The sequence below is a fragment of the Coregonus clupeaformis genome, unplaced genomic scaffold, assembly GCF_020615455.1.
Source record: "Coregonus clupeaformis isolate EN_2021a unplaced genomic scaffold, ASM2061545v1 scaf0575, whole genome shotgun sequence".
Classification (NCBI taxonomy): Eukaryota; Metazoa; Chordata; class Actinopteri; order Salmoniformes; family Salmonidae; genus Coregonus; species Coregonus clupeaformis.
This window is the reverse complement of record NW_025534030.1, coordinates 160090-232178: the sequence shown is the minus strand read 5'-3', so window position 1 is coordinate 232178 and position 72089 is coordinate 160090. Positions and strand designations below refer to the sequence as shown.

The 72089-nt window shown below is 42.3% G+C and overlaps 2 long non-coding RNA genes and 2 pseudogenes across 2 annotated transcripts; 2 read left to right on the top strand and 2 right to left on the bottom strand.

The window, feature by feature from the left end:
* Positions 1 to 2410: 2410 nt before the first annotated feature.
* Positions 2411 to 4275, bottom strand: LOC123485110. The gene is made up of 3 exons (XR_006658868.1): positions 4228 to 4275; positions 3964 to 4017; positions 2411 to 2448 (listed from the first exon to the last, which is right to left on the bottom strand). It is a non-coding gene; the product is annotated as an uncharacterized LOC123485110 (long non-coding RNA).
* Positions 4276 to 5684: 1409 nt separating this feature from the next.
* On the bottom strand, positions 5685 to 10130 carry LOC123485111. The gene is made up of 3 exons (XR_006658869.1): positions 10062 to 10130; positions 9875 to 9940; positions 5685 to 5698 (listed from the first exon to the last, which is right to left on the bottom strand). It is a non-coding gene; the product is annotated as an uncharacterized LOC123485111 (long non-coding RNA).
* A 14047-nt stretch (positions 10131 to 24177) lies between these two features.
* Positions 24178 to 30059, top strand: LOC123485106 (annotated as a pseudogene).
* A 906-nt stretch (positions 30060 to 30965) lies between these two features.
* On the top strand, positions 30966 to 46035 carry LOC123485105 (annotated as a pseudogene).
* The last annotated feature ends 26054 nt before the right edge of the window (positions 46036 to 72089 follow it).

Sequence of the window (72089 nt, the reverse complement as noted above, 5' to 3'; positions counted from 1 at the left end):
TCGGATTGAAACAGGAAGTATAGAACAACATACTCTTGACCTTGAGGAGCACACACTAAAACCAGGGAAACAATCAGCCAACTTCCTCTGAGACAAGAAATGGATATGACTATAAAAGCCCGGATGTAGTCCTCGAGATGGGGAAGAATTCCCTGTGACTGAGATGATTCATACTGCAGGCCTTTGACATCATGGTAAAGATGAGAGGTAAGAGTTAATAGAAAGGAGTTGGTGTGGGTAAAGGCGTGGGCGAATACAAACTCTAAAGATGCCACCTAAATCTGGCGCGAATTAGGCTGAAGAAATAGCCATTCAACTTGACAAACGGCACCCCATATATTCCTCCTCTGAGACGCTTGATAATTAACATGATTTATTATAGAAATAAATGGATTGATTGTTTTACCTGAGGTTGATCTGCTGAAGCACCACCTCCTCCTGAAGAGGGAAAATAAAGTTTAAAAAAATAAGCAATACATCCATAACTTTGGTAATTTGATTTTGCAGCATTACTGTTTTTAATCATTTTACAGCAGCACGCAAGAACTTTAGGACAAACTTCACGCTATAAAATGGCGTACCATTGGGATTCGAGGCTGGTTCAGCGGCAGTGCTATAGATTGAAAACAAAACAGATCAAGTGAGATACACTTAACTTTCTCTTAGTATCTGTAGTATATACTTCTAGACATACTGTACATACAAGTAGCTAGATAGGTCTGCAGGTGTGCTATTTACATGTAATTGTTGCAAATGTTCATGAAGACTCTAGAGATTTACTGCATAAAGACTTCATAGAGTTGGTAAAATATTTGGTGATTCCTTTCAACATGTCTTTAGCTTTCTAAAGCCTTCCAAAGGGGGCTCTAGTCGTTAACTGTGAGTCTGAAACCTTCCTCACAGTGAGTTTGGTGACGACAGTTATTTCAGTTTGTTTCCAGCTCCTCTGGACTTCCACAGTATCATGCAGGATAGCATCAGACTAACAGGCATATGGCACTCAATTACATTGGTAACTATGAGGGTTTTCTTCCCTGTTTCTGCTTTTTGTCTCTGTTGTAAAGAACAACAATTACTTCCATTCTAAGTGACTAAGAGGAAAAGAGAAAAAGGAAATGCGTGACAGTTTTAAGACAGAACGTTCTGTTTGAAACCACTGTGAATTTAGCACTGCAATTAATTTTTAATATGGCAACAATGGATCATTTCTGTCGGGTCCCCAGCCTCCCCGACATACTCTATTGTGTGTATCTTGACTTATGCTAGTCTGATTAGAATTACTTCTCCTCAACAGTAAGATTGCAGGCCTACTGTTGGAAGTCAAACCCATTAACTAATTTGTTTGAACAGAACCCTTTGTCTTGCCTGGGACACTACTTCTATAGTTATTTCATAACAGAAATAACTTATGTTCATAACAGAAATAACTTATGTTCATAACAGAAATAACTTATGTTCATAACAGAAACTCAATAATAAGCCCTAAATGTCCTACCTCCTCCTCCACCTCCCTTGCCGGATCAGGCTTGTAGCCACCGTCATTGCTCACATCAAACAGGTCATTGTCTCCTAAGGATCCGCCACCTTCCAGATCAAAACAGTATAGCAACAGGTGAGTCATTAAATCATTATATTTATCCAGATAGTCTAGTCAGTAACAATTACCACTGCTTTCCAGGGAGTCCTGGGAGTCCATAATAACAATACACAGTAGCACACACATAGGCAGATCATAAAACAGAGGAAATAAAGGGACATATCCAAACGCTTAGTACCGGTGCCTCCGCTTTGTGTGGAACAACAGCTGGTTTATCCGCATGATCTATGGATGAGGACAATAGAGAACAAGGAAGAGGAGTGAAAGAGGACTATTATTTATATTACATTATAAACACGTTATATTGGGCTTACTTTAATATGTTTTCACACTGTGAAGCATGCCACTAGTCCCTCATACCATTTCCTCTCGTCCGACATTAGATGTGAAAACATCAGCACCTACAATCACTTAAGCTCTTAAGGAAAGTGACAGTGTCAGTTTAGCAGGTTTTGAATGCTCAAGAGGCCCAGCTTCTTATTAAGAGTGGTGAGAGGTGAGAGTCACTGGAGGGAAAGCAGGAAATCCCTTGTATATACCTAGCCATCACCATGTCTCCCAAGACATCTCAAGACAAAAGGTGATGGCTTGGTATGTAAAGGCTGCTGAGGAAAGCTCAATCATAGATAGTAGTGGGTATCATTCATCACAAGCCTGGTTGATTGCTTGATTGAATGATTGATTCATTGTTTGTTTGTTTGATTGATTGCTAAGTTAACAGGAGGGAGGGACAGCGAGAATCCCAATATAGACCTGCACCGAAATAGTTCTTCCCAAGACAGAGCAACTAACAATAACTTTTTTGACTTTACATGGACCCAAGGCATCAGACAGGTCAAAACCCATCCCATCTATGAAGGGAAAATATAACAGAAAACATATGGATTCTATGATTGTATAATTTACAGTCGCAGACATCTCCCATCTTGAGGTCAATACTAGGTTTGCTTTAGGTATGATCAGAACCAGGGCCTAAAAGTAACTGTTTGGTCTGCAGCCACTGTGGCAGGTAGATGAAAAAAATCTACCAGCCACTCAGATGTTTTACCAGCCAAAACATTTTACATTAAAACAATTTAAAAATTAAACGGATGACCATGCTTTGTAATGTTTTTTAAAACAAGAAAATGTATTTGTAAGAGGTAATGTGTTATATTTGTGGAGACTCTTATCTCCTCACTAACTTTACATCAGTTGTCAGAGCACCTTACCGATCACTGCACCTGTACACAACCCATCTGAAATTAGCCCACCCAACTACCTCATCCCCATATTGTTATTTATTTTGCTCATTTGCACCCCAGCATTTCTATTTGCACATCATCTCTTGCACATCTATCATTCCAGTGTTAATACTAATTGTAATTATTTTGCACTATGGCCTATTTATTTCCTTACCTCCATAACTTAAGTTACATGTGCAATACACTGAATATGTATTTTCTGGGTTGTATTTTTGACTTTATGTTATGTTTTACCCCATATGTAACTCTGTGTTGTTGTTTTTATCGCACTGCTTTGCTTTTTTATCTTGGCCAGGTCGCAGTTGTAAATGAGAACTTGTTCTCAACTGGCTTACCTGGTTAAATAAAGGTGAAATAAATAAAATAAAATAAAATATTGCTCAATTTCATTCAATTTTAACCAAAATATTAGATGAGACAAAATATTCAGCTGCCCCTTTAAGGAAGGTTACCTTTGGTAACAGGGCCACTCCAGTTGTGTCATGTGTGTCTGTGTGTGTGAGATTTGGGATCTGACTAGGGCTATCAGTTGAAGTAGCAGCCTCAAACTAAAAGTTGAAAAACAACTGAGCTTGTGAACAAACAAATGGAAGAAATAAAGAAACACGAGGACAACATCTCACTTTGTAGCCTTTCATAAATTAGACCAACTTTTTATGCCTGTGCGCAGCACCTCCAAAATTGAATTCATTAGCACTTCACCTGAGTGCACAGCGCCCTGCCAGGCAGTGTTACTGCGTGAGGTGGGATATAGGATTCGTACTCTTTCTGCGATTAGCAGCTATGAAACAAAACAGCAGAAATATTTGAAACAGCTACTGCAGCATTTTCTGGCAATAAATCACAACAATGTTCATACTTGACTTTGACTATTTCTATTCACAAATGTAATGCTCGCACTGTAGAGACCTTGCAAATTGAACACCGTGGCTGGTGAAATAGACATTCTTCCCCCAATACTTCAAATCTACCCGCATTTGACAGGGTGTTAACTTTATGCACTGACTGTGAACGCCTTACTGTACCAATAATCTGATAGCCAGATTCCTGATTCCAAATAGTATGGATGCTGTAATTACAAGTGATGAGTGTTACTTCAGCTGGTTGAGTTAATTTACTTACCTCCAGCTGGTTTTTTTGGGATCTACAGGTGCGGGAGGAGGGGCAGGTTTGGGACTGGAAAGTACATCAAGTATATCAACTATAAGAGCATTGTATTCCACATTGGGCAAATAATTGGACAACATATTTAGTTAAGAACACATTAAATAAACACATTGATGTATCCAGAAGATCTAAATCATCTGAGAGAACAGAAAGAAAAGCTTAGTTGAAATGCATGTAGCTTCACATTTATTTAACATTTGTCAGCTATAGATGCCTTACCAGTTCCACCTTCTTTAGGAGGGATCCCAGCTGGTTTCCTCAGGCTCTAAGGGGAGAAAAGGTGAATCAAGGAAGATGGATTAAAAGCCTAAACTTTAAAACTATAATTCCCAGGCTTTTCACCTTTGAGTCTACTACTTTAAAGCCAGGAAAGGGAAAAATTATTCTGCTATATAGCAGAATAGAATAAGGTGATCCAGGTTGCGATTTGCTGAAAGTTGTGACTGGTTGAATATAACTGAATACAACAACAGTATAACTATACAATTTGATGCAGTTATAAATGTATCACCCAAATCGCAAACTGGGCTAAACTCTTAAAGCAAATCAGTGAAAAATAAACCAGAGACAAGGAATGATCCAATTCATTATCCCAGCACCAATGAGCTGATGAGAGACTTAACACAGCTACCTGTTGATTGAGAAGAGTAACCAAATGTAAGTCTGATATATAGAAAGGTAAAGAGAAACCCAAAGACATCAGCTAAGACAAAGAGGGACCCATCAACATCTATTCATGTGTCATTTTACCTTCTGGACCAAGAGCATCTAATAGATCAAATCCACCTCTGGAGATGAAGTAATGTAATGACATGTATTTATGCTTAGTACATTATTATAACACTTTGCCTAACACAGAAGAATCTGTCATGTAGAGGGGTAATTGAAGAAGTGTGACAATATGGGGATGGAAAGATAACACAGAGAAGGTTGAATTCTCAGACACATGGGAAGGAAATCCTAATATTCAGTTGGTGTGATTCCTTCGGGGCCTGGGCTAGCCTACAGTCACATTCCCAGCTCATATTCTGTTTCCTTTTAAAGTGGTTATTGATGTGGTTCATGTTGAGTCATGGAGTTGGGACTTATGAGTTGTCTATGTTCCCTTGCTAGTGGCTTCGCTGACTTCCACAGTGTTATATTATGACTGGTTTCTACCTGACTGGGATCCTTTGCAGGTTGCTTTGGCTGTTTTGGAATAGTAGTTGGTATAGGGTCATCTAAAACAAAGAGAGTTTTTTTGGCCTTTCATAAAATCATTAATCACATTTAATCTATAAGGCTGAAAATGTCACATTATATTAACAACAAAAACAGTATTATAATAACAGGATCATCATGTGTTACGACTATTAAAACTAAAATTGTCATTTCTAATCATATATAAAAGATTTTCAGAAGGCCTACATTATATTTGGACATGAAGTCCTGTTTAATAATAACAAATTAACCAATTTGCAATAAGTGCAAATTGCATTCAATTGATCAGAGCTTCAGACAGCGCTGTGAGCAAGCGCTGACAAAATAGGCAGAGGAGGAAGACGTACCACCTGAATATGAGGAACAGCCATTACAGCACCTGTTTCATCAGTATGAACTACATCTACAGTAGGCTTATCTAGCAACAGACATAAAAAAAAAAAAAGATAAAGAAACTTACCTAAACTAAGGGCACTAGAAAGATCAAAGTCTGTGGTACAAAGATGAATTATTATTGGTCAGCCACAATGTCCAAGACAATACAACACACCCACAACAATAGCTGTCAACCCATCTTAATTAGCACCACCTGTACTCAACTTTAACTGTGTGCTAAAAAAAGTTCAATGGAACCACCAGTTGCTATGTGTGTGACTTTGATATTGTGATAGTGTTTGTGCTACTTGACAGCAGGTAAGTACATCCTGTATTGGTTGCTCTGGTGAGGTTTTGTTATGAGGGAACTGGTCTTGCCTGGCATGCAGTCTGGTGCCACTGCAGACAGTTGGGTGTTTGAAGGTTTGAATGACTCATAGCTGAAAACCGGAGAGCTGTCTCCTAGAACACTCTACTTTCTTACTTCCCCTTTTAAAGGTTAAATGCTGGGAATTAACTGCTAAGACTGAACTAGCACACTAACTAATTAACTAATTACCTAATTATTCAACCCACTTAAAATAGAGGCCTCCCAGTTTGAATACATTTGCTTACCGCGCCTGAACCTTTGATCAAAGCAAGAATAAGGTCTCAAGTGAAACTGAGCAGAAAACTCAGATAGCTGCTTATTACACTGTAAAACCAAGTGTTTAGGATCTGAACACATAACTAAACTAACACTTTTCTGAAAAACGCTTTAACACGCTGTACCAAGGCATTTAGACTTTCAATGAAAACACGTCACAGTGTTTAGATTGTGAATACCAGAACATGTTTATTCTTGTAACACTTTTTAAAACACATGAATACGCTTATTCAGCACAAGGCGTTTAGGTTTAAACATCAAAATACTGGGGTGTAATGGAAAATGTATGCACTCACTAACTGTAAGTCGCTTCTGGATCAGAGCGTCTACAAATGACTAAATGTAAATGTCAAATGTGTTGTTTTAACACTAGGGAGTAAAGCTGTATTTGCATATTTCCCAGCATGCCTTTCGAGTGAATGTGAGAAATGCCCACCCATGACTGTGTTTGTTAGTGACAGAGACATAGTTGTTGCAATCATTTCTAATCCTGAAACCTTCACTTGATTGCCTAAATTAATGCGTTTCAATTACAATTCAACCCTTTATGACCACATATTATACATTGAGTGTATTAAAACATTAGGAACACCTGCTCTTTCCATGACAGATTGGTTCAGGTGACCAGGTGAAAACTATGATCCCTTTCTTTTTTATTGATGCTCTACATATTCAATCCACTTCAATCAGTGTAGATGAAGGGGAGGAGAACTGTTAAAGAAGGGTTTTTAAGCCTTGAAACAATTGAGACATGGATTATGGTATGTGTGCCATTCAGAGGGTGAAATGGCAAGACAAAATATTAAAGTGCCTTTGAACGGGTATGGTAGTAGGTGAACTGCAACGCTGCTGGGTTTTTGACACGCAACAGTTTCCCCGTGTGTATCAAGAATGGTCCACCACCTAAAGGACATCCAGTCAACTTGACACAACTGTGGAAGCATTCGAGTCAACATGGGCCAGCATTCCTGTGAAATGCTTGGAGATCTTGTAGACTCCATGTCCCAACAAATTGAGGCTGTTCTGAGGCAAAGGGGGTCCAACTCAATAGTACGAAGGGTGCTCCTAATGTTTTGTACACTCAGTGTACATTTCATAAGACCTTTAGTTAATTCCAGTTATCTTCAACATTGTAGTCTGAAAATCTTGGCTTATGTGCCACATCAGACCTGCAAGGCACAATACGCTGGTTTGTAATGTGATTAGTAATTCCTATCAGAATCCAGCCAGAGGGAGGATATCCAAGAATTTGAATATTTTATCACCCACAACCTGCACTCAGAATGACTGCTACGGTGAAGGACTTCATAAACAAGACAACCTAAACCAGTGGTTCCCAACCAGGGGTACTAGGACCTACTTGGCCTATCCACAGGGGGTTACTTGAGAAGACTCATGAGACCATCGGCTCACTGGGTAAAATACTCTTGAGGGCTAATCAGGGCTACTCCTGGCAGAGCAAATTTGCTGGGATGGTACAGTAACCAAAAAATTACTGAGAACCACTGACCTAAACCATCTAAAATAGAACAACCATCTCAGTAACGGGTGAATAAATCCAACCCCCCCACAGATTGGATTAGTTATTTTTTTTATTAAGTTATTTATCTTTGTATAGTATAACAAAAATCAATGTGTGTATGAGGAAACAGATTTTAAACAAACTATTCTAAAAATCAACCTGCAACAAAGCATGCTGGTAAATATGATAATGAGGCCCTTCCCATGTCTTTTTCTTACTCAGAGCAAGTTAACAGAAATGAACTCAACACAGTCAAGTAACAACAACACCACGTGATTGAAAAGATTTCTTGAATCAAATGTCCTGTCCAGTATGGTGTGAAAGACATTCCTAACACTGATCTGAATAAAAGGCATGGAAAGACACATCAATTTCTAATTACTAAATGCACTCTAAACAGGATGATGGGAAAGTAAACAGTAGTGTTTAAAATCAGAAGACTTAAGAGATTGATGCGTTCTCCTGGTTAAACCGACTGGGCTGACTATCATGTTTAATCTTGCATTCTAAATGCCTTTGTTTAAGATGAGAAACCTTATTCGCTAATCTAAATGCCTAATGTTTAAGTTGTAAACACTGACATTTAGGTTATAAACGTGTCAAGGTTTTACAGTGTACTTTCAGAAGAAAGACCAACAAACTATTAACTGTATCAACTAAGTAAATATAACCCACTTACTAATTATTTTCACTGTGTACTGGGCACTTGAGGCAATGATGGGGTTAGTATAAAACAGTCTTTCATCAGTTCAGTCTGGCTTTTAAATCTAGGCATCACATGTCATCATGACAGCGTGCCCATCTGGGTAGGGGTTTAGCTGCATGCCTGTCTCAAAACAGGAAGCCAAGCGACACAGCCAGTCACAGGACTGGAAATATATTTAGAATGTTATGTTTATTGGGTGTTGAGTATAACTCACAGAGGAGCTATAAGGCTAAAAAGTGTTTCAAAGTCCAATATCTTGGCCTACATATGTATGATCTTAATTTGAGCCGTTTTCTACAGCAGGAAAATAATCCTGCAGCAACAGGAAATTTGAATTATTATGTGGATTATCATTAATGGATATTTTTGTAGGGCTTTATACATTTTTTCGTAAAGGAAAATAAAGTCTGAAATTTCAAAGTGGAAATTACAAACTTCAGAATACTTTTTTAAACCCAATACACTACAAGTTTAACATTTCCTGCATTGCAGTTGAGGTTTGCAAGGCTTATTGGAGCTACTTTTTATCTGTATTATTTTTCAACTGACACACAACTACAGAGAGCCTACAAAGAAAATAAGGTTGGCAGAGGGGGCCTTGGCTTGAAAGTGTCTTTAAAGAAGAAAAACTTCTGGAAGCGAGAAGAGTTGTTAGTATGCAGTACAGGGAACTGTGTTCTGCAAACCACCTTACCTTTCAGCAACAATTAAATCCTGCTAGAAAACAAAACACTCTCTCTGTGCCTTTCACACTTGCTTTTCAAAGTTGTGCCCAGTTGTGCCAGTTAGCATTGCATGCACATGCCCTTCCCTATGAGCCAAAGACACTACCCTGACTATAAAGGGCAGACTAGACACACCCTTGAGTCATATACTACCACACTAAGATGAGTCAGAACTCTTCTGAGAGCTGTGATTATAAACTGTACAAGAAGTACACACGCGTTGTAGTAGCCTACACGTTTGTAACAGTGTTATACTGCCTTGCTGTTACGGTAACCGCATGTCATTCTCAGCTGTGCAACTAAAAACTGCACGGATGAGTGTATGGGAAACAAATGCATGCAACAGGCACGTGCCCTAACCCAAATAGACATAGCACATAACATGGGGGGAGGGGGCGCTGACATGGGAGTTTCCTGTCTATTTTCTTGTCTAAATCTATAAAACGTATTACTACTACTTCTAGGCCAATCTTGTGTGTACTCTTGTCCAAAGGATAGGCCTAAGCTAGACGTAAGAATCCTTTAAATAGGCCTACGTTAACATCAACATAACAACAACAAAAACAACAAAGTAAACAACAACAATAGTCCTTGATCGTTATTATCATCATATTATTATCATTATCATAATAGCTATTCATAATATCTAATAATGGGTTAGTTATGTATCTTGAGGGAAAAAAACCTTTTACCTTGTGTTTTCGTCCCTATAGCCAGAGTTACAAGCAAGGCAATCCATAAGCAAGATTTCATGTCTGCTGAATAGGAAAAACAGTTTTCCTGAATTATCCGATGCTGGATCGATATGGCTATTTTGTCAAAATAAACGGTAACTTTAGGGTGTTCAATGTGCGGTGCTGTCCTGTCCTTCTTGCCTACCAGAACTCGAGTGTTCTCCAGTTACAAATTGGCAGTCAACTTTCCAACACGAATGAAAGAGCAGTCAGGTGGGTGTGGTGTGGTAAACTTCAAAAAATAAAGGCGTTACTCCGGCTGCTCATGAGGTCACATCCTCCATAACTTACTACATTCGCACACACTGTATATATATTTTCTTGTTGTATTTTTTGACTTTATGTTTTCTTTTAGCCCATATGTAACTCTGTGTTGTTGTTTTTATCGCACTGCTTTGCTTTATCTTTCGGTCGCAGGGTTGTAAATGGTAGAGAACTTGTTCTCAACTGGTTTACCTGGTTAAATAAGGAGAAATAAAAAATTTTAAAAAATACTTTCAAAATCTTAGCTAGCAGTCATCATCATGAATCAAGTTAACAATCTACTGGTAACTTCTTTTTAATCCTTTTGTCATTGAAGATAAATAATGAAGAGAATGTATAGATAAAAACGTATCCTGTTCATCGGCCAATGGACATAAACAACACAACAAATTGGAAATCACAAATTCAACAGTGAGTGGTTTGGAAGGAATCAGTGGATAACTGTAAGCATTGCAAAGCAATCACTAGCCTGCTATTCAGTGGAGTGGCTGTGTGGTCCCACATCTGGGATTAAGGGTCTTTTTCCAAGTTTAAAAATGATAAACATTCAACATTGGCCATGCTGTCACACGAAGCCATGATTTGTGCCCCGCTCAAAACAACTATTAACTTTGAAACTGTGGAGTCTTGAACTCACTAAAGTCAAGTTAACTGGGAATCCTCGAAACGAGCTCCGACTGGGAAAAATACATTTTGAACAGTCATCCAACTCGGAATTGTAAATCTGGAACTCGGGCCTCTTTTCTAGAGCTACTACCTGAAGATCACTGACCTCATCGCGATTCGACCTTGTTTTTTCCGAGTTCCCAGTTGTCTTGAAAGCATCACAAATCCAGAGAACGCCAGACTTTGATGACTACATTTTCCCACGAAGGACCGCCACGCCACCTTCCTGTTCAAGCGAGCACAGCACAACAAGGTGAGTCCAAAATGTATTGTATGCTGCTGCATAAATTATGTAATATGCCAGGGAGATACTGTAGCTTGAAAAAAGAAAGTATTACTAAGTGTATGTTGTTAGTAAGCTGTTAGTAGCCCATGTGCCTCACCCTAATAATTTGGAATATTTTCCCTCTTAATGTCGCCTACTTTCTGACTTGCAGTGGTGCACATGTAGCCTATAACGTATTTTAGATAAATATAATCATCAAATATTGTAAGAGCTTTCATTGTCTGCTTATATGCCCCCTTTATTTATCCTAATGGTTCTGGCTTGTGTACAGGGATAACACTGTAAGAACGGCCCATGGTTCTGAAATTTCTGTCACTGTACATTTCAAAAGTGCTAAACAAATAGTTATATTGATTACGTCCGTCTTAGCTCGCTCATTAATGTCTTAACCGAAATTATGGATTGCCTTTATCCGCTTGTCGTCGCCTTATGCCATAGTTTGTACATCTCAGTTGGTCATTAGAAACCGCATTTGTTTAAGCAAGTCAGCCATATCAGCAAAAAAAAATTAAAGGCAGTACATGAGGCTGAATGAATTGTTTCGCTGCTGTGACAAGGCTCCGCTGATAGCCAGGCGTAGCAGTGGTAAATTGTTGGGACTGCTGTTGGGACTCTGCAGTAGGGACAGCTTTATGTAGGCCCTAACAGGTTTGGGGGCACCGTTTGTCACCGTTATAGTGCAGTTCATGTATTGTTTAGTGTTGTGTTGTGTAGTGGCTTTTGCTGGCATTCATCCCACATTTTTGTTTTTGTTTGCCCCAACAAGATTTACAAGCTAAAATAGCCACTGCTCTGATAACACCTTTGGCTATTTGAACTGGGCGATTGTGCCATCTCGAAGCGGAGATGTCATGGGTTTCACTTGGAATTTGTAAGGTGCCTTTCCATATTGTGCGGTGCGCGTAAAAGCGAAGAGAATGTGGCAACAAGCCGCGGTGAAAATGGTATTGAGAAATAATGTTTGGCAGCTATACTACAACCTCTCATCTTGTGAAAGAGTGTGTAGTAGGCTGCGGCCTAATCGATGTAATGCATAGTCTATAATAGGAAAATAACCAACATCGAATAACAGAGCACGATATTGAAATAATTGTTGCCTTATTATTTAAAAAAAATGAATGAGATTTGAAATCGTCTCAGTTTATCAACATCTGGAGGATTATGGAATCACGGCCAGTGTAGTCTATCTATAATGATTTATAATCATATTTGTGTTGCTTCAGTGAATGTTGAGGTCTCTAAGGACAAATGTATAGGCTAGTGGATGCCTGCCAGTCTGACTCTTCAAGTTGGCACGCATCAATGCAGATGCCAAGGAGGACTAGGTCGGGTGCTGTAGAATCAGAGAACGTGTCACATCATTTCATTCATAAGTACCGGAGCAACAGAGCCCGTTTATTCCCCCTCTCTTGCCTCGCTGCTGACATGCAGTCTTTCTTTGTCTCCATTTAACAAGGCGATCTTTAGGGTGGCTTTGTTTATTTTTGCCATCTTACCTTATTCTTTATGTAATACTATGGTATATATGCCGAGACGTGGATTGCGACTTTTCACGGAATCTGACGCTTATCGTGAGAAAAGCAGACGATACCCCGACTTTCTTTGCCATACGAGACGCGCCAGGTGACCCTTTGGTAAGCCAGCGGGCGCGTCTTGGAGTGCTCTGACCATAAGCTCAAGGTGCGTCATTTAACCAACCGTAACATGGAAATCGTTTGTATATATTGCTCATGTGGAGTAAAAATATGTGCAGTTCCTTTTATGTAATCGTGTAGGCTGAATAGCCTATTGCATTTCCATTCCAACGTGTTGCGCCACATTCGTGTTAGCATGAGGTAGAGCATATGTGCAGCAGGGAAAATGTTTCCTTTCTATTGGCATTTATTCTAGGAAAGGTTTCAAGTACTAATATTTTTATAATTCAGTAAAACGTATATTAGTGGGCAAGCTGCTATCGTGTGACAAAGAAGGCGGGAAGGAGGATCAGGCTACACGGTTTTGAAGCATCCTTGTCACCCTTATCCCCTCGCAAATGTCCCAAGTTGAGTTGGTCATCCAACAAAAAACACCGTTGACAATTCATAGAGACATGAGGAGGCATCGATAACATTTGAAATTCTATTTAATCCTTCTGGTTCTGATTCTTGATTTTGGTTCATCCACAATTGGAAAGTGTGATGGGAATATATGGGACTGATTTTATTCTATGAATATTTCCAATTCTGCGGAATGTCCTGTAAATTCTTACCTTTTAAAACAGCTCTGCTTTGATATTTTAGTTCATTTGACCTTATACGGTGTCTTGTTATCCAACATTAGATGTAATAACGTCAGCAATAACAAAATCCCAACCTGTCTCTATAAATATTTGCATTGAATTCAAAGAGAAAGCATTTTGATGCAGACACTCAGCATATAGCCTATTAATATTGTTGGATAATAATTTAGGCCTACTACCCCCAATAGTCTATTCTACAATAAATAAAAAGTATCATTTAATAATTCCCCACGCAGTCCGAACTTCCCACCCACACTGAAAAAAAGAAGGATCGTAGAAAGGTTCTTCTCAGCTCTTAAGGAACTTCCTCGCAAAGATAACTCTTGCCTGGATAAAGAACCGTTGACTTAAGTGTAGGTTCTTTGATGTGGATCTACTGTTCTTCAGGGAAGTCTAAAAGCTTCTTGAAATAAATGGAGGCCTGCATACATTTAAATTAGAGTTAAATGAACACTCAGCTGTGTAAAATAACCCCAATGTTGGTGTTAAGTAACCAGAGTTGAAACCAAGAAACCATGCAATACAGGACCAGAAGTATGTGGACACCTTCTCGCCGAACATCTCATTCCAAAATCATGGGCATTAATCACATGGAGTTGGTCCCCCTTTGCTGCTACAACAGCCTCCACTCTTCTGGGAAGGCTTTCCACTAGATGTTGGAAGATTGCTGGGGACAGTTTCCATTCAGCCACAAGAGCATTAGTGAGGCCTGCACTGATGTTGGGCGATTAGGCCTGGCTCGCAGCTGGTGTTCCACTTCATCCCAAAGGTGTTCGATGGGGTTAAGGTCATGTCGCAAGCTTTACACCACTCCAGCCAAACGCTTGGCATTGCAAGCATGGGTGATCTTAGGCTTGTGTGTGGCTGCTTGGCCATGGAAACCCATTTCATGTAGCTCCCGACTAACAGTTATTGTGCTGACGTTGCTTCCAGAGGCAGTTTGGAACTCGGTAGTGAGTGGGGGTTGCAACTGAGGACAGACGATTTTTACGCACTACGCGCTTCAGCACTCTCGGGCGGTCCTGTTCTGTGAGCTTGTGTGGCCTACCACTGCGTGTCTGAACCGTTGTTGCTCCTAGACGCCTCTCACTTCACAAATAACAGCACTTACAGTTGACCGGGGCAGCTCTAGCAGGGCAGAAATTTGACGAGATGGACTTGTTGGAAAGTTGGTATCCTATGACGGTGCCACACATTGAAAGTGACTGAGCTCTTTCTGTTTCTAAGTGGTGGAGATTGCATGGCTGTCTGCTTGATTTTATACACCTGTCAGCAACAGGTGTGGCTGGAAATAGCTTAATCCACTAATTTGAAGGGGTGCCTACATACTTTTGTATATAAGTGTATTTCCAGCATGCTCTATTGCTGGTTGAGTTTTAGAATTGTTTGTTTCCAATATCTATGTTCTTGCATGTATGTTGGATAACTAGTTAATCTTTATGCTACTTCAAATATAAATAACATACATTTTTCGAAACTATTCCAATATGTTACTTTGGACTTATCATGATCCTTTACTGAAAATGGTTGTTCCAGTTTAGATGCTTTAGGTAGTCTCATATGTTATTCTTCCCAACCCTCGCGAGTCATTCTGAATGCAGGTTACAGGGTGAATAAAAATTCAAAATGTTGGATATCCCCACTCTGGCTGGATTCCAATAGAATTTACATAACTTTGCAAGCCAGCATAATGTGACTTGAAAGCTTGATGTGGCCTGTAACCTTGAGTTTCAGGCCACTGTGGTATTTGGGTAAAACTAGGCCCTCAAAAGAAGGCCTAATGAAATATGTATTGTATCGTTTTAAAGCTGCAATATATAACTATTTGGGCGACCTGACCAAATTCACATAGAAATCTGAGTTACAGATCTGTAATTCTCATTGAAAGCAAGTCTAAGAAGTGGTTGATCTGTTCTATGCACTCATTTTCTTTTGCTTCCCCGTTTTCCAAGTTTAGTTTTTGCAGATTTTACATTCAGTTATGTACACCAGGCTTCAAAACAGCTGAAAATACAATATTTTTGGTTAAGGGAAAATATATTTCACAGCGATTTAGATGGTACAATGATTCTCTACAATATACTTGCTTGTTTTTGTCACATAAACTGAAATTAGGCTAATTATTCACTTTTATCAACCTGAAATGGCTTAAGCTGATTTCTGCATAGTGCATCTTTAAAGTATTTAATTGAATAGACAAGATATTCACTTAGTAGATCTCTGACTTTTGTGAAGGCCACATGACTTAATATGAAAGAATGCAACAACTATGTTCTCTGCTCAGCTAGCAAAAACATCGATGGCAAGGCCGGGGAAATATGTAGATCTGCATATTTCCCAGGGTGCCTTTCGGAAGTTATTTTTTTGTTTCTTAAAACCATACAGCAGCTCTATTCAATTCTGGTCCTGGAGGGCCGAAGTTCTTCAGAGACCCTACAATGGTTTCCCTATGGCATCGCTCTCAAGAACCTTATTTGGTTCCAACTTGCACCTTTATTTTTAAGAGTGCAGTCTGAACTGGACTTTCTGCATCCAAAATGGCACCCTATTCCCTATGACTAGCTGATACTCCTCACAGGAGACTCTAACCAGAGAGAAATGTGTTTATGCATAACACTTTAAAGGGGGAGCTTTACCCAACTGCTCTGGCTCTAGCCTACCGCACTATTAATTCCAGCAAAGGTAAACCTGAAGTTTGTCAACCCCTCAGGGGCCCTTCATGGAATGAGCTCCTGCTGTTTGACAGACCACAAAGACAGTGCACTTTCCTGACAGTGGAAGCTAACATCATCGAAACACACAACAATGGGTTGACTTGACAGACTATGTCTGTCATTGATGCTGTCTTTGTAACTTTTCAAGGACAGTCTTTAATAACCAACATCTGAGTCATACTTAATCACTATGAGGCCAGTGAGTCAGTCACACTACAATGCTATTTGGAGAACAGCAAAAACATGCAAAAATGACCCAAGCCATTATCACCTTGGCTGCCAAGCCTACATGTAGCCGATCTACAAATACATAGCTTATTAGCTATACAATTAGCCCCTACACATTAACTCACATTAACCGTAGCACCGGGATTAAAAACTATAATTTAATATAGAAGGATTTGTATAGCAAAACAAGTATTTTATAAACAAAAGGTAAACAAATATGTTTCCTTTATAAGAAAAAATAGTTTGTGCAGTTGTACAGCTAATTTCAGCAATTCACATTTTGTCAACTTATGCCATGTTAATATGATATCTGAGTGAAAGTGACTAACAAAATCAATGGGGGTCCCCTGGAGGTCAGAGCCCTGCGTAATTTGGCCTTATAATTACTACAAGTCTAGATAGCTGGCCAGACTAACTATACCACTTAACCAATCAAAAACAATGACCGGCATTGGCTAATTGAGTGACTGTCAGTGAGTAACAAGAAGAAACTGCTAATGCACAATCTACTTTTTCGAAATTGCACCTTTGTGTATTCTACTATTCTAACTCTCAACACTAAGACCTGAGTGAGTCCTAAAATTCAAAACCTCGGTGTGTCTTCTTATATAGCTTCGCCATGGTTCTGGGACTTTAATGAGCTGTTCGCTAGCCAGCTAACTAGGTAGATAGCTAAAAGCTAAAGCAACAAACCAAAACATTGTCTTGAAAGTAGATTTTAGTTGCCTGGCTTAAGGATATCCTCAAATACTATTTTGAAACGCATGTTTTTTTTGGTGCAAAAAAAATTTGCAGGCAACATTGCTATTTGGACCAGATTGTATGCGATGTCATGCAGACTGCCGCTTTTTTGTGTTTATGCTTTTTCATAATGACAAGGACAAGCTTGATGTCGGACAACAACAATAGAAAGTTCATGATTGGAATGCATCTTGCCAAAGACGGTAAGATGAAAGGTGATGTTTATACTTGAGGACTTTTAAATATATTATTCCGAGAATCCAGTAGCGATGCATGGGTAAAATCACCGGGACGCTAATCCAGAAGAAAAAGCCATATTACAACCTATGTGCTGTGATAATTGCAAATGGTTGCTCTATAACCTGCTATTAGTTTATATGCCTTTGACACTGTGATATATAGACCTAAGGCTTCGAGACAATAAGAAGACACAGTGGCAAAATAAATTCAACCACACATTTGTTTTATTAGAAAACTGGAGAGCAACATCTGTCCAAGTTGAAGTCCACAAAACATATTGTGACATTAACAAACCTACATGACCTTGTCAGCTTCCTGCCTCCCTGTTTGTCTTCCGGGCCTCTGCAGAGGTCATCTGTGTTCCCCTTGCCTTAGTTCTTCCTCATGTGTCCTAATTAGCTTTCTTGATCCAGGTCACCTGTGCCTTGTTTCCCCTTGTGTATTTTAGCTGTGTGTTTTCCCTTGTTTCTCACTTGCTTATTATGTGCCCTGACTATGTGTCTCCTGCTGTGTCCCACCGTGTCTGTCCTAGTAAGTTGTTCAAAGTTATCTTTAGTTTGTTTTTTTCCCTCGTGGGAGTTGTTTTGTTTTGCCTCCTGTTTTGGAACATTAAATCTACTTGCCTGAGTATTGCCTTGGGTGTTTCATTTGGGTCCTACAAACCTCCTCTGTGGCTAAGGGGTAGTACCCCCAGCTCTCCACATCCGAGACCGGAGTTTCTAGCCCGGCTTGTGACAGAATAACCAAGTCAAATTATGGACCCAGAAACACTTCAGTTCCCTGGACCTGTTGGCGGTGATCACTCGACATGAGGCTTCTTCTTCCAGCGCCATGAAGCCGCTCTCAGCCGACAAGAGGAGCTGATGGCTAGTCATCTCAACTCCTGGCCGAAATGATGAGTTCCCTCCCGCCAGCTCTTTTGAACGCCTCCCTGGTCCTCTCCTTCCCCAGGTCACCCCCAGTGACCCAGGTCGCCTCAGCTGGCGGAGCTCCTGACTACCACCTCCCAAGCCCTTTTCTGGGGATCCAAGCTCTTGCCAGGGCTTCCCCTCACCCAATGCTCCTCACCTTCGAGCTCCAACCCTCAAGTTTTCCCACAGACCGCTCCAAGATTGCCTACATCATTACCCTTCTTTCAGACAAGGCGCGCTCTGGGCTTCTGCGGTGTGTGGCAGTCCCAGGAGGCCTGTTGTGACTCCCACGCTGCATTTGTAGAAGAGTTCAAGCGGGTGTTCGATCATCCTGTCAGTGGGCGGGAGGCTTCAACGCCTACTGCTCCTCTCCGTCAGGGGCCCCAAGCACGGCCAGAGATTTTGCCATTGATTTCCGGACCATAGCAGCAAGGGGGAGCGTGATGGAATGATGAAGCGCTGAGGGTCTGCTTTCAGGGAGGGTTATCTGAGCCCTTCAAGATGAGTTAGCCACCCGAGAACCAGCTGGTGATCTCGAGTCCCTCATAGCCTTGGCCATCCGCCTCTGACAATCGTCTAAGAGCGGAGAACGGTCGCCGTCAGGTGTCTCATTCCCAAGTTCCTCTGAGCAGCTCTGTTTCTCCTGTTTGGACTCCGTCATCTCAGGAGCTTCCCCGGCTTCCTGAACTGCTCCAGGATTCCCGGAGTCATGCAGTTAGCCGCTGCCCAGGCTATCTCCCAACGAAAGGGAACGCCGCATGAGGGAACGTTCGGTGCCTCTACCGGGCGGGGTTGCCGGCCACTTCCGCTCCACTTGCCCCCGAAGCTGGAAACGCCTGTCCCCGCCTCAGCTACAGGAGGGCTGTGATGGGGAGAGTTAGGAGCGCTCCTACTAACGCTGTCCTGGCTATTCCAGCCACTCTGTCCTGGGGGCCACCACTCGGGTCCAGGCTATGATCGATTCCGGTGCCGCAGGTGATTTCCTGGATGTAACTTCGCCAATAACCTAAGATCCCTACCCAACTACTTCCTCAACTCCCAGGCAGTTACAGCCTTAGATGGCAGACCTCTGGAACCAGGAAAGGTTAGCCGAGGGCGACTCCAGTCCCCTGCGACTTACCATCTCTCAACACCAGCAGGAGGAGACCTTCTATCTCATTGACTCCTCCCCGAGTATCCTATTATCCTGGGTCACCCTTGGCTATGCAGACATAATCCCCAGATCGACCGGCCTACGGGCACCATTCTTAGCTGGGGTCCCGCCTGCCAACTTCACCTGCATGCTTCAGAGTCCCTCAGCCCCTAGTACCCAGTTTCCAAGAGTCTGCTGGACGTCTCCCGAGTCCCCTCAGTGTTTACCATCGGTTCAAGGCAGTGTTCAGCAAGGCCCGGGCTACTTCCTTACCGCCTCATCGCACGTATGACTGTGCCATTGATCTACTCCTGGGTGCTGCCCTCCTAGAGGTTGGACCTTTTCCTTGTCCTCCCCCGAGCACGCAGCCATGGACACCTACATTAAGGAGTCCTTGGCAGCCGGCCCTCATCTATGCCTCTACTTCCCCGGTATGGGGCGTGGTTTTTTTGTTGAAAAGAAGGACGGGTGTCTTAGGCCTTTATTGATTACCGGGACCCAACAAGATCACGGTTCGAATCGATACCCCCTTCCTCTCATGGCCACTGCTTTTGAGCTGCCTCAAGGGGCTTCTATTTTTACTAACTGGATTCCAAGAATGCTTGACCATCTCGTAAGGCATCCGGGGCAAGGAGACGAATGGAAGACGCAGCGCCAACACGCCCACGGGCACTGCGAATATCGGGTGATGCCGCTCGCTCACCAATGCCCCCGCAGATATTCCAAGCCCTGATTAATGATGTTCTCCGGGGATATGCTTAATCTGTTCGTCTCCTGTACCTCCGGACGATATCCCCATCTTCTCGAGGTCAAAGGAGCATGAGGGGACATGTTAGCAGGGCTCTCCAGAGGCTCCTTGACAATCACTCTACGCAAGCCTGAGAGAGTGTGAATTTCATGTTTCTCAGACTCCAGTTTCTCGGGTTTATTGTCACTCCCGGGCACCTAGAGATGGATCCTAAGAAGCTCAAGGCGTGTCCACGATTGGCTCCGACACCTGCCACGCTCAAGGAGGTTCAACGGTTCATTGGCTTTTCTAACTTTCTATCGGAAGTTCGCTAAGAATTTCAGCTCGGTGGTAGCCCCCTTGACGACGCTAAAGGGAGGAGGGACCAAGATTCACTGGGGTCCGGGAAGCAGCAGTGGGCCTTCGAGGATCTCAAGCGCCGCTTCACGCCTGCTCCGATTGACCCCTGACCCAGAGAACCTTTCAGGTGGGGGAGGTGGACGCCTAGAGGTGGGGGGGTGGGAGCCGGTACCCTGTCAAGCAGAGGGGTGCGGATGGGAGATTACACCCTTGTGCCTTCATGTCTCGGGCGCCTGTTTGAGGCCGAGCGCAACTACCACGTGGGGGATCTAGAGTTGCTTGCGTAAAACTGGCATTGGAAGAGGGGGCGCCATTGGCTTGAGGGCGCTCAGCACCCTTTCCAGGTTCTCACAGACCACAAGAACCTGGAATATCTCCAACAGCTAAGCGGATGAACCCTCGGCAAGCACGATGGTCCCTTTTCTTTAATCGACTCCAGTTCCTCCTGGGACTACCCGACCTGGCACCAAGAACGCTGGCGCCGGATGCTCTGTCCCGGAGTCTATTCCCCGAAGTTACAAGAGAGAAGCCCTTGGCATCGATTATTCCGAGGTTCAGGGATCGCCGCACCTCTTCAGTGGGAACTAGGAAAGAGGCGTACGAGAAGCTCTTGTCCAGGAGCCCGATCCAGGGCGGGTGTGGTCCTGCCGGTCGCTCTGTGCGGCTCCTTTTTCTGTTCGCCTTTGCAGTGGGGTCATGAGTCGCCCTTGACATGCCATCCAGGCAGTTCTCGCACACTGGAGTTCCTCCGATCGGCGCTTTTGGTGGGCCGTGCCATCGAGAAGCGACGTGGCAGGTCTATGTTAGAGGTCTGCCCTAGTGTGCAACCAGGGGAAAGCCGACATCGCCAGGCGACCCCCAGGGACTGCTCCATCCCTTACCTGTTCCTCGAAGGCCATGGTCACACCTTTCTTGGACTTTGTTACGGGACTTCCTCTATCCCAGGGCAACAATCCGCCATCCTAGTGGTGGTAGACCGCTTCTCTAAGGCTGCCCGGTTTATTCCCTGCCCAAGCTCCCTCGCTAAGGAGACTATGCTGAGCTCCTCACGAACCATGTGCCCTCCGGATATTTGGTATTCCCCTGGACGTGGTCTCTGGACGGGGTCCCCCAACTCGTCCTGGTTTTGGGGGGCCTTCTGCAGGCTTGTTGGAGCCACAGCCAAGCCTGACCGCCGGGGTTCCGTATCCAGAGCCTAATGGCCAAACGGAACGGATTAATCAGGATCTGGAGACCACCCCGCAGGTGTATGGGCGGCCAGTAATCCCACGCCTTGGGCCACCTATATCATTTTGGGGCTGAATATGCCCACAACACCCTCCAGTCCTCAGCCACCGGATTGTCCCCCTTCGAATGCCAGTTCGCAAAGCAACCCCCCATTGTTTCCAGAGGAGGAGGCGTAAGTTGGTGTTCCCTCGGCCCAGCGCTTTGTCCAACCGCCAGAGGCGGACCCGGAAGAAGGTTCTAGGCGTGTTTCCTTCGACCTCCCCAGAGATACCAAAGTCAGGCGAACCGGGCCGCCCCCGGACGGCTCCTGGTTTCCGAGCTGGTCAGAGAGTTTGGTTGGCCACTACGAACCTGCCCCTCCGGCTCGAATCCAGGAAGCTTTCCCAGAGATAGCATCGGGCCTTTCCGCATTGGGGTAGAAAGGCAGTTAACCCTGTGTCGTGTCGCTTGGTTCTCCCCGCCCCTAGAGCTAACCCCACTTTCCATGTTTCACCCCTCAAACCTGTCTTTGTCTTCTCCCTTTGTCCCCTACGCAGACCCCCGCCACCTCCTGGGATCGGCTGACGGCCAGCCAAGGCCTACACAGTCCGCCGGATACTGGGACTCCCGGAGGGTCCAGAACTCCCTGCAGTATCTGGTGGACTGGGAGGGCTACGTGGCCGGGAGGAGCGCCTCCTGGGTTCCAGCTAGGCCAGGACATCCTGGACCCAGGTTTGATCCGGGAGATTTTCGCACTTCTGGGGCTAGGGTGTTCTGGAAGGAACGTCAGGAGTCGTCTAGAGGAGGGGGTCCTGTCAGCTTCCTGCTCTGTTTGTCTCCGGGCCTCTAGAGGTCATCTGTTTCTGCCTTAGTTCTTCCTCATGTGTCCTAATTAGCTTGATCCAGGTCAACTGTGCCTTGTTTCCCCTTGTGTATTTTAGTAGCTGTGTGTTTTCCCCTTGTTTCTCACTAGGCTATTGCGTCCTGACTATGTGTCTCCTGCTGTGTCCCACCGTGACTGTCCTAGTAAGTTGTTCAAAGTTATTTTAGTTTGTTTTTCTCCCTCGTGGAGTTGTTTTGTTTTTGCTTCCTGTTTTGGAAACATTAAATCTACTTGCCTGGAGTATTGCCTTGGGTGTTTCATATGGGTCCCACAACACCTCCTCTGTGGCTAAGGGCTAGTACCCCCCAGCTCTCCACATCTGAGACCGGGAGTTTCTAGCCCGAGGCTTGCGGCAGACCTGCAGCAAGGTCAAGCAGCGTAATGTTTCCAACTATTTTCAGACTACAAAACTGATTAGAATAAGCACACGCAAGTCGCAAAGAATGTAGGAGCTGCCCCACTATTCCAGCACCATTTCAATATTTCAACTATCATCTAATCACATATGCTTAGTCTAATACAGTGACAACTAAAAGATACCAAGAAGCAATTTAGTCCAATCAACGATAAGTAAATTTGATGAAGCTGTCCATGGAACTAATTTCTGTGTGTGGTGTGGGTGCCTGTCATGTAGAAAAACATGCTGACTCACCCACTGAGAGAAATGTGGCAATGCCATCCTCCTCTTTCATGATGCCTAAACGGTGTATGACTCTGCTATACAGCACACGCTTTCTAGTTTTTGTTGGTCCTAGGCTACCTGGCTAAGAAATACCCAGCCTCACTAGCCTAACTTCCTTTCATGGGCAACGACACGCCGGGGCCAGCTAGCTGTAACATTAGCATACTACATCTAGCTTCATGCTGAACTTCCATCCTCTTAGGCCAGGGGCACAATGTATGTAATTTATGTTTGGACCAACTCGCTGGTATGACTCATTGACCAGTAAAGAGAATTAAGTAAAACCACAAGTCCAAATTCCTATTCCATCCTTGCTAATTTAACCCTCCCGTTGTCCTAGATCAAAATGACCCGCCACAGTGTTGAAAACCAACTTTATTTAATTTTTATATTTTTTGGATCACTTGTGAGAAGGAGGCAGTGATATTCTTTGAAGTCACCGCCTTTACGTTAGCGGAGAAATCTACAGGGTGTTGTCCAGGTCACGCCAAGGCTCTTTCGGCGACTCTGGGGAGGATGGGGACACACTGGAGTTGTCAACCGTGGATGGCAAGATCATGGAACGGGCAGTCCTCCCCGGGGGGAAGAGCAGCTCCGTCTTGCCGAGGTTCAGCTTGAGGGTTGGTGATCCGTCATCCACACTGATATGTCTGCCAGACAGGCAGAGATGCGATTAGCCACCTGCTAACCAGAAGGGGGAAAGGGGAGCAGAAGATTAGCTAGTGTGTCGTCTGTGTAGCAATGATAGGAGAGGCCATGTGAGGATATGACGGGGAGCCAAGTGACTTGGTGGATAGCGAATAGGTGGAGAGGGCCTAGAACTGGAGCCCTGGGGGACACCAGAGGTGAGAGCATGTGGTGCGGAGACAGATTCTCGCCACGCCACTTGGTAGGAGCGACCTGGTCAGGGGTAGGACGCAACTAAGAGTGAGCCGCGCCGGAGATGCTGCCCAGCTCGGAGAGGGCCGAGAGGATAATCGGTAAGAAGGCTCACAGTATCAAAGGCAGCAGACAGGAACAGAAAGGGACAAGAGCAGAGGAGAGAGAGAAGAGCAGCTTTAGCAGTGCGGAGAGCCTCCGTGACACAGGGAGAAGAGCAAGTCTTAGAAGAATGACCAGTCTCGAAACCTGACTGGTTTGGATCAAGAAGGTCATGGTCTGAGAGAGATAGCAAAGAGAGTTGGCTAAAGACGGCACGCTCAAGAGTTTTGGGAGGAGAAAAGAAAAGAAGGGATACTGGTCTGTAAAGTTGCTGGACATCAGAGGGATCGAGGGTTGGTTTTTTGAGAAGGGGGTGTGCAACTCGCTCTTTGAAGACGGAAAGGACACAGCCAGCGGTCAAGGATGGGCGAGTTGATGAGCGAGGTGAGGTAAGGGAGAAGGTCACCGGAGATGGTCTGGGAGAAGAGAGGAGGGGATAGGTCAAGCGGGCAGTTTGTTGGGCGCCGGCCGCACACAAGTCGTAAGATTTTATCTGGAGAGAGAGGGGGAGAAAGATATCAAAATGTTTTAAAGACCACCATGTAAAAGTGATGTAATCTACAGCCAATGTTAACTTTTAAATTGGGGCTATGACAGGTCTATTATAAATCAGTCTGACTATACTTTATGACAGTATTTAAATCCGAAGGAAATATGGAAGTATGGGTTGAAGTGACTGAAATCACAAAGAAGCTTTGGGAAGTTTAGAAGATCAACGTAGGCCGTCAATGTTAGATAAGAATTTGTTCTTAACCGACTTGCCTAGTTAAATAACGGCTGAATAAAAAATAAAATAAAACAACCCAGGCAATAATTTTGTAGGAACTTTTTGTAGAAATGGACATCATTTATTTCACCCAGTCTGATTTAATGGTGTCTGGTCTTGTCCACTTGTTCTAATGGGAGGCCTGCTCCGGCTTGCGAGGCAATGTAGAGGGAAACAGAAGACACATCAGGATAGATCGAAGAAGACAGAAACCGCCCTGTTTATTGCAAACTGCATTTAGCGGCTACCGGAGGTTATTAACGCAACTGCGGGCTCTACAAAACCATGCGCGATTTTTTGTACTTTTCTTTCAGAGTTTCTCTCCACGACCCCATTTTAAAATCAGGCTCTCCCACATGGGGTCGCCACCCTACTTAGGGAAACGCTTGGATAAACTGATAGACTCCTGTGTGATCTCAGCTTCAATGTACAGCAAAACCGACTAGGTCTATCAGAGTCCTGTCGCTTGCTTGACGCAAGACTGTGTTGCAACTAGAGCAAAAGCCTAACTTTGGAGTTACACACAAATCCTTGGGCCTTAGGCAATATTATGTATATTCATCCCTCCTTAGGGGATAGTACGTAAATTGAGCCATTTATTGCATTCAGCATCATCTCCGCAAGGGAAATATAGTATTCTTTTTCTAACAAATATATCTACATATATTTCAGGATATTTGTATCATCTGGAAATCCATGTAAAATTTTTATAGTTTTGAAATCATTGCTTGTACAAAAAAAAAAAGTGGTTTTGGCACAATTTACCCTGGGTATGGGGTAAATTGAGGTCGGGACAGGTAAGTTAAGCCGCCTACAAATTTCTGAACATAATGAAATATTACCACTACCTTTTCATGCTAGGATTTAGGACCTCACATTGAAGTTTATAGAGACCCCAACTGATATATAGAACAATCTTTAAATTATCTAATTTGGTTTAGATACAAACATCATGAAACCTCTAACACAATACGTTGATTTGACTTGGTGAAAATTGCGTTTTTTTTCCATGTGGTTTTTCCTTTGCAGACTCCATGAAATGATGACATTCCTGAATATTTGGTCAAATGATTAATTTTGTGTATGGTTTCCTAGAAACAACGGTGGCTCAACTTACCCCACTTCCCCTATAAGAGAAGTGAACTCAACTATTTTCAACCAGCAAAGCCCGACACTGCTTTCATGATAAAGCCAATGTTTCCATGTATAATTTATACAAATGTATCTGACTTATATAAGTAAGAGATCTAAAAGAAAAAAATGCTGATGTGTTATTATATTTGATGTAATGTACAGATCGTGAAATGAGATTGCCGATGATTTATTTTTTTCCTTCCATACCTCTCAACGCCTCCAGCCAGTTGCGTGCCCTACTCGTGATACAGCTTACTGAGGGGGCAGAACTAATGTCGAGTAGGAGGATGCGCGCTTCAGCGCACTCACAGAGCAAAGAGGAGGAACTCAGCGAAGCACCAGTGTAAGTGCGGAGCAGCACGGAATCCAAAGACTGAAAAAAAAGGAGAGACCTGGCACAGAGATGTGGCTACTGTCTTTCATTTTACCAATTTTGAGGCTGTATTTAGTCGGAATTATAGTTATTCTGTATCAACTGTTCAACAAGTTTTTAGGTTACCAGGATAGAATTTTCTGTTCATCCCCGTATTTATTGAAGCTATTGGAATGCAGCTGTGATGATCACTTCTCCTAGCCTATAACGTTAGCTGCTGTCTAGAGCTTGTCAGCTAACGTTAGCTAAATAGCTAGTTTAGCTAGTGAAGGCTTTCAACAACAAATAGCCAATTTGACAGAGAAATTGACTAGCTAGCGAATTAATATCAAAATGCAAACACTGTTTAACAAATTGTCGAGGAATTGATATAACTGGCTGTCATAAATCGAGGCTGCAAGTGTGATGTGATAGATCTGCATTACATAACCGGTCACTTCAAGAACAAAATATTAAGGTCAGCATTCCATTCTACAAAAATACACGCAACCCCATACCCAGACCTAGGCTAGTTTAACCCTACATTTGAGTATAGTGTTTGTATGCTCACTGAGTGAGTACAGCACAGCAGCTACATTCTACAAAAAATAGTAGTCTAGGTCTGTATTGTGGAGGGTTTTTGATATATTCCTATGCACATTTTCAGTATTCATAAATGCATAGTATGCCATAACACGATGCCTTGTAAGGTGAATCAGCATGTCATGGTACTCTCACTACATAAGCGCCTTGTGTGAACTATAGTGCTTTTGGGAGGATGGGGTAATCAACCCTTTAGCCCAGATTCCCTTTGTTCACACAGACTGGAATGTCGAAATCCCCATGTGGATTTGTAATCTAGCCTACTTACTGACACAATAGCAGTGTTGTATTCCTCCATAGAAAAGGCCAATTAAAACCCTCAAACATACCTAAGCATGCAAAGAATTCAGTTGCGTCATTTTGGGCCTAAGCTGTAACTGATGTTAGTTTTAGCCTTGGCAAAAGTATGCTTGTGTAATTGGGCCCTAGGCTTTATGATGAGTGATAGGGTTAGGCAATTTTTTTGTTTCCCAACCAAGATAAGACAGGCTAGTAATTAGAGAAATGATTGGATAAACAAAATTGTCAATACTCAAAGCAGATTGCATTGTGTCCCCTAGATTTATGTTTAAATTGACGCAATGTCCTCCACAGCAGGGAAGAGGCAAGCTGAAGGGGCATCTTGGGGGACCGAAGCCATCTAATAGTCCTGCTGTTTCACTCCTCTCATTCTGTACTGGCTCTTAAAATATTTTATTTAGAGAATAGGTTGAATTACAAATAAGAAAAAAATGTAGTTATGGCATATTAATTATTGCGTTAAAAGCCCGTATCTGACGTTTTATTTTCCTATTGTTAACCGGTTGTTGACCTTTGTTATCTCACTAACTACCTTTATCTCACTGCTTTTGTTAGTACTCAGTAATGAGTGAAGGCACCGAAAAGGATCATTAGCCAGAGGAACAAAATGGAGGCCAAAAGTGTTTCCTCATCTAATCTCCAGCTTGTTGCACATCCAAGGGCAAAAAGTAAAGTATAGTGGAGGTATTTCGGCTGTGACACCGATGGATGGGTGTATACTACACTGGAGGAGGATTTACTGTCGCATATGTATGACTCAAATAGCATATTCCGGCAACACCTCCAATCTCTCGTACCACCTGGAGAAGAACCACCCAGTTGAGTTCTGTGAGTTTGTGAAGAGCAACACGAGCAGATGCGTGAGGCGGCCGCAACGCCTACTCCAAGATAAAGACTGAACCTATGCAGCAGCAATGTCAGGAAGCCATCCTGAAGCAGAGTCCAGCGTTGAAAATATCAACCGATCGGCATAATGATCTGACATCTGCGGTCATCAGCTTTGTCTGTGAAGGGATGTACTCCTGTGTCTGTGGTGGAAGAACCCACCTTTCAGGCCCTTTTAAGGACTGCAGATCCAAGGTATTGCCCCTAGCAAAATCGACGCGGCAATGAAGGCCCTACCACAGAGGTACAACCAGATCCGAGATGCAGTGCTGGGTGAGGTGGCAGGGGTGGTGAATCTGCGGTGTCTCAACTGACCTTTGGCAAAGCCAAAACCCAGAACAGGACCTACATCTCTGTCCATGCACTCCCTGAACCAAAACGGACTAGGTTCCGGTTTCTCCATGAGTTCCAAGTGCCTGAAAACCTTTGAAGTTCCAGAGGACAATACAGCTGAGAATATTACCAGAGCGTTGTACGAAGCTTTTGCCGAATGGGGGATAACTCACAAAGTCAACGGTGCCACCACTAACGGCTCATTGGACATTGTCAAAGCTTGCTCTCTTCTGGGATCTATCCGTGCAGATGCCTTGCCTTGGCCACACTATAAATCGAGGGATGGATGAGGCCTTTCAGCCCCCAGAATTGACAGCTTTTTGGGACGCTGCCGTAAACTTGTTGATTATTTCCAACAGTCTGTGATGGCGATGTATCTGCTGCGAGAGAAGCAGAGGCGACAAGGCCTTCCCAGTGTGTCCTCATCAGAGACAGGGTCCGATCCTGGGGGACCACGCTGACTATGCTCCAGCGCCTGAAAGAGCAGAGCAGGCCGTTATCAGTGTGGTACTCATGGAGGACAGTGGACAACCATCAGCTGAGTTTCAAGGACAGTGAATGGAACATGGCTGAGGGCTTGATTGGGAGTTCTGCAACCTTTCAAACTGGTAGCTGGACATGATAACAGACTGTAGGTATCCGACCAGTAGTATGGTGAGGCCTGTCCTTCACATGCTACTGGAAACACAACCTCAAGGCCAAAGAAGGGGACGCAAAAGAGGTCGGGCATGGCCAAAGAGGCCATCTCCAAAGTGTTATCCAGCACATACCCGCAGACGTCCCGGGATTGCAACGCCTTCTCAACGCCGCCACTTTCCGGATCCCCTGCTACAAGAGGCTTCCTTTTCCTGTCCCCCCCACCCACCGCCTCCCAAGTGGGAGAGTAAAGTCGTTGAAGAGGCCAAAGCCATTCTTGAGAAACAGAGGAATGAGAATGTGGTTACAGATGAATTGGCTCCTCTTTCTGATGAGCCACCCAACAAAAAACAGACTCTTGACAAACAGTTTCCTTCATGTAGCAATGCAGGCAACCCTTTGGCCGTGATATTGTTGCCAGTCAGGCACTGACGAACCAAGAGGAGCTACATGCTCAGTGTCGTGAGAAGAGCTGAGCAACTTCAAATCTCAGAAGATCCTGGGTCTCAACGAAGCCCTTCCATTGGTGGTCGACCGCATGGGCTTATTCCACTCTCCTAGGTGCTCCAGAAGTACTGTGTGTCCCCCACTAGGGAGGTCCCCTCCCACAGACTGTTCAGCTCCTCAGGGACTTTCTTCTGTGGCAAGAGGAACCGCCTCACCCGGGCACATGTAGACCAACAGGTGTTTCTCTATGAAAACTTGCGGAGCTGCAATGAGGCTGGAACCTATTGAGGATGACTCAGGGGAATGGGCCTTCGGACAGAGCACCTGGGTCAGGCCATGGAATAACTGGGCAGTCCACTGCCCAGTACCAAACAGTCACAATACCTAATCCTAAAGGAAATACTTACTAAGACTATCTGATGACATTTAGTTGTCTACTAGTGAAAGGGATTTATGGGAGTGTAACACCCGCGAATGTTCTATTTCTGATGATGCTATAATTTTATTTGATTAACTATTTGATGTAGGGCTAAATGTATTTTATTGTCCCAATGTTCAAGTTATTTCTGAGTCATTGTTCGCTTTGTTCTTTGAAGTCCTTAGACTGTTTAAGCTGTCCTTACGGTACGCTTTGAGATTAGCTTTGATGTGCCAAGCTTTGTTATGTGTATACTGAACTCGGCAGAAGTACATAAAGTATATCCTATATCGTTTGAATCTCTGCATGCTCGTGTTCATTTTGTGTTCAATGTGTCCAATACAATTTCCTCAGATGAGTCCCGATGGGACTATTAAGGTATCAAATTGCGTTATAGGTTTTGAAACTAAATGAGCAACAAACTGCCCATTTAACCAACCACCAGCCGCCACTGCAAATGTGATGCAAATCTGTTGGGGAGAAATGTAATAGAGTTCAAATTTTAACAATCCTGATTACCATCAGTGCATAGATAAGCACTGCGGCTCTAATTTTAGTAATGTTAAACTGTCTGGCCGCGGCAGGCTGTCCTTTGTGGTGCTTGTCGCGCAAGGTAATTGTATCTTCAGGTGCAGGAACTGTTGTTGTCAAGCAAAATGGATCCATATGGCATCGATAATAAGGGGCTAGAGGTCGTTACAGACACATTGACCTGTGACTCACTTGTCTTCAGTCCAACTCCACACTGTACACTTCAATAACTGCAGATTATAACCAATGTAATCTCTGACACAACACAAATTGCCCCAAAAATGGAAGTACTGTACTGTGTGTTTTATAATGGGCAAAACAAAAATTAAGTCAGTTAGCGGAATGATGTTTGATGGTACTTGTGATAGGTTGGACTGGATGGAAGAAATACGCCTGTTTGTATTAACCCATAGATGTTCCATTGTATTGCAAGGTAATGGCAACGTATGGAACGTAGTTTTCTTTTTCTTCTCACAAGTTTTGCCCAAACAAAAGGAAGGGTTGCCATAGTGACGGGGGGGTGCCCGAGGAATGGGTTATGAGACTGCAAGACACCTGGCAAGCCTTGGCATGCATGTGGTTATAGGTATTGTACACACACCTTTGGTCATAACTCAGCAATCTCCCAAATCATCTAAAATGCTCAATCCAACGTAGTTGAAGCCTGTGTGCTAAGATCCTTAGGTTCATGTTTTGTTGAATTGTAGCCTAAATAATGTTGTTGCACTGATTTTCACTTAAGTACATAAGGAATCTAATGGAATCTTTGATACTGTACATTACTAACACATCCTGCCTAAGGCAGTTATTTCCCTAACCTAATCAAATTTGACTCATCAATTAAATTTAATAGGGTATTGCAAGGAAATCATAATTTATGAAACCCAAATCAGAAGTGTAGGTTTAGTCTTTCACTTGGCTCTCCTTGGTCTCTATGATGAGGGGGAGGATACCTGCTGCTCCAGAGTACCCCCATTCATCCCTCCATCCATCCTCTTTGTTCCCCTCTCCTCCAGCTGGGAAGCTGAAGAGGAAGGCCTGCAAGCTGTGAAGAAGATCCACGAAGAGGGGAGCGAGGGGAAAGGTAATTTCCCATGACTATTTCCTTATAGCCTCTCTCTCCTCTTATCTCTCTCTCTCCTCTGTTTTTTTTTTTCTCTCCCTCTCTCTCTTCCGCTTCATAATCGCTTTCCACACAGCCATTACAGTGGCCTGGCTTTTAGCTGTGTTTCCCGGGGTAAAAAATGTGGGTACATGCTGGTAAGAGTAAACCACTTCTCCTGCTTTGTAACCGAGGGAGGATGTATGTCCACCTGCACCTTGTCAGAGGCGGCTTGGACGCCAGAGTCCATCCAAAGGCAATTATCTAAAGCAGCAGGTTTTCTCTTCAATTCCCTTTTTTTTCCGGTCCCTCCTTCCTTTAATTTACTTTTTTCCATTTATTTTGATAAAAGCAAAGGTCACACGAGTGGGAGCAGGGGAGTGGAGAGGGAGATGTGTTTGTCGGTGCTTGTGTTTGATCAGCACGAGGAGGAAAGCTAACTGCTGCCAACCAGTCTCAGTTTCATTGTCATGCAGATGTGATTTAAAGAGGCTGTTTGGAAAGGAGAGGGAAGACAGCATCTTTGATCCCAAGCAGGCAGCTTCTCTTTCCCTTCCTCTCTGGTGCTGAGATGACAATGATCATTGCACAGCTCCAGTCAGCCAGGTTTACATCATTGTCATGTACGCCCTGCGCCACAGAGTAATAATGATAGATGTGGGGAAATGAGAAATGGGCTAGTTTGTATTAAAAACAAGAGATGTCCCCCTTGGTGCCTGGTATCCCCTTCCTCTCCCCATCTCCGCCCAGCCCTGGGCATGCACTGTCAGGCAAGCAGTGTTTAGCAAGCCTCTAACAAGCTGTGTGGGAGGCAGAACAGCAAGAGTTCCTACATGAACAGGGATATCTGATTGTCTAAATAGTGTGTATGGTAGGCCTGAGAGCCACTAATAATGTCTGCCCATAGATGCATTTCTGAGCTCATTTTTGTATAGGTTTAGCTCTATATGTTGGAGTTTGTCCTTGTCACCCAACATATAATCAATCAATTTCACTGTGTTTGTTTGCTGTGTTAAGATTGGATAGTTGAGGAGATTTTTTGTGTGGCATGTCACCAGGAATTCTCCCCTAACCTTTGTAGGGCCTGAATGTCTAACCTTGCTTCATCAGCAGCATACGGAGACAATAGAACAGAGTTGTGTGTTGTCAGGAATGTGTTTGCTAAGTCACCAGCAAGGCAAGACAATGCTTAGAGACAGTAGCTTCAGGTCTATAAGCCTCGTTCATTCTGCCCCCTCCACAGTTTAACCCTGTTCCTTATTCAAGACGCCCTACAAGAGGGGAAACATACGAGGGCCCGGTTTCCATAGCGATAGAACGTAGGCTTATGGGTGTGTTTTAACGATGAGTCTTGTCTTTACGACAACGGCCAAAGATGTAACATGCGCTTCCCAAAACCCCGCAGAGAGAACGGGTCGCTAAGTGCGCCGCTGAGGTATGTGTCGATACTAATAGGATGAAAGAAAGGCAGCGCTGCTCTCGGATCAGCTTTCTCCCTTTCAAACCTTACCTTAACATTAGAATTATTCCAAAATACTGACAACGGATCAAAGCCTATGAGATATCACCTATAGCATGGTTCCGCAACTGGCATTCTCCAGTTTAATTCCCCCCAAAATAAATAAATGACTGTAAAAACACCAGGAAATCAGCGATCAAGTGATTTTAATTTAGGAAAAAGTATTCCCACGCATAATAGAGAGACACGTGATCGTATACAAATGTAAGCAAGGTTTGAAATTATTATGTTTAGTCAAATCTATCTGTTTGGGCTTCTTGCGGTCAATTTGCAGCCTTCAAATTATTTGTAATAATGTTCTGGCCCCCCGACCATCTGCTCAAGAAGAAATCGGACAGTAGCGTAGCCTACAAATAGCTTAATAAAACTCAATTGAATGAACATTACATTTATATCAATATTATTTAAATATAGACCTATATTGTCTATACTGTATGTATATTTTCCGGTTTTCATTTGAAGCATCTTGTATATCCTAAGCTTGTTTGTAACAATTGCAAAGACATTGGCAACTTTGTATTTGTAGTCACATTCGTTCTGACGTTGCTGCGTCACAGAAAGACAGATAAACAAGTTGATTTTGTGTTAGCTGAGATCTTCTGTGTATAAAGTGACGCGGAAGGGCAAAAAATGACGCACTTATCTGTTCTACGAGTGGTCTGAGGCAGTCATTAAATAACAAGAGTTTTCAAGGGCAAATGTGGTGACGATGGTTTTGTGAACCAGTGCCGAGATTTAAAGATGCTCCTACAAAGTTCTAACGATGAATTTAGCCTCAAAATGGTTGTGGGAAGCCGGGGGCCAGAACTATGGACGGCCGCGTGCCTTTGACCAGAATATCAGCAGTCAATTTCCGATGATTCTACATATTGAAACGGCAAAAACATCCATAGCTCGTTGGTGGACGCTATAACACACCGCGACGTGGCAAAATAGAGGACGGCCACCGCAGCTTTTAGCAGTTTGTTGTCGCGGTGTCTGAGCCTTTAGTCCATCTGGTACATTTTTGGTGTGATATGTTGGACCGCAACCGCTGTACACTGTACAGTCAACCTGTTATTTACGATCATCTAGAAACGTACAGTATCTGCTGGTATTTTATGATCATTGCGGTGTCTCAGCAAAAAAGTTGGTGAATTGTCAGAAAGCCCACCTTTTAGTTTGCGACACCAGTGGCTACATCCATCTCCTTAAACTACTTCCTGATTTTCATACCTCCTTTTTGCAACGGAGAGTGAGAGATGAATCCATGCCAATAGACATCCTGCTGATTTACCATCCAATCTGTCCTCTCCTCCTCCTTTTTCTGAGCAGCATCAACCTATCTATAAACTCTTATCCCGAGCTGCAGCTGGACGTCAAACTAGCTGCCAGCCTGTTGCCAGTCCTCTGTCCTGTCATTGGACAGCAGCTGGTCAGTTTGTCCAAGTACAGCAGTAGTCGGAACTGGTCAGAGAGAGAATGTACTTCTGGAAGATGGCAGTATTTCAACCCGTCTTTGGATGACACATTTTGTTGATATTCCAGATGGCACAACGCCTTCTAGTCTGTGTCCTCCAGCTGGCTCTTTTGCACTGTGACGAGTCTGGAGGATACCCTCATTCCTTCATGACAGATCTGGCACCATGACAAAGCTCTGGCACTAGAGATGGATTGGAATAATATTTACTACAGCATGGATATTTTTTCCAAATAATAATTGTAATCTATGCAAATATTGGTCAATATTGGACCGTGATTAGAATAGAGATCGCTTATTGGGAACACACATTCTCAGTTCATAAGTTTTTTAAATATTTTTTTTATGGGTATGTTCATTTCTGGAGGATGAATTCATGGTAAAATCCTAAGAGCTTGATATTTACGAGAGTTTAAGTGTTCTAGAGGAAGAAAGGAAGAAGGAGAAAGATAATAAATATGCATTAGTTTGGATATTTTTATGCTATTAGATTATTTCCACTGCAATGATTTCTGAAGCATATAACCACCATATACAGTTGAAGTCGGAAGTTTAAAACAACAATTGTTTACAGACAGATTATTTCACTTATAATTCACTGTATCACAATTCCAGTGGATCAGAAGTTTACATACACTAAGTTGACTGCCTTTAAACAAAACTGGAAAATCCAGAAAATTATGTCATGGCTTTAGAATCTTCTGATAGGCTAATTGACACCATGTGAGTCAATTGGAGGTGTACCTGTGGATGTATTTCAAGGCCTACCTTCAAACTCAGTGCCTCTTTGCTTGACATCATGGGAAAATCTAAAGAAATCAGCCAAGACCTCAGAAAAAAAATTGTAGACCTCCACAAGTCTGGTTCATCCTTGGGAGCAATTTCCAAATGCCTGAAGGTACCACGCTCATCTGTACAAACAATAGTACGCAAGTATAAACACCATGGGACCATGCAGCCGCCATACCGCTCAGGAGGGAGACGCGCTCTGTCTCCTAGAGATTAACGTACTTTGGTCAAAAAGCGCAAATCAATCCCAGAACAACAGCAAAGGACCTTGTGAAGATGCTGGAGGAAACAGGTACAAAAGTATCTATATCCACAGTAAAAACGAGTCCTAAATTGACATAACCTGAAAGGCCGCCAGCAAGGAAGAAGCCACTGCTCCAAAACCGCCATAAAAAAGCCAGACTACGGCTTGCAACTGCACATGGGGACAAAGATTGTACTTTTTTGGAGAAATGTCCTCTGGTCTGATGAAACAAAAATATAACTGTTTAGCCATAATGACCATCGGTATGTTTGGAGGAAAAGGGGGGGACGCTTGTAAGCCGAAGAACACGGGGGTGGCAGCACAGGGGTGGCAGCATCATGCTGTGGAGGTGCTTTGCTGCAGGAGGGACTGGTGCACTTCACAAAATAGATGGCATCATGAGGAAGGAAAATGATGTGGATATATTGAAGCAACATCTGAAGACATCAGTCAGGAAGTTAAAGCTTGGTCGCAAATGGGTCTCCAAATGGACAATGATCCCAAGCATAATTCCAAAGTTGTGCCAAAATGGCTTAAGGACAACAAAGTCAAGGTATTGGAGTGGCCATCACAAAGCCCCGACCTCAATCCTATAGAAAATTTGTGGCCAGAACTGAATAAGTGTAAAGGCGAAGCAAGGAGGCCTCCAAACCTGACCCAGTTACACCAGCTCTGTCAGGAGGAATGGGCCAAAACTTCACCCAACTAATTGTGGGAAGGTTGTTGAGGCTACCCGAAACGTTTGACCCAAGTCAAACAATTTATAAAGGCAATGCTACCAAATACTAATTGAGTGTATGTAAACTTCTGACCCACTGGGAATGTGATGAAAGAAATAAAAGCTGAAATATATCATTCTCTCTACTATTATTCTGACATTTCACATTCTTAAAATAAAGTGGTGATCCTAACTGACCTAAGACAGGGAATCTTTTACTAGGATTAACTGTTAGGAATTGTGAAAAACTGAGTTTAAATGTATTTGGCTAAGGTGTATGTAAACCTCCGACTTCAACTGTAGTTAGCTTACTCATACAAGGGACAAAGAAACAGCTCTCACCACTTTCTATCCTTTGTAAATCACGGTCTCTTGGGATGACCTTATACAAGCCATTAGCCGGGGGCATGTTTTGTTATCTCCCACTTAAGATACGAGATTGTTAGCTTGCAAGGCCTTTGTTGACTCACCGCGACTCACACAACACTGATCATTACAGAGCGATGTCCTCTGTCCTCTCTCTCTACAGGGCTGTCAATTGACCTCTTGACCCCTCTCTTTACACAAATATGTACAGTACAGTTATGGGTCGTTAGTATACAAACACACATCCCCTATGGGTCTTTCCTAGTACCCTTATGAAGGCATTTACAGAATGGTTTTAACAATAAAAGGCCGATTTTTTGAAGCAAACATCCATTTTTCTACCAAGAGTTGCTGCATATCTTTCCATCTGTAGTACTCATTCCCAACAGAAGATCTACATTTATCGCGGATTTCTTAGCTTTCTCTACTCTTATTTTATGGAACCATTTATACGGCAGCTCAACAATGCTTGAAACACTGTTCACTCTTCACACTTAGTGGGGAAGAGTCCCGTGATTAGTGTAATGCAGAGTAATTTACCTAATTATAGGACAAATAATTTGTTTAATTATGTGCTTGAGTACTGGTTCGGGCGCCACAAGCTGTAGCCAAGTGGTTCAGAGATATGACATTCTGATTCTGCTGTGGTGGTGTGTGTGTGGGGGGTAATGTTGTAGAACTACCCGTAGAACTAGCTTCAGTCATGACATTCTTGTTCCTGTCTCTTTATAGCGTTGACTTTAAAAAGTTTTGACTTCATTTAATTACGATTTAACGTGGTCCTTTTTATGTTCCGAAAGCAGTGATCAAGAAAAAAAAAACGCTATTTCTTTCCCTTGCACTGTTAAGTGCAGATGAGTAAAGTTGAGTGAAGCACTCTGTCTCTTCCTGTGGTGATGGAAATAAGCACGCTATCATTTGGCCCATAAGAATTATTCCTGCATACACAATTACCTCTCTCCACCTTTTCTTGTAACAATGTTTTGTCGGTTATAGTTTCCATACTAGAGAATATTGGATATACATCTAAACGTGCTTTGTGCTCTTTTTATTAAACTGCTGGACTATATCATGTTTAATTCATGCCAGGTCACTGAGTGTATTGCCATAATGTAATCTACCTTGTGTTTAGTTTTAGTCTCACGGCTTATACTGTACTACTGAATGAGACCGTGGCTTATCATACAGCTGCTTTATCCTTCAGGGGGAAAGGAAATAAAAGATTAGGATTTGCATAATTAGATTCCTGAGATGTTGAAAGCAAGGAGAGGACTTTATGCATATGAAATTTATTTGAACATTCTACTCATTGAAAGCCTTGCAATGATCTGTCTTGCTGTTTAAGTGGACTGGTATGATCACTTTACTGTTTGTCAATGGTTGATGTAGAACCCAATTAAAGGATGATGTCCTGTCCTTTCCTGACCTGTGTTAGCAATTGGCGTTGCAATACAACTGACTACTACAGTATTACGAAGCTAACTAGACATCTATGTATTATAGCATAGGACAATTGTAATGTTTGTTTGGGTTTGTTGATGCTATAAACTAGATGCCGGTATATTTAGGCATAGAAGAATGTTAATGTTGTTTGTGTGTTTTGTGTTCTGTCTACAGTGGAGTTTCTGTTCCTGGACCTGTGTTCCCTGAAGTCGGTACGGCAGTTTGTCCACAGGTTTAAAGCCAGGGCTCTACCACTTCACGTCCTTGTCAACAATGGTACTATAACCAATCTTTATTCAATACTCCACAATATTCCCTTTAAAGTAACTTCCTGTAGTTATTTCATCTGAAAATATAACAAACACAGGTTGTCGTCAACCCATGAAAATACAGTGTCTCCTGGTCCTAGGCGGCCTCCGAAATGGAACCCTATTCCCTATAGTGCACTGCTTTGACCAGAGCACTATGAGGTAGTGCTCTGCTATAGGAATATGGTGCATTTCAGGCAAAGCCCTTGTGTAGTCCTCCAGGGCAGTTTGTTTTAACAAAATAGCTTTTATTGAGAGAAGGTCTTTGGAGACCCGGCACGGGACTGGCTGGGGGGGGGGCTCCATGGCTGGGGTAACAGTCAGCCACTCTCTGCCTACAAACAGGCTGAATTAATAATTCACCAGTCTGCAAGATGCTCTCAGCAGCTAACGCCACATATCACACCTGGCTGATGGATAATGGATGATAGATGCGAAGGAAGGACGTTAGGGCAGACGTTAGTGCTACCCCCATTGAGGGAGTAATGATAGGGAAAGGTCATCACTACACAGACCCGGGACAGCCCCAAATGGCACCTTATTCTCTATATAGTGCGCTACTTTTGACCAGGACCCAAGGGCTCTGGTAAAAAGTTCTGCACTAATTACGTAATAGGGTGCCATTTGGGGACGCAGGCCCCTATAGCATTCCGATTTCCCTGAATTCCCCGTCAGTAGAGTTGTCGCCATGCCGTGAGTTTTCTCTGTCTATGCCCTATGTTTTAGTAGTACAAGGCCTGATGCCAACTTGGATTTCTTTGACTTTAGACATCTAATTGCATGTCCACTAGTGTTATTGACAAAGGCATTGTTGTAATCTCCATTACCATGTGGTCAATGGTATTTAATGAGCTGTTTCAATCTCCATTAGGGGATGGTGTGTGCTTGAGAGACCATAGACTGATAGACTGGTCCTCTGTAGCTCAGCTGGGTAGAGCACGGCGCTTTGTAACGCCAAGGTAGTGGGTTCGATCCCCGGGACCACCCATACACAAAAAATGTATGCACACATGACTGTAAGTCGCTTTGGATAAAAGCGCCTGCTAAATGGCATATATAGACAGGTCTTGCTGACCATCGTCTGCAGTCTTATAGCACACCTAGAGGTCAGGCATCTATTCAGAGGGAGTGTTTTTAATAATAATGTAATACGAATATATGCCACTTAGCAGACACTTCTATCCAAAGGAACTTAGGCCTACACAGACAAAGATGGATGCACTCACTGTACTGTAAGTCTTCCAGTGAGTGCATACCTTTTTTTGGCATGTGTACCGGATGTGATCCTACGAGAATTGAACCCACGACCTTAGCAGTTCCATGTATTTCTTATTTAAAAAATCACTCAACAGAAGTATCAGTTACTGTATATCTGCATAGACAGCTGTTATATCTTGTTGACATATTGATTGAATATTTCTAGGGAGTTTTCCTAGCCACTGTGCTTCTGCCTCTGCATTGCTTGCTCTTTGGGGTTTTAGGCTGGGTATCTGTAAAGCACTTGATTGAAATGTCATATTGCTTGTCCTTTATAGCCGGTATCATGCTGGTTCCCGAGGGAAAGACGGAGGACGGTTTTGAGCTGCACTTTGGTCTGAACTATCTGGGACACTTCCTGCTGACAAACCTCCCCGTGGACAAACTGGAAGAGGTCTGGGAGACACGACGCCTGCTCCCGCGCCGCCACCATGTCCTCCGCCACACACTACGTTGGAAGACTCAATATGGAAGACCTACAGGGCAGGTAGGAACCAGACCTGCGGCTGTATTCACAGAGCGCCTCAGAATGATCCCAGATCAGCACTCCTATGCTGAGGCGCTTTATGAATACGGACCCAGATTATTTGGGATATGGCTTCCAACATTGCTCGCAGGTGTCCAATTGATTGCTGAAATTGAATCAACCGCTCTAAATCAAAATCCCAACATGGTATTGTAATCTCTTTGGTATTAGTCATGGTTGATGGACAATGAAGTAGCACATTTAAAACACTTATCACTGTGGGCAGTAGTATTTATCTGTTGGCTATGGGTGAATGTCATTCTCACTTCAAGATACAAGCTATATCCAATGAATCTAATTGACCGACAAAGCTCCTTGATTCCCATGAGTTCCCTTCTAGATACTCTTTAAAATATTTACCTCAATAAAAAACACTAAAATGTTCTAAAATGTTCTTACCAGGACAACATTATTAGTTTTGATGACAGATAGTGTTGCGTGATAAACCATTATTATCAGTTGTATTGAGAGGCTCCTTGCCTGAAGGGCAGAGCAGCGGTGTCTCCTTTTTCGCCTGTGATGTGATAGATGGCATCGGCACATCTGGGAGAAATGAGTGGATGCTGCTGCTGGCTACAGAAGGGCTAGGCACAACGGTGCTACCTAGAAACAATCTAACGGTGTAAGAAAAAGAAACGGGGAAACACTCTCTCTCTCTCTCTTTCTCTCTCTCTCTCTCGCCTTTCCCTCTTCTCCATTCCTCCCTTTCTCTCCTCTCTCTCCTTTCTTTCTCTCTCTCCCCCCCCTTTCTCCATTCCTCTCTCTCTCTCTCACCCTCTCTCTCTCTCTCTCTCTCTCTCTCTCTCTCTCTCTCTCTCTCTCTCTCTCTCTCTCTCTCTCTCTCTCTGCCCTTTTCCTTCTTCTCTCTCTCTCTCTCTTTCTCATCTCCTCTCTCTTCTCTAGGTCCTGCCACAGTGCGCATGGTGCCTACTCTCAGAGTAAACTGGCTCTAGTTCTCTTCACATACCACCTGCAGGAGAAGCCAACAGCAGGAGGGTTCCCAGTAACATCCAACGCAGTAGACCCAGGCATGGTGGACACTGACCTGTACAACAGCCTCTGTATTCCAGCCCAGGCAGCCAAGAAACCTGTGGCTAAAATGCTGTTTAGGGTAAAGTAGAATCTTCATCTAGATGACCATTCAAATATTTAAAGCCCAGTTTATTGGGGTTAGGAACCTGAGACAAAATGCATCAAATATAGATGTGGGCCACATGATGTGTCAATGTTAAAGTTTAGGTTGCGCGTTATTCCTTCACAAAACGAACAACAGTGTCATAGTATTTCACCTAACAGTCTTTTACTTCACTATAGGATAACATAAACTATGCTGAAAGTTCTGTAGGACTGTTCAAGGTACGGTAAACGACCTTCTACAAATACTTAGGAATTTGGCATACTTGAGGGAGAAATGGACCAAAGATAGATATGGTAATAGGAAAAGCTTCTACGCTTGACCAAAGCTTAACAGCGGTGATTGATTAGAATACTAATAAGGTGCAACACATGTGGAATGGTCCAACCTCTTACTATTTAGCCTTCATGCTGTATTTGCTGTTTATCATATTGCTGTAGAATCCTGTGTTTTAAAAAATGATTATAATTGCTATAAGTTGGGGTTCTGAGATAATATAATAATGTAAATTATAGTTACATCAAAGGGTGTTTAAATGGGGTGGTTATCAATTAATTTATAACCACAGGTGAGTGGAGAGGCACAGGAGGTTGGTGGCACCTTAATTGGGGGGGGATGGGTTCGGGGAATGGCTGGGAGCGGATTGATATCAACCTCATCAAACATGGTTTCCAGGTGTTTGATGCCATTCCATTCGCTCTGTTCCAGCCATTATTATGAGCCGCCCTCTCCTCAGCAGCCTCCACTAGTGAGAGAGGTGTGTGTTATTTATGAAAACTCCATCACAATTTGAGAGAAGCCTGTGCAAACGGCACAGAATAATTCCCATTATAATTAGCAGGTTGGCATTTTTCGCCATGAATCATGCCCTGGAGGCAGCTCTGCAGAGTGGTCACTAGCTAGCACAGCCACAAAGTCATCAAATCATTTAAAACCTAACCCTAACCTAAACCACACTGCTAACCCTAATGCCCAGACCTTAAATTAAGAACAAAAAAGCAACTTTTTGTTTTCAGGAATTTTTACAATATAGCCAATTTTGAATTTGCAACTGTTCTGCTAAAGACCTAGTCCCAAAAAACATCAACCTGCTTACAATTTTGCCGCATACAACAATTTAGCTGCAATCAAATGCAGTAATGGCAATTTTGTTTATTTCTTAATGATTTAAATCGCCTTTAAATCTGCATCTAAAATGTCACATTCTGTATTAGTGTAGTTTAATAGGGAGACAGTGTAGCCAATTAGCTTGTTTGTCTGAATAGTTTTAGATGACTGTGTACTTTTTTAACACGGAGAACTGTGCTGGGAAATTAAGCCTTACCTAGTTGGGCTTTAAGAGTAAAAAGTATATACAGTATTTCGAGGGTGACAAAGATAATGATAGCCTGAAAAAGAGCTGGCTTTCATTTCCTCGATACTCATATTCCACAAAGATAATGAGAGTTGATATTGCCAGATATTGTTATCTATCTCCATCATAATTTCTTTTGGAGTGCTGTTGTCTTGGAACTGGGGTCTAGTGGTGAATTGTATTTCATTATCTGATTGGTTCGGGTTTTGTGTTTTGGAAATATGTCTCATATCCACTGGAGGTTTGGATTGCTGAGTATTGCAGCATTTGTATTGCTAGCATTTGTTTTGCAGCATTTGTGTTGCCAACTAACTGCACTATGGAGGGTGAGGCTATGTGATGCCCACTGGCCACAGAAGGTTGCTTAGGTCCTATGTCCATATTACAAGTGACGATCACCCTAAGAAATAAAGGACATGCATGAATATTGTTTTGTTCAATGTTCATCACGTTTCTCTTTCTCTATGAGTATTTATTTTATAAGTGAGACATCTATTATTTTATTTGTATTTGTGCTTCTCTAAGACGTGGTATACTAATTTCTGGACTGGTGGTCTTGTCTTGTGGCCCATCTGTTGAATAATTTCATTATGGGCTATTTCACATCTACTGTTTGGAAATCAACCGTCCTGTCTGTCGAGTGTCTTCATTCACATTTTCCACTCAAGGTGTTAATCACATTGTCTCTGTTTTTGGCCATACAACAATTGGGATTACTAAAACCTCATCTCTAGTCCAAATATATTATGTGGGGAGCAAATTCTTCTTGACTTTTGAAGTTCCCAACGGGCAAAGACATTCACTCTCTATGTGTTGTTGATTGTGTTTGTGTGGTTAAATGAGGGACGTGAATACAGACTCCCACGGGCAGCGAGTGTAGTGTTTAAAATGCTCTGTGTTGACGTTGTTTCTCCTCCAGTGCAGTGGGCCCATTTAGGAGCCGCCATATGCCCCTTATATAAGCTCCAGGCGTTCCCAGAGCAGTAGACATGGCCTGGCAATAGATCAGTCTGGCTCTGCTTCCTCCCTCTCTAACCTCTTCCACTTAACCTGCCTGATGCTGCTTGGCCTGCTGCACATCACCCACCACAGGCTGCTGCTGCCAGGACAGACGTGTTAGTTCACCTGAGAGCCCACAGACCCCTTAGGATTGCTGAAACAACTGTTTGTCGCATATCTAAATAGCCTAACTTAATCGGCCTGCCCAGCTGCCGCTTCTAGCGATTGAGCCTGGGGACAAGGTGAAACTCAACTGAAGCTGCTTAGCAATTCAGTTGTGAAATGTATTTAACATTTTTAAATGGCCGAACAGAGGACTACAGTGAGGGAAAAAAAGTATTTGATCCGCTGCAGTGATTTTGTAACTTGCCCACCGACAAAGACATGATCAGTCTATACTTTTAATGGTAGGTTTATTTAAACAGCGAGAGACGGAATAACAACAAAAAAATCCAGAAAAACGCATGACAAACAATTTTATATAATCGTTTATTTGCATTTTCGTAATGAGGGAAATAAGTATTTGACCCTCTGCAAAACATGACTTAGTACTTGGTGGCAAAACCCTTGTTGGCAATCACAGAGGTCAGACGTCTTCTTGTAGTTGGCTACCAGGTTTGCAGACACACATCTCAGGAGGGATTTTGTTCCACTCATCTTTGCAGATCTTCTTTTCAAGTCTATAAGGTTTCAAGGCTGACGCTTGGGCAACCGAACCTTCTGCTCCCTCCACAGATTTTCTATGGGATTAAGGTCTGGAGACTGGCTGGGCCACTCCAGGACCTTACTGTAAAAGCTTCTTCTTGAGCCACTCCTTTGTTGCCTTGGTCGTGTGTTTTTGGTCATTGTCATGCTGGAATACCTATCCACGACTCCATTTTCAATGCCCTGGCTGAAGGAAGGAGGTTCTCACCAAGATTTGGAATGTACATGGCCCCCGCCCATCGTCCCTTTGATGCGGTGAAGTTGTCCTGTCCCCTAAGCAGAAAAAAAACACCCAAAAAGCATAATGTTTCCACCACCATGTTTGACGGTGGGGATGGTGTTCTTGGGGTCATAGGTACATTCCTCCTCTTCCAAACACGGCGAGCTGAGTTGATGCCAAAGAGCTCGATTTTGGCCTCACCTGACCACAACACTTTCACCCAGCTCTCCTCTGAATCATTCAGTTGTTCATTGGCAAACTTCAGATGGCCCTGTATATGTGCTTTCTTGAGCAGGGGGGACTTTGCGGGATGGTTGCAGGAGTTCAGTCCTTCACGGCGTAGTGTGTTACCAATTATTTTCTAGGTGACTACGGTCCCAGCTGCCTTGAGATCACTGACAAGATCCTCCCGTGCAGTTCTGGGCTGATTACTCACCAGCTCTTATGATCATTGCAACTCACATAGTTGAGATCTTGCATGGATCCCCAGGCCGAGGGAGATTGACAGCTATTTTGTGTTTCTTCAATTTGCGAATAATCGCACTAACTGTTGTCACCTTTCTCACTAAGCTGCTTGGTGATGGTCTTGTAGCCCATTCCAGCCTTGTGTAGGTCTCACCATCTTGTCCCCGACATCCTTGGAGAGCTCTTTGGTCTTGGCTGTGGTGGGAGAGTTTGGAATCTGATTGATTGATTGACTTTGTGTAAAGTTGTCTTTTATACAGGTAACAAACTGAGATTAGAGCACTCCCTTTAAGAGTGTGCTCCTAATCTCAGCTCGTACCTGTATAAAAGACACCTGGGGAGGCAAAAAATCTTTCTGATTGAGAGGGGGTCAATTACTTATTTCCCTCATTAAAATGCAAATCAATTTATAACGTTTTTTTGACATGTGTTTTTCTGGATTTTTTGGTTGTTATTCTGTATCTCACTATTCAAATAAAACCTACCATTAAAATTATAGACTGGATAATTTCTTTTGTCAGTGGGCAAACGCACAAAATCAAAGCAAGAGGATCAACACTTTTTTTCCCTCACTGTACATCCTGTTTGTGAAAGCATTAATGTTGCAGGTTCGAATGATTGATAGAACTGGGCTTCAGTTTGACAATTTTGTATACAAGCTTACAATTTTGAAAACAGAACAGAGGACCACTATGTCGTGTTTATGAAGAAATTGCCTGTCCCGCCATAAAAAAAAGAAGTTATTTCTGTGTCATCTCCAGACCCCAGCCGAGAGGGGAGCGCCCCACAGCTATCCTGGCTGTTAAGGCTCTAGCTGGAGGGGGTCGGAGGCTGCTACTTCTATAACGGGGAGAAAGCCGAATGGGCCGGACATTACTTACGATCACAACGTGAGGGCTGAGCTGTGGAAACAGAGAGCGCTGTGCGCTGGTTGGTCTTCAGGAGGCCTAGAGGAGGAACCAGGAACCATGACCTTAGAAATATGCCAAGATCAGCGGCATGACACCTCCCTCCAGCACCAACAAAACCTAAGCTGCGCCCCAATTCTCAACCCTTCCTTTGGCCCTAAGTGTGCACTTGTTCCTTTCCTTCATGGATTTGGGAAAGCAACTGCTATAGGAAATATGGTAGCAACTCCTCTAGCCTAGCGCTGACACCAATCCAATGCTTTTAAATTCATGGGGGAGGAGAGCATACTTTAGGAGTATTGGGATACAGCCCATGTCAACCCCAGCCAGCAGCTGCATAAAAGCGACAGCCTGTGGACTCCTGATTACTTAGCAATATCTAGCCAAGCAAGGCACAAACTTTGGTTGTTGCTCTCTACTGTAACTGTCCTCTCTTGACCTCTGTCCTCATAGCACTGCATAAACACAACAAGCAATGGAATCGACCCTTCAGCATATCATATCTTCTAACATATCTTATCCTTTTGCAAAGACAGTTCTGAAGACACTCATTCTATCATGCGCCAAGTACTTATTAAACACATGCTGAACTGTACATTGAGGATGGAATTTATGTTTTTGATATTGCAATACAAAGTTCTGCTGCCAAATTTATCCAAAAATTAGCACGTTGTTTAGAAAATGTTGGAGCCACCTTTGGCCCAGTCCGACCCTGACTCCCGACTGGACCATATCCGGATGTACCCGCAGTGTGATAAAAAATGTAATATAAAATAATGCTTTGGTGAAGGGCTAATAATGAAATAACCATGAGATCTAACTTGCTAGCCTTATTCCCGCTAACCCTCGTATAATGCGTGATCCAATAAAAACTTGTTGTTGCCATCATTCAGGAAAAGAACTACCAACAGCGAGCTTCCTCATAGTACAGTGGATGCCTTTGCCTTGTTTGACTTGACTGTGCCCAGAGGGGATATTCCGCCCCCTGCTGCCTCCACTTCACTGTGACTGATGTGAAATGTTGTAGTGATTTTTGATGTCTCTGTGCCATACTGTGTATAAATAAAATGATGCTCATTTTAGATGTTCTTAAAACAGTAGTATACATGTTAATGGTTGCGGATATATTTTCAGACATGTTTTTTGCCATTTTCATCTGACTAGAAGATTCTGAATCTTTAAATTACTGTAAGTGGTTCTCGTGATAAGAGGTTTCTAGTGTGGAGAGTTCTAACTTGGATGCTGCCTGTAACTAGTAGCTCAGGTTTGGATGAGCTCTTGAATTATGGCAAACACTTGCTATGACATCTTTTTAATTAAGATGGGTAATAGGGACTTAACATTTCATTATTTAACTATGCTTCTTCTAGGTGTCTCCAATCCATTTTAAGTATGCCTGCTCTAAATGTTCATACAGGATATCAGCAATGTTTTGTCTAAGTGTTTTGTGTCCAAGTACTGTATGTGTATGTATGCCTAAGCAGTGTAAGGTTCAGTTCTGTACACATATGTGCGCATTGGATAAAGCCAACAGTATGCCCCGGACAACTGTCATTCAATAACACCAGTGCCACCATCACATGCTCTTTAGAATACTAATGAGGGAGGTTGAAGAGAAGAGTGACTCTTCTCCAAGCTTCCATCATGCTTTTTGTTACAATACAAAAATGTGTTATGAGTCTACTGCTGGATAAAGGAAGATATAAGAGATAGATAAACATTATAGATAAAATACATCCAAGATGTAAACATTTCAGTAGGACATTTTAATCTGAAGTAATTCTGTTATTAATTGTATACACACAATCACTGTGAACAATGCCTTGTTTACAAGTTTCTTTAATTTAGTTGTATTGTACTAATTAATTAAGTAGTTATTCATTTGAGTTTCAAGTCATTGAGTGATTCTTAGATGTTACTGTGTTGTCCTCACTCATCATAGAGAAGGATGTCCACATTGGACAAACTCAAAATAAAATCTATTGTAAAGAAATGCTATCCACCAGGCCATTTTTTTATCTTAAATCTAGTGCAAGTAATGTGTACTAGTTGACAAAATTGTATTATCGTTTTCAACATATTGGACAATAGAGTGTGGGGGGAGGTCTTGTTGACGCCACACACAGGCACTGTCAGAATGATGGGAGATGATTCATTCAAGACACTCATTCCGTGTGAGACGGCTAAGTTGGCAAGAAGGATCCAGTAACTCTCATAACAATGGGCTACACACTCACGGACAGGGCATGACATTTGTTATGTTACTGTGTGAAAGTAATACCCCTATAGCTTGCAAGCAGGGCATCAGTCTTTTCAAAGCGTCTGACAAACCAATCTGTCATTCTTCAGGCTAGCGCGTTATTATACCTAATGTGTGGGCCAGAGGACAAGCTTAGAACACTGTGCTCTTCAGGCACCATGAGTAGAGTAGGCCACACACAGCACACAGTACACACACACACACACACACACTCACAGGCAGGACACAGACACACACACACACACACACACACAACACACAGGGGAAACGCAATGTTTTATTCAGTGAGTTACACAAGGATGACTTTACTATGTCTCTGTTTCCTATATTATTCCTAGAGATTGGGTCAAAAAGGCTCTTGGGGTAAATCCACGCCCGATTGAGGAGAGGCTTAGTATCAGTGTGGGACTCTATAAACTATACTGGGTCGGTCTCAGCAGCACAGCCACGTCCCAATGGCCAGAGGATAAAGAGTCAGTGATCTGGTCTTCATGTTTTCTCTTTCTTTTTCTTCCTCTTTCTTTTTTAAAGAAAAGAATTGCATCAGTCGGAAAGTAATTGTGATCCCATGCATGTGTTATGGAGACAACGTCTAATCATCTAGCTCTGCATCAGTTGTGTCAAGTTGCATCTTTTCCTATCGCGAGCTTTTGCATCGATGCAATTTATTACAGTCTCAGTAACAGATAGCCAAAGCTTTAGGAGCCGCAAGTTCACCAACCCCATGTCCAAGCTTCAGATGTGTTTCTATGTTTATGTGTGCTGTGTGATAGCGCAGTGAGTACTAGCACACGTTCTATTTCTACTGACTGTAGTGGATTTGTGGGAAGACAGCCATCTCTAGTTATATATATGTACAGGACATCCTGTGTTCATCACAGGGTGGTGGCAGGGAGTTCAAGCACACTTATCGCCTTGTTCCCATGCGGTCGCTCCAGCAGACCCTAGGTCGGGCGAGATAAGACCGGGTCCTGGGGCAACCCCAGCTAGGTAAATAGCTCCATGTGGTCCCGTGTGGCTCAGCGTTAGAGTGTGGCTCATTAGGAAACGCAAAGGTTGGGGTTCAAGTCCTTTAGGGATTATACACGCGTGGCCATATGAAACTAATTCACAGAGACCAATCCTGCTTGACCTAAAGAGCGGCCTTCTGTATACCCGGCACACCTTGTCACAACACAACTGATTGGCTCAAACGATTAAGAAGGAAATGAAATTTCAAATTAACTTTAAGAAGGCTCACCTGTTATTTGAAATGCATTCCACCTCAGTGAAGCTGGGTTGAGAGAATGCCAAGAGTGTGCAAAAAAAAGCTATCACTCAAGGCAAATATATTTTGATTTGTTGAACACTTTTTTGCTTACTACATGATTCCATGTGTTATTTCATAGTTTTGATGTTCTCACTTATTATTCTGCAATAAAGTATGTTAAAAATAATGGATGGTAGTTCAAACTTTGACTGCTAGTGAAATCACAGAGGTAACTGAAATATGACAAAACCGATTTGATGCAGAGGCACACTGGATTTGGTAAGTAGAATATGTTGATAATTATGAGTCCAATTAGGAAAAATATAAATCACCCATGCCAACATTATTGCATTTGACTTGCAAAGTGACTGATGTACAAATGTGTGGCTGTTGGATTCAATGAGGAATATGACAAATGGATTCATGTTTACATTTTGGAGTAATTTGGTCAGAATAACATTTTCTTAATTTACAAAACAGCAAGAGCTAGGCTGGAATTTGAACCCTAGCAGAGAGTAGGGCTGATTAAACCCTGTGCTATTCCTTCAGGCTTTATATTGATTAATTCTCAAGTATTTGTGCAAGAGTGAGATAGAAATCAACAGGCACTTAAGCACAGTTGGGAGAAAGATCCCTGTGTGTTTTGAAGCCACCTAACCAATACGATTATTCAAAAGAGCTCATGCTAAATGCTTCAATGAGTATATTAGTACTTTCTGTCATGGAAAACACCAGAGAATGCACCATCTGCTTAGCTGCCTTGCTGGCATTACCTCTTAACTTATTTTAGGCTGGATTCAATCAGTATCGCTCGATTGAAATTTAGCCAAAATGTTCGTATGGAGACTGAACAGCTATGTTGCATAGTAAACGCTTCATCGGAAATTACTTTACATTTTAAAGCGGATTCCGCAATACTTCGCTGTATACAGATGGACTCCAGCCCTTAGTGTGAGTCACGGGTACAATCAATTGATGACTGAACCTTTAATTTATCTATATTAATATTTGTCTCCTCAAAAAGGGCAACTGAGTACATTCTTAAAGTTGGAGACATCATAGTAATGGGAACAGAACACAGCCCCTTTAGACAGGCTGAAATACAAATTCCACAATAATGAAAGCTGAAGTGTACCAAAACCTCTTCCTCCTGTGGTGTCTTTTAGATGTTGACATTTACATTTAGTGGAATGCCTATCCAGCCACTTACAGAGCAATTAGGCTTAAGCCCCTTGCTCAAGGGCACGGACAGATTTTCCACCCAGTCAGCTCGGGATTAGAACCAGCCACCATCACACGGCATAACGCCGAACCACTGTTACCTGGTCGGTTTTAAATGTCGTTAGATGTAGTATGTTTTGTGTGTGTATAGCGTACGCAGCGCGAAGCGCGGCGCGCGCATGTGAGAGAGAGGAAAATGATTTATTTCAGCGCTATTTATTTCATAACATTCCCAGTGGGTCAGAAGTTTACATACACCAAATACTATTTGGTAGCATTGCCTTTAAATTGTTTAATTTTACCATTCCTCTGGAGCTGTTGTAACTGAGTCAGGTTTGTAGGCCTCCTTGCTCACACACGCCTTTTAGTTCTGCCCACAAATGTTCTATGGTGAGGTCAGGCTTTGTGATGGCCACTCCAATACCTTGACTTTAAGGTCTCAGCTCATTTTGCCACAACTTGAAGTATGCTTGGGGTCATTGTCCATTTGGAAGACCACGAGCACAGCTAATAACTTCCTGGACTGATGTCTTTGAGATGCTGCTTCAATATATCCACATCATTTTCCTTCCTCATGATGCCATCTATTTGGTGAGGTGCACCAGTCCCTCCTGCAGCAAAGCACCCCAACAGCATGGATGCTGCCACCCATGCTTCACGCTTGGGATGGTGTGCAAGCGTCCTCCTTTTTCCTCTCCTAAACATAACGATGGTCATTATGGCTAAACAGTTATATTTTTTGTTTTATCAGACCAGAGGACATTTCTCCAAAAGTACACCTTTGTCCCCATGTGCAGTTGCAAACTGAATGCTTTTTTATGGCGGTTTTGGAGCAGTGGCTTCATCCTTGCTGAGCGGTCTTTCAGGTTATGTCAATATAGGACCAGCTTACTGTGGATAGATACTTTTGTACCTGTTTCTCCAGCATCTTCACAAGGTCCTTTGCTGTTATTCTGGGATTGATTTGCACTTTTCGCACCAAAGTACGTTAAACTTTAGACAGAAAGCTGCCTCCTGAGCGGTATGACGTTGCATGGTCCTATGGTGTTTATACTATGTACTATTGTTTGTACAGATGAACGTGGTACCTTCAGGCATTTGAAAATTGCTCCCAAGGATGAACCAGACTTGTGGAGGTCTACACTTTTCTGAGGTCTCATTGATTTCTTTTGATTTTCCTCATGATGTCAAGCAAAGAGGCAGCTTGAGTTTGGAAGGTAGGCCTTGAAATACACCCACAGGTGTTAAATTTCTAATTGACTCAAATAGCCTATGAGAAGCTTTCTAAAGCTGTATGGTATCATTTTCTGAATTTTTGTTGCCTCAAAGGCACAGTCAACTTAGCAATGTAAACTTCTGACCCACTGGAATTGTGATACAGTGAATTATATGGTAATTCAATCAGCAACAATTGTTGAGTTAAAAATTATCAGGCTATGCACAAAGTAGATAAAATCCAACCGACTGCAAAACCATAGCTTGTTAACAAGAAACAGAGGTTGAAAACGAGTTTAGACTCCAACCTAAGTGTATGTAAACTTCCTACCTAACTTAGTGTTTATTTCAAACAGAAAACTGGCTATATTTGTACATGTACACTCACACAAACAGAATTGTTTCAAAAATTACATCAACTATACATTGCTTCCTAATAAAATTACTACACACACTCTACCATAATGAAAAATTCAGACACAGCCATTCATGCATCCTCTTTCCAATTTATGTAATACCTCGAACCACTGAAGATTAATCATTCAGCTCATAATCCAATTTAGCATACTTATCTGTAAATAAATAAATCTAAGATGATCCATCATCCATCTGAGTAGAGGGTCTATTTAAAGTTAATTAGATGTATAATGCAACAATGAATAGCAGTAGAATGGTCTGTTCTCATGTAAAATAACGGGTCTGGCCCATTCTGTGGCTGAAAGACTGTTCTTGAAATCCACCACACACACACCACTCTCCCTTTGTGATGCCTTTTCAGAGGAAATGGATTGTGTCTCGCAGATATTTCAATACGCAGCGGGCTGGGGATTAGTCAGGATTTGTCGTTGTCCAAGGAATAGATGTGTCATATCATCTAGAGAGCTACAGCACTGTCTGTTAGTGAACATGCAGTACAGGCACACCGGGGCCTATATGTTAAGTCAGCCTTAGAACCAGCCTCAGAACCTTCTCAAGCTCTATAGAGGAATGGAGCATCAGTCCTTCTCATAGTCAGGGTCAGAGAACATTTCACAGAGATAACCCATTATGTTTATTATGTCTTGTTTAATTTCATGGATGGCGAAGGTCATGGTTTGGCGTAATTGGTAGATGTATATATCACATTTGCATTTTAGTCATTTAGCAGATCATCTTATCCAGAGCGACTTGCAGTTAGTAAATACATTTTGCATGTATTTTTTATACTTGCCCCTGGGAATCGAATCCCACAACCCTGATGCTGTAAACCTATGCTCTATCAACTGAGCCACATCCCTGCTCAGCCATTCTCCCCACCCTGGACGACGCTGGGCCAATTGTGCGCCCATGAGTCTCCCGGGTCGCGGCCAGCTGCGACAGAGCCTGGATTCAACTAGGATCTCAGTGGCACAGTTAGCACTGCATCGCAGACCACTGCTTTACTCAGGGAGATCACAGAAGTACAGAAGTCTGTGCCAACGAATTCATGCCTCTGATGATACAGTGATACTTAATGAACAACCAACACCTGAACACAGAATTGGTCTCGCAGCCAGATTTCATGGTATTGTGAATTTCTGGTTTGAGCAGGGTGGATATACACAGAGCCCAGATTAGACATTTATGGCCCCCATTGACACTATAATGAATGTGGCAGGTGACTGAGGTGATTTGGAGGCCCAGGCAGAGGCCAGTCTGAGCCCCCCCTAAACAAAAACTCAAAAAAGGTATTACCTTTAATGTACCTGAAGTGAACACAACCAGTCATTATGCCATCTGATTGTCAAACAAATCACTTCAAAAAGTAGTTACCTTCACGTCGCTCATCTAAAATAATTCCATCTGAACAGTGCACTGTGCACCCGCCAACTTTCTGTCAATTACAAGTGGCTGAAACTACACCACCGAAGAAAGCATCCGAGCAAGCGATGCTGTCTCTCTATTAGGCGGGGAATTAAAATCACTTGGACATTGCTGGTATTTTTACAGTCTTATGTCCAACAAAAAACAGAACAAATAAAGTATATATATATATATATATTCAGTATATATATAATTGTAGCTATGTATATTTTTTGGGCTCAGAAAACTTGGGGTTCCAAATAAAATCACCTGCCCTAGAGAATAATGGCCCGAGGCTGGGTTTCTACTAAGCTAGCCTCGCCGAGAACAATAATAATATAATATAATAATAATATACTATAATAATAATATAATATAATAATATATTAATAGTAATAATAATAATAATAATAATATAAGAAGACTTCCTAATACAGCAAAACCTGGAGAAGTTGGCAAAAAAAAAAAAAAGCTAAATATTGGTGGACACCTGGTGTAAATCAGTGACGCTCGCTACACGTCAAACCAATCAAATGCCTTGCTTGGCCGGGCGCTCCAATAGTGCTCACTAGATTAGTGTCGTAGGTGCAACAGTGCGGGGCGATTCATTTTACAGTCTATGTTGAGGATGGCTACGGGAAATCGCTGATTAAAATCCCATCAAAAAATGTTGATGTACAGTATGTCGATTGTGTGTATAGAGCACACTTGACAAAAACATACTCAAGATTTTCCCTTGCTTTCCATTTTCTGCAATGTTGCAGACTAGCATATGGAAACAATCCTCTGCAAAAATGTGTCCTTCCCAGTCTGAAAACAAATGATGACTTGCAACATAACACGTAGCACCAATGGGCATGGGGAAGGTTCTTGAAATGTAACATCCAATCATAATCTGCTGCTGGGAGCCAGTGTACCATTCAAAAAATAATTTGCAATACAAAATTCTCCAGAGACGCCCAATGAGAAGTAGAGCCACGTGATTTTGAAGGTATGGCAATGTGAGACTACTACTAAGCTAATACATGGAATTGTTTTAAGATGCCTATACTCAAGGATAATTTAGCTATTTGATTTAGAATTTTAGAACCCCTGTAGATATAAAAATAAAATACGGCTAAGGGGTGGCTATTTGAAGAATCTCCAATATAAAAATATATTTTGATTTGTTTAACACTTTTTGGTTACTACATGATTCCATATGTAAGTTATTTCCATAGTTTTGATGTTTCTACTCATATTCTACAATGTAGAAAATAGTAAAAAATAAAGAAAAATCTTAATGAGTAGGTGTGTCCAAACTTTTGACTGTACCGCACGTATATAAAAATTATTGGATGATACATTGAATTTGGCCTTTCTGCTATTAGCCCATAGAAACACATTGAATAATAGATTCATACATGGAAAAACAGATAGTCAAACATAAAATCAAAAGGCAGCTTAAAGTGTTCTGTCCTATATCTGAGAGATATAAGCACACTCAGAAAATAATTATAACAATTTTACAGTGAAATTACCTGTATACCTTTGACTTGGAAATACCCTATTCACATCCACATTAATTTTTCGCCAAGTACCGGGTTACCTTGACACTTGTGGGGTCAGAGAGGAAACGGAGGAACACCGATAATAGAGATGTCTCCTCGCCTGATAATCACCTCTTAGCTCTGACACCTTCCACCGCAGATGCAGAAAGTCACATCGTCGGATGCTGAAAATTGAGATGCATTTCATGCTAAAATATTTCTATCTTAAACAGAAAATATTTTGATGGGGATTTATTATTTATTTATAATGCCTCGAGTGGAGCATGGGGGAGCTTCAAGCGGAGAAATTATTATTTTTATAATTATTATTTTTATGCCCAGCTCATGAGTTGATGATGTGAGGCCTGAGGCAATTTCCCTCATCTGCTCAATGGTAAGTCTGCCAGTGTGAATGGGACACATTGGTAGAAGGCAACAAATTAAATTGTGGCTTTTACTTTAGATCAGAGAGACTTGAATCTGACTAAATTAAGGCGGGCCCTATTTGCCAGTGCACTACAGAGCCCTCAAAAGTAAAGGTATATAGAGGATAGAATTTGGGATGCACAGAGTCATCTAGTCAGAGTAGTTGATTCATGGGCCTGTTATCCTATTTCTTAACCCCAGCAGTGTCAGGATTAAGTGGCCTTTGGCTAACACAGCTAGCGACTGTCCGTGACAATGTGAAGGCTAAGCCAAATAGGATTTATTACACTCCCGCTGAATTTAGATACACCCCATCTCATCTATGATATTAACCAGTGAGAGTGAGGGAGAGAGACAGATAGAAAGAGGGAGAGAAAGAGAGAGAGGTAAATAGAGATAAAAGAGAGAGAGAGAGGAAAGATGGGGTAGGGAGAAAGAGACCGTAGAAGGGATAGAGAGCGAAGGAGATGCAGAGAGAGAGAGTGAGAGAGAGAATGTCTTTGCCACACAGTGTCATCTAGTGGACTGCTAGGGCAGTTCAGGTCTTACTCTCAGAAAGTACCAACTCAAGGTGGCATTTGAGATTTCTGTTCTGTAAAATAGGTCACAAAAACTTTGGAGCATATTAACTGGATTGTGCAAAACGAAGGCCATGAGGTTTGAGAACCATTTATATGGTAAGGAGTGTTTAAGGCAAATGACAAACTAGATGGTGGAAGTCTATTTGGAGGTAATCAAACACACAGTTTGAGTCATATAGGTGGAGACTATTAAGGTAACGCTCAAACAGAATATTGAACGATTAGACTGGTAAGGTCAAAGGAGATGTGCAGGCTGAGGCTTGAACACAGAGGTCAGCCGTAAATGACGTTTAATATATCAAGGACTCAGGCAGACCGTCTGCTACTCAGTCTTCTTATCAGTCTGACAGGATCCATTGGAAGAGGTTAGACAGTTTAAAACCTGAATCCAAACAGATACGTGAGAGACTGTGTCACTCTGAACCTGTTGCTGGCCTGTGTGAGATAATCAGCCTTGAGCTTAGGTAAACATCCTTGACAGACAGGCATAGATAGTGAGAGAGAAAGAGACAGACAGAAAGAGAGAGAGAGGGATATATATATATATATAGAGAGAGAGAGAGAGAGAGAGAGAGAGAGAGAGAGAGAGAGAGAGAGAGAGAGAGAGAGAGAGAGAGAGAGAGAGAGAGAGAGAGAGAGAGAGAGAGAGAGAGAGAGAGAGAGAGAGGAATACAGAGTTAGCATGGGAGCAGTGCCTCTAGTGACTCATTCTGATCCACATTCCACGCTAATGCTTTCTAACTTCAAACTCCCACTCAATTCCACAAAGCCCTGTGTTCTCTGATGTCCTCTCACTCTATCTCTACCGTCTGGGCTCTATTGCCTGGGATACGCTCCCAAATGGCACCTTACTTCCTTACATAGTGCAATTACTTTTGACCAGGCCCCATAGTGCCTGGTTAGAAGTAGTGCACATGGTGAATAGGTGCCATTTGGGATGCAACCGCAGGGTTCTGTCATTTTTTAAGGAATGAGCAGTACCTATTGGATAGGCTTCAGTTGTCAGGCTGCCCTATATACTGTAAGCCCTAAAGTACAAGGCTAAGAGCCCTGGCGGAGGTGCTGCAGGAAAATAACCTCTCCTTCAATGTCAACAAAACGCCTGACGGGGAACTACAGGAGACAGTAGAGAGAGCACGCCTCATCCACATCGACGGCCTCAGTGGAGAGCTGGCCAAAAGCTTCAACTTCCTCGACGTACACATCACTGATGGCCTGAAATTGTTTACATATATGAGCGCATTCGAAAGTATTCAGACCCCTTTGACTTTTTCTACATTTTGTTCGCTACAGCCTTATTCTAAAATGAATTAAAGAACCCCCTCATCAATCTACACAATAATTCTTATAATGACAAAGCAAAAACAGGTTTTTGGGAAATGTTTGTAAATGTTTTGCTATTAATGAAACTGAAATATCAATACATTTATACAAAGAATTCAGACCCTTTACTCAGTACTTTGTTGAAGCAAATTTTTTGGCAGAGATTTCAGCTCGTGTCTTGGGTATGACGTCACAAGCTTAAACACCTGTATTTGGGGAGTTTCTCCCATTCTTCTGCATCTCTCAAGCTCTGTCAGGTTGAATAGGGCGGTCGCTGCACAGCTATTTTCAGCAGGTCTCTCTCCAGAGATGTTCGATCGGGCCCAAGTTGTGGTCATTGGGCCACTCAAGGACATTCAGAGACTGTCCCGAAGCCACCTAAAGTCTTGGCTGTAAAAAAGGGTCGTTGTCCTGTTGGAAGGTGAACCTTCACCCCAAGTCTGAGGTCCTGAGCGCTCTTGAAGCAGGTTTTCAACAAAGTGATCTCTCTGTACTTTGCTTCGCCCATCTTTCCCCGATCCTGATTAGTCTCCCAGTCCCTGCCGCTGAAAAACATCCTCACAGTATGATGCTACCACCACCATTCTTCACCGTAGGGATGGTGATATTGTGTTTGGTTTTTTGTAGACGTGATTTTGGCATTCAGGCCAAAAGAGTTCAATCTTGGTTTCATCAGACCAGAGAATCTTGTTTCTGGTGTATGAGAGTCCTTAGGTGCCTTTTGGCAAACCCAAGTGGTTTGTCATGCGCCTTTTACTGAGGAGTGGCTTCCTCTCTGGCCACTCTACCGTAAAGGCCTGATTGGTGGAGGCTGCAGAGATGGTTGTCCCTGGAAGGCTCCTCCCATCTCCACAGAGTGAACTTGAGCTCTGTCAGAGCACTATCGGTTCTTGGTCACCTACCTGACCAAGGCCCTTCTCCCGGATTGCTCAGTTTGGCTGGGCGGCCAGATCTAGGAAGAGTCTTGGTGGTTCCAAACGTGATTCCATTTTAAGAATGATGGAGGCCACTGTGTTCTGGGGGACCTTCAATGCTGCAGAAATGCTCTTTTGGTACTCCTTTCCAAGATCTGTGCCTCGACAATATCTCGTCTGGGAGCTCAACGGACAATACCTCTCACCTCATGGCTTGGTTTTTGCTGACATGCTCTGTCAACTGACCCTTAAGATAGACAGGGTGTGTGCCTTTCCAACCATGTCCAATCAATTGAATTTACTACAGGTGGACTCCAATCGGTTGTAAAAACATCTCATGAATGATCAATGGAAACAGGATACACCTATGCTCAATTTCGAGTCCATAGAAAAGGGTCTTATCAGGTATTTCTGTTTTTTATTTTTAAATAAATGCAACATTTTCTAAAAACCTGTTTTCACTGTCATTATGGGGTATTGTGTGTAGATTGAGGGGGAAAATGATTTAATCAATTTTAGAATAAGGCAAACGTAACAAAATGGGGAAAAAGTCAAGGGCTCTGGAATACTTTCCTCAATGCATTCAAGGTATATTATATAGTTATATCATTTCAATCCATCTGTCCCAGACTGTAAAAAATGGGCAGCCCCGGTCAAGGACAAACACATATCTCTGTAGAGTGGAGCTAAGTGTAATAATATCTAATTTCACTGAATGATTTACAAAAAAAATTGGTGTGTCAATGCTATTCCACTCCATCATTACTCAATGGAGGAATAAAATAAAGTACTCTGCTGAGATTTGCCTAAGATCAATCATACAGTAATTACCATTGAAAACGGTACTCATTTCCCACAATGAACCCCTCAGTGTAATTTTTGCCAACTATTTTGGGGCAAAGAAATCTACAGGCAATAAAAGCAATGTTTGTTTGAGAGCCCTTTAGAGAACATAAAAGCCATCTTTCACACAGTATAAATAAATGTGTGCACTACTGGGTAAGCAGAAATGTTCCTAACTATGGACACAGTGTATTAGTTACTACTGATAGACAGACTGCTGTGCATTAAACAGAACAAGACAGATCTCAATAGTGGTTCTTATGACAGTTTATTTCGCAGGTTGTAAAAGGCAGAGTTAACAGTAGTTTGATATTTCTGTTAAGCAACACAAACATGTAGGTCTACGTTTCCAAATTATGGAAAATGCAAACTACACAATCTTTTTAGCTTCGGTATACATTATTGAAGACAGAGAGTATTGAACATGGATCTTAAACGATTGCAGACAGTGAGGTGTCAGATTTGAATGTTAACATTATTTTGTCGGATAATCAAAAAGAGGACTATAAAATAATATAATTTAGTAATGTACAGACAGAAAAGAGAAATAGACGGATCCAGCCTCTTTGAATATCATAATTAGCAGCAGGTGGTTGATAAAAATTAAATAAAAATACATTTACACAAAAGGTAAGATTAAATTTTGCAAGAATACAAAACTATACAATAAAATCAAGTAGAAAATCAAAAACTATGTAGTACATTGTAGACTATTCGAGCTATAAAAAAAATACTTGACTGAGAAAACATTACATTCCTCCAAAACAGTTAATGCGGCAAGTACTCAGGCCCCAAATATAATCCCCGACAAACAATTGATCTATAATATGTGAGATATACTGATTTGCAACATGTGGAAAATATACACTCTATTAGCAAAAACCATTTTTATGAGATTATAAAATTTAAAAAAGTGCAGTCAAAATAAGTGTTAGAATTCAGGCAACATTGCACAAAAACAAGTATTTTTGGCTCGCACTGGAAGGCTGCAGAATGCCAACACATGACTATTAAAGTCCCAGTGCACCACCTTTCAAAAAAAAGTATACATATTTTTTTATTAATATAGTTTTTTTATTGATTTTTTTTTCAGGGGGTGTTGCAGCACTCCAGCACCTTACTTCCCCATGGATATGAGGGCACCTACTGGTAGATGGGTAAAAAATAAAAAATGCAGACATTGAATATCCCTTTGATAATTACACTTTGGATGGTGTATCAATACACTCAGTCCCTACAAAGATACAGGCTGCCCTTCCTAACTCAGTTGCCAGAGAGGAAGGAAACCGCTCAGGATTTCACCATGAGGCCAATGGTGACTTAAACAGTTAAAGAGCTAATGGCTGTAACGCAACAAAATGTGGAATTTATTTTACCTTTATTTAACTAGGAAAGTCAAAAAAGAAGTTACCTATTTACAATGAGTCACTTACACCAGCCAAACCCGACGACGCTTGGGCCAATTGTAGCACCGCCTCTATGGCTCAATCAAGGCCAGTTGTGATACAGCCTGAATCGAACCAGGGGGTCTGTAGTGACACTCAAGCAATGAGATGCAGTGTCTTAGATCACAGCACAACTGGAATAAGTCAAGGGCTATGAATACTTTGAAGGCACTATATGTACACTACAGTCTCTCTCGCCGCTTCCTCAGCTGGAGCTTAGGCCTGGTTCAGCAAGTCAAGCTTGTTCACATAACCACTGGAGCATAACAGATCAGAGTGTAGCCTACAACATGATACCAGACAACTGCAACTTTAGACAACTCAAAATAAGTAGCTATGATCAAAATGGGTCATAAAGTGAGTATAACTGCATAGTATAATTCAAGGTGACCAAAAATGTACCAGTTTAAATGAAATAGTTATGAAACCTGATCTTTCATCATAGCACTACACACAGTAGGCCTACCATGCACTCAACAACAGCTGCACCTTTGTGGCACAAAGCTCCTATTGATCCTCTGATTACAGACTTAAAGACCAGAGGACTTTCATTGGCCTCCAATCCTCCACTTGGAAATACAAAGTGAAGTAAATTCCCATCTCAAGTCTTTCAGGTGGGACTTGGAATGGCATCCACCGTGAGGGAAAGCTGGATCAATAATGATTTAAAATCTAAGTGCTTAAAGCAACTTTAAATATAAAGGGTAAATTCATAGCACTAACAGTCTGACATTAATAAGATATAATTGTTCCTACATTGTGAAATCAATTACATTGTTTCTACCATGTGGTCAAATAACTTGGAAGTTTTAACAAATTTCAAACTGTTTGAGTCAACCTGTTTCCTCATGTAATTTTAACTCAAATAGTTAATATGAAGATACTTAATCAATGTGGAAAATACTGGATTTGGAAAAAGTCATCAACATAAGAGAATTTAATCTTTTTTTCACCTAACTTTTTAACCTAAATCCAATGACATGGTGACATTTTTTGTTGATTTCATATTGAATTCACACTAGTTGACAACTCAACAAAATGTAAATCAAAACTAGACGTTGAACTGACATCTGTGCCCAGTGGAATAGTGGCAGTTTCTACATCTATGTTAAGGGTTGAAGCAGACGTACTGTAAAACCTACTACTACTTGGGAATGATACATCTATTTAAGACAGAAATATTTAGCTTGAATATGCGGCAATCTGGCCAGTTACTCAATAGATCATGTAAGACCGTATTCTGTTAGTTCAGTATATTCATATAATGCCTGGGGGAAAACTCTTACAATGTGTAACAAAATTGCACTAGGCCTATGCCAAATACATGCCAAAAAGACTTGTAACATCAGACTATGTAGTATTGTGCTAGTCATCCTGCACTGTAGTGGTTTGTTTTGCTCTTTGTCGAGAGCACTTAGGGTCTTTTTCTTCAGCCAAACAGATTTGACATGGGTCTGGATTTAAAATGAGCCTTTCCTGGACCAAGTAAACTCCTCTGTTTCTACAATGTGCTGGGAACGATAAATTGTGAATCATCTGTAAAGAGATCCAGTTGATCTTTCTTAGCTTGGGCTTTATCTTGCTAAGGATGATTTCTTTGCAAGGGTTTCCTGGTTCAGCTCCGGCCTGCTCCATCACCGGTGTCCTCCTCTACTGTGATTGAGCAGTTTGAGGGGCATCAGATTAGACTGGAGAATCTTTAGACAACCTCCAACGCCTCATCCCCATAGTCTGTGCTCCCTGAGTCCCAGCCGCCACCACCCTGCGATGTCACGTGATAAGATCAATGGCCACTGTTTGTAAGGTACTGACATGCCTTTTTCCCATTGTAATTCCTCTGGCCTCTATGTCTGCGCTATAGGTTCTACCAGTAACTTCACCTCTGATTGCAGCCCAAATAAATGCTTCAGAGTTCAAGTACCAGACATATCTCAACATCAACTATTCAGGAGGAGACTGCGTGAATCAGCTTCATGGTCGAATTGCCAAAGAAACCAATTACTAAAGGACACCAATAAGAAGAAGAGACTTGTTTGGGCCAAGAAACACGAGTAATGGACATTAGACTGGTGGAAATCTGTCCTTTGGTGACGAGACCAAATTCTGAGATTTTGATCCAACCGCTGTGTCTTTGTGAGACGCAGAGTAGGTGAACGTGATTATCTCCTGATGTGGTTCCCACCGTGATGTACAGGAGGAGGTGATGCAGGTGGGGACACTGTGTGATTTATTTAGAATTAAAGGCATTGACTTAACCAGCATGGTTACCAGCATTCTCTGCAACAATACGCCATCCCATCTGTTTTCCAATACTAGTGGGACTGCTATCATTTGTTGGTCTAACAGACACGATCTGCAAAACACACCTCCAGGCTGTGGTAAGGCTATTTGACCAAGAAGGAGAGTGATGGGAGTGGCTGTACCAGATGACCTGGCCTACAATCACCGACCCCAATTGAGATGGTTTTGGGATGAGTTGGACTGCAGAGTGACGGAAAAGCAGCCAATAAGTGCTCCGCATACAGGAACTCCTTCAAATGTTGGCAAGCATCTCTCATGAAGCTGGTTGAGAGAATGCCAAGTGTGTGCAAAGCTGTCATCAAGGCAAGGTATTTAATGAAGAATTCAAATTGGGTAAATATATATTGATTTGTTTAACACTTTTTTTGGTTACTACATGATTCCATATATGTATATTTAACAGTTTTATTACTATTATCGGCAATGGCAGGTAAATAAAAAAAATAATGAAAACTTGAAGAGTAGGTGTGTCCAAACTTTTGACTGGTACTGTACACAAACCAACAGGCCACAGAACGCTTGTGAATTTATATTATGAAGCAAAGTGAAAAGCAGCATCGTTGTCATCAAAATATACATTGGTGGGAGGGAGAGAGAGACGAGTGGAATATCGGGCATTTAACAAACCACATTTGCAACATCACAATAGAAGGTAAAGAAACCCAAACCTGTCCGCAGGCATCAATACTATATATAGTAAATTACTTACATACTGCCCAACCGTGAGCGAGTGCATTTTGATATGACCAGATACCCGATTTGAAGATAAGAAGAGTTCGTGTTTGGCATGACTGATGCCATACCTGCCCACTTAATCATTCTAATATTGACTTATTAGTGTGCATGTAAATGTACTCTGTGTCTCATATGCCTATGATCTATTTTATACATTAATAGGTTATCCTGCCTTTGCTGTTGTGGGGAGCTCAGAGGAGGTAAAGATTGAAAACAAAATGGTGAAAGCTCGGCAGTATCCCCTGGGGCGGGAAAAAGGTTGGTCAACCTGTTTTACCATGTAGACTTGTGTTACAGCTTGTTTTCTTTGAAGTGAAGTGTCTATATTTCTGCAGTACAAATGCCAGAAGGTCAAAGGTGTTTGTCTGTCTTATTTCAGTGGGAGAAATGAGAACCACTGTGACTTTGTGGAAGCTGAGGGAGATGTGCTGATCTGTGTGAACATGGAGACCTGAGGAAGAGACCACACGTCGCTCACTACGAGCCTACTGCATTAGGCCCAGCAAACTGGAGGAGAGTGGCCTACAGACACAAACCCAGAGAGCAAGCCAGTCAGGTAGGGAGAGAGCAGGCATGCACACACAGTTATCATCATTTGGGCCTGTGATAAGTAGGTTGCATAGATGAAGAGATTCAGAAAAAACATTGAACAGCGAGAGGAGGCTGTATATTTGTATGAAACCGTGTTCTGTAGCCTGCAGGAGACCCATAGCTGCTGGCCAACAGGTTCCCGGGAGATTTGCAGCTGAGTAGAGGAGAGATGAGGCAGATGTTTGTCCAGAGAGTCAGAAGGAGAAGGAGACTGAGCTGAAGGAAGCTGGTGAGAGAGGCACTGGACACACACACACCGTGGTCCTACTGAGACAGCATGCTATACAGGCCAGGAAGAGATATATGGTATACAGACGCACAAACAAAATTAGTTGGTGAAATCATCATTATGAAAACCCATCTTCAAGATCTTTCATATAGCACGAATGTATTTTTGCTGAAGTAGACTAATGAGAAGCGCCTTTGCATTTTAGAAAGCACTAGAAATGCTAAGGCCAAAACACTGACGGTGATGTTTCTCAGTTGCAAGGTAAGTTTTGAACAGCTGAAGAGACTGCACTCTGAGGAGAAGAGCAAGCTGGATGAGAAGAGAAGGTTCTGGAGGACGAGATCAACACCTTTAGCAAGAAGAAAGCAGCTACGAGGGCTGTCTCCAAGGGCAGTCCTTCAACACTAACGCAACTCAAGAAGGACAAAGACTGTGAAAAGTAGATAAGGAAGTTTTGATACTTAATTACATAGGCCCAAATGGTTGCAAAGGACGAAGACCGTGAAAAGTATAATGGCTATTGTAAAATAAGTTTCAGGACAAAGCTAATTCTTCAGGACATGTTTTCTTGACAGTTTAAAGCTTCATTACACATTATTAATCACATTAATCTATCCTAGTTCTTATCATAACTTATTTCCTATTCAACTTTACTTTCAATTTCATGATGTATTGTGCAGAGACTAATGCAGCATAAAAATTTGGGTAGAATTACATGTTTTGTGTGGACTGCAGGCATTATAGAATAATTTGAGTTCATCACAGTGTGTGATGATTGCATTTGATTGACAGACTAGAGATGGAAGCCAAGGATGTTAACTTTGACTAGATGAGGTTACTAACCAAAAATCAACCAAGGTTTTTTCAGAACCTAAGCCAGTGAGATTATAGTGAGGGAAGCAGGGTCAGTTTGAAGCTTAGATGAGAGTGGGAAATCTATTGATTTGAGTAGTTGATAGAGTTTAGCTAATATAAGGCATATGTGTGTTTTGACAGATTGACACAGATTTCTCAAAATGATTGATTTTGTATTCCTTTTCAAGTTGGGTCTTTAGCCTAGTTCATGAAAGAAATAAATGGACAAAGACCACCTCCCATCAGAGTCAGAGAGAAGATAAACAAATACAAATGGAATACATTTATCGATATTCATCATTGTTTGCCTTATTAATCTCAAACCAGAGTATTGATAACGTTCTCTCTTTTATCACTGGTTACACTTTTTTACTTTACTTTTACTTCCTACAGCTTATAATACCGGTACCCTTTGTATTACTTCTTCCACTTCTCACAGCTAAGAGGGCGTAAATTATCAAGGTCTGGTAGGGTTATCATGTGAAAATACTGTACTTCACAATAAACAGAAAAACAATTTGTTTGATGGTCAGACAGTACAGTGACATTCAAGATGTATTTAATTGTCCAAACTGAATTAGTTTCTTACTGGGTTGCCTTTAGAGTATTCACATAATGTGTGTAAACCTTCACTTGAACTTTGTTTCAACTTTAATTCTGTAGATAGCAGAATAATATATATGTGCATGTCTTTTAAATATGCTATTCACCACTAAGTGTGTATTATATAGCTTGATATTTATTCTATGCATTATTATTTAGACTCATGGGTTTCTGGATGGATTCCATGTATAGTAATACCTAGCTCTGGTCCAGGACATGTGTAGTGCACGTCTCCTCACCTCATGTTACATTGGCGGAGGAACAGCGCAGACCAACGAGCTGGACCAGAGTACAAAGTTCACTTGCTGCACCATATCTCAATCACTGAGTTGGCTGTCTAAATGAGTTTTTAAACACTTATTGTATGCCTTTTATATACCTTACTGCCCACAGATGTCTTTGTATTTTATTCAAATCGCTAAAGAATGAAGCAGCTCTGCTGAAATGGGGAATTCATTTCTGAAGTAGTCCATGTTTCTCAATGGTTTTCTTGGAATAGAATGCTCGTCAAATGGTTTTTGATATTGCAAAAATCAATTGTGCATCAAACCAGCAATATAGCAGTGTGTCAGTTTGTGTGGAAAATGATTGACGTGATAATTCCAAAGATTTTTTTTCCCTCTCAGAGGGATACTGCTTGAAAGTAACTCTTACCTGCCAATATAATATAGCATTTTTCTACAATATTTTTTGTACCACAGCTTTTCTTAACTCTCTAAATGAACGTTAGTTTGTTCTTAGGTGTGTGAGGAGAAGGGTTTATATCACAAAAATAAAACATGATAGCATGTTTCACGCTGCATACATACCACTTTTGCGTCATTATTTCACTGTACTAATGAATTGGAAGAGAGATATTTGCATTGTTGGAAGAGGGTATTAATTCATGTTGTTTATTTTACATATCCAAAGTAGAACTCAAAGCCAGCAAAATCACTCCGCAAATACACACAAAACATGCCAAAGGCATTGTTACAAATTACAAAGCTTTTCCAACAGTGTTATTCTGCTCTTGACTTTAGTGACCTCAGAACGGGCATGATGTCATCCACACAGTCAACATCCCTGAGATCAACCAAAATAGACTTACTAACCACATGATCAGTTCCAGATTTCAAACAAATGCATTGGATGGCAATAACGTCCTCACCTGTAATTGCAGCAGCTCCTGCACCCAAAGAGTAGAATGCAGGAAACGAACTCCTCATGTTCCTTTACCTTCAGAAATAATACTGACAAGCACACATATTTAACCCCTATAGGCAGTAGGCTAATTTTATAACATTAGCACTAGTAATCGTGTTACACAGAATAAAAAACAAAATTAATTCCTGGGTGATTGCGCCATGGTACCTGTCAATATCACTGGTTCCCAGGAGGTCGTGGAGCTCGTGGAAGGCCAACCATGGCCTCTGGGGAGTTGACCAGACTGGCTACCTGGTTTTACACCTCACTAGGGGCCTCTGTCATCTGAAATTAAATGTTAGAAGTGCAGGAAAGGAATTGCATCCCTCAACCGAAAAGTTTACACTGAACATAAATATATAATGCAACATGTCAAGTGTTGGTCTCATGTTTGATGAGCTGAAACTAAAAGATCCCCAGAAATGTTCCATATGTGCACAAAAGCTTGTTTAAAATCCCTTTGTAGAAAGCATTTCTCCTTTACCAAGATAATCTTTCTACCTGACTGGTGTGGCATATCAAGAAGCTGATTATACAGCATGATCATTACACAGTGTGCACCTTGTGCTGGGGACAATAAAAGCCCACCTAAAATTTGCAGTTTTCCAAGGTATCTGTGACCAACAGATGCATATCTATATTCCCAGTCATGTGAAATCCATAGATTAAGGAGCCTAATGAATTTATTTCAATTGACTGATTTCCTTTAGTGAACTGTTCCAGTGTATTCTCCCCGGGAGGAACATGAAAGATTGACCAGTACGTGCATGCACTAATGGTGCTTAATAGAATAGCTAAAATAAAGGTGACACCTAGTCGTACCCAGAGCCAGGACGTCCCTGGAGGGTTCCTCATGCGTCCGGGTGATCTCCCCTAGCCTGGTGTAGAGCCACGTTCATCCTTGGATACACCCCACTGAGGAGTGTTATATCCAAAACAGCTTCTGGAAGTGGGATACCATGGACTGAAGAGATATGTTCTTCAGTGGGGACTCCTCAGCACCTGGTTAGAGTTATTTCATAGAAAGAGTTAGCTTTCACCAAAACACATAACATAACTTTTCATTTGGAGAATATTGCTGTATCACAAAACATTGGTAACTTTATGAAATGATCCCAGGTACGTAATGTTTAACTTTTTCTTTTTTATCTGTTGAGATGTAATTTCCCATGGTTACTCCATCCACTGCTGTAGCCTAGGACACCTTAACCTTATCCTTTCCGGAGTTGGTCTCCTCTGAGTCCACCGGTAGCATGTGTCCTCTTACTCTAACGCTTTCCATAAGACTATTGAAGCAAGCCTGGCTGGCTGCCAGCAGGTCTCAGCATCCACTTACTCAGGGGCACAGTGCGAGGTCGCACACATGAGAGAGAGAGAGAGAGAGAGACATACATAGAAGACATAGGTCTCTAGAGCTAGAGAACAATAGTAAAGCTTGAACACTGTTACAAAGGTAGCCTATTCTAGCCATACATACTCGCAAGAAAACTGAGATAAGTTGTAGATAAGAAGAGTTCCTAAACTCTCTGGCTTTCAGTGACAGGGCGAAGTGGACACTTGGACCTGGCTGCATACACATTTAGGATCGCTTTATAGACAAAGTTAGTCGCTCTTACACCACCTTCCCAGTGAAGCCAGTTGTTCAGCCCACATCTCCAGAGTGGAGAAGAGTTCATCAAACTCTACCCATTCTGTGGGAGGCCCGTTGGACAGCTGATGGCTGGTTGTTGGCCTCGGGTCTCACATGGAGCCTCAGTGGAGCGAGTTGGTCAAACCGCTCTGATGTCATTCAGAACCTGAAAGTCAGGCAAGGCAAATAGTCCAGCAAAGTCTGAATTAAAAACATATGAGTAAAGTGAGTTGATCCTCGCTCCCGCTTTAGTCAAGGGGAGACAGATGAAGTACCTTCTCATGTCTGGCAGCCAAGGCCCTTTGCCTTCCTGCCACCTGCTGGTTGCACCTCAGAGCAGCACTCTCCTCTTCTTTAGACTCCTGAGCAGACCTGTAGTGGAGGGTAAAGGGAGATTATATGACTACTAACAGGACAGGCAGCACTCTGGGTCAAGGCTAAGGAAGGGGTTAACTATGAGGTTAGCTGTGGTGCTTGTCATATCCAAGAAGAATGACAGTTGCGTAATGTTTCCCACCTCATGTTATGTTGAATAAGTCTGTCCATGCGTCTCAGCTGGAGACTTTGTAGGACTTCAGCTCTTTCACTGTGGGCCTAGATTCCAAGTCTCGCTTCAACTGCTGAATTTCATTCCTAAGCTCCTCCCGCTGAGCTTTGGTCTCCTTTAACTGTTCCTGATATGACTATTGGGGAGAAGTAAGATTCAGAACTAAGATCATGGACTGTAGGGAAGAGGAACAATCGTTACACTTTTCAAGACAAGTAATCCAGAACCAGAAGAGTTCTGATGTTCACTGTTAAAAAAAGTACAGGGAAGTCACCTTCAGGAGAGCTTTGTGATTGGGGGAGAACCCGTGGTGCCTCTCATGCTGCTCTGCGATTGGTCAGATGCTTGCTGATCCCCAAAGAATCTCCTTAATGGGACTGAGGGAAGAAGTAAGGTTGGTTAGTGACAAAGCGTCTACTTTTCTTCTTAGCTTACAGTGAAAAGGGGGGTTGTCATAAAAGAAGCATACTACATTGAAAATATGAGATTGTCTATACAATATTTACTTGATCTCATTGCTTGGAGTTGTTCCATTTGGGCCTCATAGATGTCAATTACATCCAACACCCCTGATGGAAAAGAAAAGTAATTGAAAAAAATCTGTCATAATTTAGTTAAGCAAGGGTAAGATGTTGTATTATGAATCCTAATCTATTGTCTTAACGCACAGCAGCGGTTTGTCTTACTGCTGGTCCACTGGTGAGTTTGGCCGAGCTGATCTCTTTGTGGATCTGTTGAAACACCCTGGTTCTGCCTACATCTACCCGCCTCTCTCCTCTGTCACAGTGAAGTAGAGCTTCCTCTGCAGCTGGGAAACCACATCTTTCTCCTCAGACAGCTTCTGCTCCAGGCCTACAGCATTTTTCTACCAGTGGCAACGCAGACAAACAAAACAACAAGAAAAATACAAAAAATAAAGTTACAGTATAATCAGGGGATACCATGTGCTTTTTGTCCATTTTTTTTTATTGATGCCCAACTCGTGGCCAGTTTCCAAGACACAGATTAAGCCTCGTCCTGGACTGAAAAGCATGATCAAGTAGAGAATCTCCATTGAAAGTGCTTTGGTCAAGGCTAATCTGTGTCTGCCAGAAACCAGCCCTTGGTATATTCCAGGGCACCACCACCTGTGCATCTCTCTTGTCCTGCTGAAGTTGGTACACTTTGCTGTGCTGCTGCGCGCTGCCTTGCCAATGTAACGGTCTTCCAGGTCCTGCACCTTGCCCTTCACTCCGTCCAGAACTCCCTCCAACTCTGTCGCTTCCCTCTGGGACTGACGGGCAGCGGCTATGTGGCGCTGCACGAAGCCTCTCTCTGGAACAAACACCGGTAACACTTTTAAAGCTGGCAGGTATAATGGATTATGATAAAATACAGATAATTGTAAAAGCAACACAAAGACTGAAATGTCACAATTTGGAAGCAGTGCTGCTACTCCTTTGGGACACACAATTAACCCCCTTACTAAAATGCTAGATAATAGTCCATTTGAAGATTGGGATAAGTACATATCAAACATTAGAATTTGCAGGGAAATAATGGTTAAGAGGATATACATAATCATTCAAGTGATCAACTGGGCAATATGAAATATAAAATCCAACTTTCAATCATATATCGATTAATCAGATACAGTGGGGGGGAAGTATTTAGTCAGCCACCGTGCATGTTCTCCCACTTAAAAAGATGAGAGAGGACCTGTAATTTTCATCATAGGTACACGTCAACTATGACAGACAAATTGAGATTTTTGCCCCAGAAAATCACATTGTAGGATTTTTAATGAATTTATTTGCAAGTTATGGTGGAAAATAAGTATTTGGTCACCTACAAACAAGCAAGATTTCTGGCTCTCACAGACCTTTAACTTCTTCTTTAAGAGGCTCCTCTGTCCTCCACTCGTTACCTGTATTAATGGCACCTGTTTGAACTTGTTATCAGTATAAAAGACACCTGTCCACAACCTCAAACAGTCACACTCCAAACTCCACTATGGCCAAGACCAAAGAGCTGTCAAAGGACACAGAAACAAAATTGTAGACCATGCACCAGGCTGGGGAAGACTGAATCTGCAATAGGTAAGCAGCTTGGTTTGAAGAAATCAACTGTGGGAGCAATTATTAGGAAATGGAAGACATACAAGACCACTGATAATCTCCCTCGATCTGGGGCTCCACGCACAGATCTCACCCCCGTGGGATCAAAATGATCACAAGAACGGTGAGCAAAAATCCCAGAACCACACGGGGAACCTAGTGAATGACCTGCAGAGAGCTGGGACCAAAGTAACAAAGCCTACCATCAGTAACACACTACGCCGCCAGGGACTCCTTGCAGTGACAGACGTGTCCCCCCTGCTTAAGCCAGTACAGTCGAGCCCCGTCTGAAGTTTGCTAGAGTGCATTTGGATGATCCAGAAGAGGATTGGGAGCATGTCCTATGGTCAGAT